The sequence below is a fragment of the Alnus glutinosa genome, chromosome 1 (genome assembly GCF_958979055.1).
Source record: "Alnus glutinosa chromosome 1, dhAlnGlut1.1, whole genome shotgun sequence".
In the NCBI taxonomy this organism is placed as follows: domain Eukaryota; kingdom Viridiplantae; phylum Streptophyta; class Magnoliopsida; order Fagales; family Betulaceae; genus Alnus; species Alnus glutinosa.
Genome location: NC_084886.1, coordinates 16,519,703 through 16,591,112, shown reverse-complemented (window position 1 = coordinate 16,591,112; position 71,410 = coordinate 16,519,703). Strand labels below are relative to the sequence as shown.

The following is a 71,410-nucleotide window of genomic DNA, read 5'->3' as shown; positions in this document are numbered from 1 at the left end:
ACTTGACAAAGGATTCTAGCCGCTGCAACAAGCCCTTAATTCAACTTGCCACGAGTTTCTTTCGTTCCAGCGTTTTATCATATAGCATGGTTCAATTGATAAGCATGGAGGGAATCATGCATTTTGTTGATCTGTTCAGGAAATTGTCAGCTTCATCTTATGAAGAAAAGAAAGAAAGAATACAAGGATGGGAGCCCCTGCCTTCCGCTACGAGCCTCGTGGAAGCTGGAATCAAATTCAAAAGGGGTTCGTCTAAAAGCATATTGGACATAAAATTTATTAATGGCGTTCTAGAAATCCCTCCATTGCTAATTCACGACGTAACAGAAACCGTGTTCGAAATCTCATCAACTATGAACAATGTCTGCCCAATTGTGAAGGCAGGATCACTTCCTATGCCATACTCCTAGACAACCTCATTGTTACTTCTAAGGACATGGATATTCTCTGCAAGAATCGGATAATTGATAACTGGTTGAACCCAAAGGATGCAGCCCAGCTCTTCAACAAGCTTTACCATGACACTTATCTGAGTGAATACTACTACTGTACTACACAAACCTTTGCAAGCAAGTGAATAGTTTTTGCCGACGCAGGCGGCCTAGATGGTGTGCGGTGCTTATGCACAATTACTTCAACACTCCATGGGCTGTTCTTTCAACATTGGCCGCAGTTTGCCTGTTGATCCTGACCTTCTTACAAACTTTGTACACCATGAAAAATTAGTTTTACTTTCCATATAAAACTTGTTGTGTTATTGGCCTCTCTAATTAATGTCCTTTCTTATGTCAATTATGAAAAGAAAGGGCAGTTGTTTGCTTTGGTGTATGTGTTCTAATGTTACGTTGTTGGAATTGTTAGATATTATGCAATTCAGAGAAAAGAGCAAGTAGAGATCTGACCAAGAGATCTTTGTACTAGATATCAGTGTAACTTTCTCATTCCAAATATGAGCCACTGTTTCTAATATCAGTCTGATAATGGTCTTCTTCTACACATCCATCGATCAATGCATGTAGTTATTGGTAGACAAAAGAATCTGGTAATGTACTAGCTAAAGTGTTATATTTGTCCCGTGGAGATCATATTCATTCTAGTATCGATCGTAGTAGGTAAACTTCAAGGGGAAAGATCAGAGATCCCTATAGGCTTACGTGATATGATTATATGGGTTTGATTCAGAACATTGGTCATATATTCAACCCCACTTCCCAACATCCAGAAAACAATCAACCGACAAATGACATAAAATTGACTACTTTTTTTGCTTAAACCCGACAGTAGCACTAGCACATGACCCACTAAAGACTAACAAAGGTCGAACCTTAGGGTGTTCTTTGTGGGTTTCCAAATTGCTAATTATTAGCCGAAAATGTATTGATACATTAAAGCTCAAAAACTAACTTAATAATATTCAATGTAGCATCAATATTCACTATATCCCATTCTTTTTTCTTTCATAAATTTTGCAAATAAATATTTATTTTGCCCCACATCAGTAATTATCACATCCAGATTGTCCATTGTCCACGTAAAATGTTCATTGTCCGGTGTCTAGATATATGTCCATATTTCGGTGTCCAATGTCCAGGTAAATATGTCCATATCCAAATCCACGTAAAAATGTCCTTATTCAATGTTCAAATATTCTTTGTCCGTGTCTATGAGGGCCCTCATTGATCTTGCCGCAGCAGAAGCCCTTGCTCTCTTATGCAGGGCTGGCTCGATATATTTGGAGGTCTTAGACAAGAAGTTTAAGTGAGGCATTTTATTTAAAATTAAATATAAATTAAATATTATTTAATTTAAAATTATATTTTTATTCAAAATTCATTCTTCTCGCTTTTTAGGATGCAAACTTACTTATTAAATATTTATATTCAAGAATTATTGTATTACATAATTGAACATCAATATCATTATTTTCAATGTCATCTTTTTGTTGTATTATTGCATTATCTTCTAACTCTTTTTCATGAATTTCTTGTTCATTTATGTTTTTTTCAACTAAATTATTATTTATATTTTGTTTAGTGCTAATAACAAATTTATTTAAAGATCCTTTTTGAGATTCAATTAATTTTTCTACATTTTTTTTGTTTTTCATATCCACAAGCATATTTTCTAGTAGGCATCTTGTGACGACCCGTTTTTTTTTTTTTTTTTTTTTTTTTAATAAAAAAAAAAACATACAAATGGATCTTCACAGTGGCACGACTACTTGTCGCTCAGCCAACATAACGTACATGTTCCATAACATGTACCTGATATTCAGAGTTGCACCTAACACAGCGGAATATAAATATCAATGTGCAGCGGAACACATATCAATAGCGGAATTACATCTAATACATAACTGTAATCAACAACAAGAGCCATTTACAAGTCTATCTATTTAAGGCTTATAAAACACATTACACTAATTACATACCAAAATACAGGCCTAACAAATACGTGTGCCACGTAGGACACGAGCCATAAATATAATACCCAAAATGCGGACTACCCATGAGTCCGTGACTTATGACTGTCGCGATATGCTCCAATCATAGCATCCCATATGCTAGGTGGACGAGTCAATATTTATATCCGCAAAACCTGCAACCAAAGTATAAATGTCTGTACGGTTGCGGGGGTTGCCGCATTCGTACAGGTGGAATTATGAGCCCACCGCCTTAGCATAAATAAATACACTAAGACCTCAGAGGTATACTATTCACTGAGTTTTCGCAAAGAACCAACTTTTCTTTTTTCTAGTCATGCGTACACTATAACAGCCACCAATTTTATAAACTTTTGTTTGAAATACCTCATAGCTGATATAGCAAACACCAACTAATAGAAAACATTTAAACATACTAGGCATCTAAGATTATACGTAGAAGATTTGTTATAGGAAACAATGGCATTTAAATCATGCAACCATCCAATAGAAATATACATAAGTTCTTTTCCATTGAGACTCTTATGCATACTAATACGTTTAGCAAAACTACTCATAGTATAAAAACATCCCACTCATGAAAACAATGCTATACATGCTCATGTAAGTTTCCGTTGTATTCCTATGGGGCGTTGGTCCCCCCAACACTAGTTCATACGTATGTTCCTAAGGGGCGTAAATCTCCCAATACTAGTTCATGTGTACGTTCGTATGGGGCGTAAATCCCCCTGTGGCGTCGGTCCCCCCATGGTTCATGCGTGTGTTCGTATGGGGCGTATGTCCCCCCCCACTAGTTCATACGTAAGGGGCGTATATCCCCCTCTAGTTCATGCGTTTGGGGCGTAGATCCCCCTGGGGCGTATGTCCCCCTTCTAGTTCATGCGTTTGGGGCGTATGTCCCCCTTCTAGTTCATGCGTTTGGGGCGTAGATCCCCCTGGGGCGTATGTCCCCCTTCTAATTCATGCCTATGGGGCATAGATCCTGTGACGACCCGTTTTTTTTTTTTTTTTTTTTTTTTTTTTTTTTTTGCTACAAAACATCCACATAATCATTAATCCCTTAAAATATAAACGGATCTTCACAGTGGCACGACGATATGTCGCAAAGCCAACATATGTACATAACCCATAATATGTACCTGATAAATCAGAGTATAACATCTATCAACTATGCAGCGGAAAACATAACCTAATAGCGGAAATCACATCTTATACATCTATCACAAATAATTACAACAAAGAGCCATTAAGTATCTATATGATTAAATCTTTCCACGAATTAAATAAGTGACATAAATGGTTTTGTACAATAACAAGTGACACAAACGTCACAAGCCATAAACTAAACCTATAAACAAGTGGACAACCCGTGGTCCACCAATTACGACCGTTGCGGCGTGCTTCAGTCATAACATCCAAAATACCCTTCTACAATGCTATCAACTACGACCGGAATAACTGCAGCCAAAAGAACATCATCTATACGGTTGTGGGGGTTTGCCACATCCGTATAGGTGGAATTATGAGCCCACCGCCTTAGCATACATAAATACACTAAGACCTCAGAGGTATACTATTCACTGAGTTTTCGCAAAGAACCAACTTTTCATTTTAGTCGTGCGTACACTATAACAGCTACCAATCTTATAAGCTTTTGTTTGAAAAATCCCATAGCTGATATAGCAAACACTGACTAATAGAAAACATTTAAATACACTGGGCAGCTAGTATTATACGTAAAAGATTCGTTATAGAACACAATGGCATTGAAATGATGCAACCATCCGATACCAATATACATAAATTCTTTTTCTATCAAGACTTTTATGCATACTAATACGTCTAGCAAAACTACATTTAAATCATGCATCCATCCGATACCAATATACATAAATTCTTTTTCTATCAAGACTTTTATGCATACTAATACGTCTAGCAAAACTACAATATACTTATCATGAAAACATCACACAATTTAAACAATGCTATGCATGCTCATGATAGTCTTTTTGTTCATTATGAGCCTCACGCTCTCTTCATTATTATGAGCCTCACGCTCTCTTCTTTATTATGAGCCTCACGCTCTCTTCTTTATTATGAGCCTCACGCTCTCTTCATTATTATGAGCCTCACGCTCTCTTCTTTATTATGAGCCTCACGCTCTCTTCTTTATTATGGGCCTCATGCTTTATGCTTTACAATTCTAACTCTATACTCCTATTCTTTGCAAATCATGCTTTCTTCAATTACCATGAACCAATCAACATGAAATTTTCATCATTCTTCTTTGCATAATTAAATCCCAACTACAACACACTTTCAAATACTTCAATCAATTCAAAACCTTTCATTCATGCGTCATTTCATAACATCATTGATATTTCAACATAATTGAAACTACTTAAAACATTCAAAACATACATGTTAACATATCGTTGGTTCAGTAGAAAATCATCTATCATTTGCATTTCTATAAAATACGAAAAATATCTTTTCTCAGTGAGTAGAATACTCACCTTGGCTGCATTGGACACATGACTCGAACTCTACATTGGAGAACCCATTAAAGTCTCCAATCCGGACACTATCCTGCAAGCATTAGTAACATTAGACTATGTTATTGAACTCTATACTCTATGACAAGTACACTACCCACGTGCTCACACGTCGCGTAATCTGCTTCTAAGGCTAGTTAGGGATCCTAAACTATTATTAGGTTATCATTTAGACTAGGTTCTTATTTTATTCCACTTATCATCTTTAGGACACGTTTACTATCTTATTTGACTACTTATTATTATTATTATTATTATTATTATTAAGTTACACTATCATTGTTAATGCTTTTATAGCTTGTTACTCACCTACATATATATATATATATATATATATATATATACATGAATGTTTACGATGCTTAAACCCCATCCAATGATACACTAAAATGCTTAGTGTATATGAATAGGTGGATTAGTTACTTAGTTACCTACTTATCATTATTAACAATTAAGTCTTGTAGTTGGTTTATCCATTTAAGCAAATTAAGTGTATTCGGTCTATACACACATATATATACACATATACGTATAGGATGCTTATCAAGCTAAGCATTATACTTGGAATCAATTTGTTATTAGTTCACAACTCATATCAATTTTATTACATCCATTACGATATATAAATCGTTATCTATGTTTACTTGACTTATTCATTGATTCTTGTATTTCTTTTATAGATATCTATTCATATATTTCACTTTTATCTTTTTATTCTTTTCTTTGACTATTTCCTTTTCATTTTATTCTATTAAGCATTACAACGTATTTTCCATCTCGACCATATTGCTATTTGCACAAAGGATCTAAATATATTAGGTTCACCCTCTTCAGTTCCTCTCTACAAACAAAACCTAACCAAGCAACCACCAAGTAAAGTAAACTATCCCCATTAATAACCAATTGGGCATAGCCATCAAAAGCTCTCAAAATCATAACAATTATAATCATTAAACTACCATTTACTCTCAACATTCCACATACCTCTTAATCCAATTTTCACTAAAGCCTAATATCTATTCATCAATTTCCATGAAAATCAATCTCCAACCAATATTCACTAACCATTTATTATTAAACTACCATTCCAAACCAAATTTAAATTTCATAAAACACTCATCAAAGTCGGCCCATCTAAACTACTCTAAATCAGAATCTCAACTAATCCCAAGCTTCCACAAAACAAAGCCCCAAATTACTTTCCAAAATTGAACCCAATCCAACCAAACATTCAACAATCAATAATGGAGCATTAATCATGAACTAACACAATTATCCCCAATTTACAAACATAAACCAGATTTAGATTTCCATCAAAAATACCCGTCAAAATCACCCTCTATTCGGCTACCACAAAACAATACCACGGAAGCCTAACTAAAAATCCAACATCTCATAGAAACCAATCCACAACAGAAAACCCATTCGGTTCTTCTAGTACAATGAAACCTCAATTCCACTTCAAGCTCTTTTCCAACCAACTATTAACAATCTATTCTCAAATATCAAAGTCAACTCCCTCTTTCTTAGTGTGGACACACATGGGTTCTCTAAAATCACATTACATCATATACCCCTAATATAAAACACTTCCCACAATTTATTTTCACTAACTCATAACATAATAACATTAACTCTCAAATCATATTCACTAACATAATCACAATAAATATTAACCACTAACACTTTTAAAATAACATTAACCCATAAGAAAATCTTAGGGTTAAATCCACAAATTATCGATTAAACTAAATACCCATAAATTAAGAATTAAAGGAACTTATCCAAAAATTTCCAAACAATATCCTGTGTTTGGGGAATCTTTGCAAACTCCAAATAATACCAAGCCTAAAGAATAATTAAGATTAAACTCATATTTTACAAGATTTAACCAAAAACCTCAAAAATACAAGTTTAGCGATTTACCTTAAAAAGTTCGGTCAAAACGTAGATCGGGCTTCAAGGATTACGTTTCCGTAGACGGATTGAAGATCAAACCGTTGGATCTCCGTAGATCGCAAAAATGAGAAAAGTTTCCCCATCTTTTCTTTCTCTTCTTTCCTTCTCTCGGTTCTGAGAGAAAAAGAGGCATTGCCTCTTATTATTAATATATATTTTTTTTTTTCTTCATTGGAAAGGGCCAGATGGCCCTTCCTTCATTTATCACGTGAAGGGCCACATGGCCCTTCACCTTTGTCTTTCAAAGTGGGGCGCAGGTCGCCCCACTATATATATATATATATATATATTTATTTTATATTTCTTAATTTCTTTTCTAATATATTTTTCTTTTCTATTTCTTTTTATTTTATTTTATTCATTAATTTCTTTTAAATATTATTTTTCCTTTCTAATTTGATTTCTATTATTTTTATTTCCTATTTTATTTGGACTTAAAAACATCACTTGTATTTTCTTTTCATGGCCACTATTTACAAGCCCATAGATTAAAAATAAAACACTCTATTTTATTTTACCCCACTAAATAGACTTATTTTTATTTAATCCTGATAAACTCATTTTATAAACTTTAGTCTCTAAAAATTTTCTCTTGCATTTTAAATGCACCTAATTAAGTTTAATTAATTATTTACTCAAATTTATACTTTAATTATTAAATAATGTCCCAGATATATTTGACCCTATATTTATTTAAACCACACTATAATAATTATTACTCTTTCTATTATTTTACCTCAAGCTTAATTTATTTCGATAACACCATTATTATTACCTAGAATATAATTATTAAGCCCATTTATTAATGAATACAATTTATTAATTGATAAATCTCCTATTTATTTTCTTGGTCTTTACAGATCCCCCTAATAGTTTGTTTATGCGTTCATGTTTCATGCTCAATGCTCATGCTTAAATACTATACATTTAATTTCATAATCATGCTTTTAACACGTGCTTTCTTTATAAAACATAAACAGTCCAACATATCATATTCATACTTCAAAACATCATCATAATTTCAATATACTCAAAAATACTCAAATCATCCAAAACAGATCTTAATTAACATACAGTTGGTTCAGGTTTGTAAAACAATATATTTTGCAATTCATCATATAAGAAAATAATACTTCTCAGTGAGTAGAATACTCACATTGGCTGCGCGAATATTACGCACTAGGTCTCTTAAACACCACCATGTAATGCATTACTGTAAAAACAATACATTGCACATTATTGACAACTTCTAATATTTGACTCACATTTAGCTCCTAAATTGCTTAAGAGCTAACCCATGAAAAACCCATAATATTTTAAGGGTTCCAAACATCTACCCATAAATCCTATACACTAACTATAACTCAAACAATACTAACCCAAAGTATTTACTAAGGGTTAAATATTAAAATTACCATTTAATTATCTACTCATAATATTAATTACTAACCCGTAGTTAATTTTACAAACCCGTAAATTATTTTCACTAATACTTATAATAATATTAGCCCTAAAATTATATTCACTAATCTCTAAATTATTTCTCACTAACATTTTCTCAATAATATTAACCCTTGAAATATATTTATTAAACTTTTACATAAAATACTAGTGTATTTAAAATAACATTAACCCATAAGAAAATCTTAGGGTTAACCTCACAAGTACTATTTAAACTAAATACCCATAACTATTTATTTTTACTAATATTAGAACATATTCTCATAAATACCTATTTTTTTATAAAACCCAAAACTAATTTGGGGATTAATCATCACTATAATCGTAATTAATTCACAAATTAACAATATATGTTTTAAACACTTAAAACCCTAAATTAATTTAACCCTTCAAATTAGAGTTTCCAATCTTATACCAAAATCACCAAAACGCTACCCCAATCATAATATTATTAACCCAATAACATTAACTCTACATAAAAACTCAATTAAAATTAAATATAAAAAAGTTAGGATTTTAGGAAACTCACCAAAACATGCCCAAACGAAATCCAATACTAGAAAAGTGTTAGGGAGGCTCTAAACCGTGCAAATCCTAATAAATTAACAAAATTAAACTCCACATTTCAAGATTTAACTCAAAATCTAAAATGACAAGAATTTAACGTTTTACCTCAAACTAATTGGTAGAAACGTAGATCGGGTTTTGTAGATCACGTTACCGAAATCGGATTTGAATTTGGACGAATAGATCTTCGTGGATCATGAATTTTGTAAGAAAATTTCAAAGAGAACGAGAGAGAGAGAGAGGCAGACTTGTTTTTTTTTTTTTCTCCCACTGCGAGGCCTGATCATCCTTTTCTTTTTCTTTTTCTTTTTTTTTTTATTATTTTTGTTTTTCATCTGGCCCTTCCATTTTTTCTTTTTCGTGAAGGGCCAGATGGCCCTTCACTTTTATGCATGTGGGGCGCTTGTCGCTCCACATATATAATTATTATTATTTTATTTTATTTTATTTTATTTTGACTTTTTAACTTACTCCCTTTTTTTTTTTATTTTCTAATAATTCTTTAATTCATTAATTCTCTTCTTTATTTTATTTTACTCATTAATTTCATTTTCTATTTTATTTCTTTAGACTTTGAAAATATTCTTTATATATATATATATATATTGCTACCATTTACAAGTCCATGGAATAACTTCGTTTTATTTTGTCACGCTAAATAAACTTATTTTTATTTAATCCTGATAAACCCATTTTATAAATTTTGGTCTTTTAAAAATATTATCTTGCATTTTAAATACACCTAATTAAGTTTAATCAATTATTTACTCAAATTTATATTTTAATTACTAAATAATTTTCTGGACATTACACATCTATAACTAAAAGTATTTACAAATTAAATAAACACGATTTATAACAAAAAAAAAAATAAAAAAAAATTACATATATTATGACTATAATAAAAATAAATTAAAAAAAAGAAAACAATAAAACCTGATTTGTCAAAGCTTGAATTCTCTTTAATCTTTATGATAGAATTATCTAACACTTTTAACCTGCACAAAAAAAAGGCAAATTAGTGTAAAATTATTTCTTAAAAATAAATAAAAAAGTTAATGCAATTGATTGATTGAAAAGTCTCTAATTAAGTTTCCATTTCATCTTCTTACTTCTTACATTTATTTATTTATTTCATTTTATGTTATTCTTGAAGATTGAGTTTTTAGTAACTAAACCCCCCTCCCTTTTCTTTTTTTTCACTGATAAGATATGGAATTATTTTAAGGACTTGAATAGTAAATTATAGGGAAAGAATGAAATGGAGAAGAAGAGAGAAATTCAAATTCGAATAAGATCGACTTGAATAGGAAAATTCAGGTAAAAATAAATAAAAATTTATATAGAGAATGATTTGAAATGGAAACTTAATTAGATACTTTTTATCTTCATACTTCTTACATTTATTTATTTATTTCATTTTATATTATTCTTGAAGACTTGAAGTCTTTTTTTTTTTTTTGACATGTCCACACAAGAGGGGGAGGGAAGGATTCGAACTAGTGATCTCCGCTTCATGAGGCGTAGTCCCCTGCCAATTGAGTTACCCCTTAGGAGCTTGAAGACTAAAAGTCTTGAACGTTGGACTTATCACTTAAGGAATGTTGGGCGTATCACTTAAGGAACGTTGGACGTACAGTAATTGGACTTAATTTAAGTCTTATTTTTTGAAAGAGACTTTCCATCTTCTTTCTTCTTAGCATTTATTTATTTATTTATTTTCCATTCTATATTGGCTGACATTCATTCCTTCCATTCATCACTCTACCAGTACCATCGTGCATGCCAAATTTGAACGTTGGGACAGCTCACTTAATTCTTCTTTTTTTTTTTTTATTTTTAAGGAGACTTTCCATCTTCTTTTTTTAATTAAGGTCGTCAATTTAATTTTTTTTAGAAAAAATCTTTATTGATATTTTGTAATTGGGGGCCGTATTAATTGGGCCCTCCATTATATTAATGCCTTTATTAATTTTATTTTTACCATATTTTAAGACCTTATTAATATATATCGATGGTAATTAAGACATTTTAAAAATAAAAATATTTTTTTTTTTGTTAGGCCTTCCTAAATTGGGGGCCTTAGGAGGCTGCCTAATTCGCCTAAGGCCCCAGCCGACCCTGGTCTTACGTGCATTGAAATTTTGTAGAGACAGGTTTTTCAAATATCATGCTAGAAGGTGACTCATTGGAGGTGGTTGATTCGATTAATAACGCAGGTTTGAATTGGACCCGGAATGAGCCAATTGTGTTTGATATAAAAGAAATTCTAAGGTCTTTTCCGGACTAGCAGGTTGGGCATGTTAAAAGAGGAGGTAATGCTTTTGCTCATAAGCGTGCTAAACTTGGGATACAGGATGGTTTTGATAGAATTTTGTTAGATTGCCACCCGGATTATATTAGGGAGGTCGTACTCTCAGTTTTCAACTATGTCTATGTAGAGCTTTGATGCTCTTGATGGTTTTTTCTCGTTTATAAATAAAATAAGATCTTTTGAAGAAAAAAAATGGCATGTACAAAATCCAAACTTTAGCTAATCACTTAAAAATTACTCCAACCGTAAGTTGATCTCAACACTATATGCATACACAAGCTAATATGCACAACTAACTCTCATGGCGTAATCCTTTATACATAGCATCCAACAAAACAGAACACCAAGTCCATTAGGCACACCCTAGTCAGATCAGTGTAATCCCCTTTCAAAACTACAACTCATTAATACATTAAGCATTAATAACTCCAAAGTTCTCAATCAGACCATTATCTAATAGCAATTAAATCTTAAGCCATCATTAATACTTCACATACAATTCAAGACAACAATTTAATCGCAACAGGAGAAGACTGACCCAAAAATGGCGGAGATAATGGCAGCTTTGCAAGCTATGCAATTCAGCAAAGAAGCTGGTTTTTGGGAGGTGATTTTTGAAGGAGACGCAGCTCAAGTGGTCAAGGAAATAAAGTTGGATCCTCCTTTGTTATCAAAGGCGGGACATTTTATTGAAAGCATTCAACAGGAGATGCACCATTTTCGGTCAGCCAGTTTTCAAGCTATTCCACGTGATTGTAATACGGCTACTCATAGTCTAGCTAAGGAGGCCTATCATAATAATATAGATCTTTATTGGCTGGAAGACACTCCTTTAAGTGTTAGTAACATTGTTTTTAGGGAACAACCTTGTCCCTAAGATCCTATTTTCATAGGATCAATATTGATGTATTCTTTTTAGAGTTGCAATAATAATTGATTCCGTTCAAAAAAAAAAAAAAAAAAAAAGACAACAATTTAATCCATGAATCACAGCCTCCTTAACAATTTGAACCCAAAACTAGCATCAATGGTCACTCCTAATTTGATACAAGCTTGTGATATGTTACAGATTTTTGGATCGGGATCCTCTACAATTATTTATTCGAATTTGAGAGAATTCGAGCAGATGATTGTGAGAGGGCACTTATAGAATCCACACAATTTTTATTTGGTCATGTGGGCTCTATAAGTGGCCTCTCACAATCACCTGCATGAATTTTTTCAAATTCAGGTAAATAATTGTAGAGGATCCTAATCCCAGATTTTTTTACCAAAAACAACTCTACCATTAACAACCATAATCAAGGCAACCAGCTCACCGAAAAACAATTCCATTTTTCTTTCAATCGGCCACACTGAAAAGAATCAATCCGAAACTATTATCCATATTCTAACCATAGCTTGGGACCAATTCGTGACATCCAAAAAGATAGGGACAATTTACATAATCTACTAGCAATTAACTTCATCACAAAATGGGTACATCAAATGATGCAGAATAAAATAAGAATATTCGGTCTTTAGATTTATTTAGGTTTTATTGATTATTTAAGTTTTATATTTTAAGAGTTAATGTATTTTGCAAACAAATAATGGATTTGACCCAAAGTCAATCAAAATAAGGTTAGAGTTATTTTATAATTCAATAACATGTTTGGCCCAAAGTCAGTCAAATTAGGGTTATGGTTTATTTTACAGTGTCCATTTACAAATAGGAACTTCTACATTTTATTTAATGAAATGGATACTATCCATTTTAAATGAAATGTCGGGATTTAAAGTTGATGCATCTAACGGTACATCAAATAATTCAAAATTAAATAAGAATATTCGGCCTTTAGATTTATTTAGGTTTTTATTGAAAGTTTTATATTTTAAGAGTTAATGTATTTTGCAATTAAATAATGGATTTGACCCAAAGTCAATCGAAATAAAGTTAGAGTTATTTTATAATTCAATATCAGGTTTGGCCCAAAGTCAGTCGAATTAGGGTTATGTTTTTATTTTACAATGTTCATTTACGAATAGGAACTTCTACATTTCATTTAATGAAATGGATACTATCAATTTTAAATGAAATGTCAAGATTTAAAGTTGATGCATCTAACGGTATATATAAAGTCAATGTTAACAAAACTTTTAAAATTTAAAATAATGTAAAATCATATACACCATTAGATATATTAACTTTAAATCATGATTCAAAAAAAAAAAAAAAAAAAAAAAAAAAAAAAAAAACCTTTAAATCATGACTATAAAATAGATAGCATTCATTTTATTAAAGGAGATGATCATATTCCGTCTACTTAAAAGGCTCTTTGTACTCCTACGAAAACAAATTATAATTGATGAAAAAAAAATATTTGTTTTTTAGAGGCATGATTTTCTTTCTCTTTTGATGATGAGACTTTGTCGGACTAGTAAAACTCTGGTTGAACCTCTTCTTATTGTTATTTTGGTAAGATTACGAATTAATGTAAGATATATATTTATTTTATGTTGTTTTCTTTCCGTCATGCATCATGAAAATCATCAATTTAAGCTCGACCCAAAAGATCCAAACAACCTTTCCTCAACAATCAAAATAATCGAAACATCATATAATCTTCAACACAAAGACCAACGAAAATTTCTTTCCGAAAATCCATGGAAAAATCAATCAAGCTCATCAACATACAAAACCCAGATCGACCTTCTTCAAAATTTAACACTAAAGCACAAAAACCCAGCTAACCCAAGAGGAAACAGAGAGAGAGAACGGAGAGTCAGACTTGAACTAAAGAGAGAAAACGATGAGAGACAATACCTCAGAAATTCCTTCTGTCTTCGAGTTTCCTTTATTTTATAGAGCCAGAGAGAGACATTTGAGAATCCGAGAGGGAGGCGTTAGTTTTCTTTCTGTTTTAGTTTGTAGAGAAGGCCCTGTTCTAAATAGAAAGAAGAATTGTGCTGTCACTGTGCGCGAAGGTATTTCAAGCATTTTCAGTAAAGCATTGCCATTGCTTGTTCAATTTTTCCACTGCCTTAAAAACAAACCGTGATTCTGCCTCGTTTAATAACCCCTCCCCGTAACCCTCCCCTCCCATTCCCTAACCGGGGAGTTTTTTTTTTTTATTATTAGTAAAAGTAAAAAGTAATTGACGTGATATAAAGTAAAAAAAATTTATATAAAAATGCTAAAAAAAAAAAAAAAAAAATTGTAGTGATTTTTTTTATTTAAATAATAATAAAAAATTGTTAATGTGATATAAAAAGTAAAAAATGTTAAAAATGTTTTGAAGTTGATGTTTTTTGACAAATGAATACTTTTTTTGAAAATGAAAAATTTTAAGGCTAATATGTGATTTTAAATATTAAACTGTGATTTTTTTGCCTAATGCTTAACTGCATTTCTTCAAATATTTTTTTTTTAAATCGCATATTTTAAAATCGCACCTTTTGAAATCGCAAAAACAAATGAACCTTAATGAACATAAATTCCAAATCTAACAAAATTTCCTACGACACATCACATGTGTCTTTCTTTTATTTTATTTTAATTTTTAGAAAAAGTACACATAACCCTCTTAACTACCACCTCATTGTCAATGTCTTATCCAAGCTACCAATAGTGTTAAGGAATAATTGCACCATTGATCCATGGGGTTGGTCTAAATTACAAATCACTCCATGTGGTACAAAAAATTCATGAAGGGTCCCTGTGGTAAACTATAATTACGAATCACTCATTAAACCCGTTTTTTATCCACCAAGTTAACAGATTCCGCTAGTTTGTCAATTCATTCCCAATTAAAAATCAACACGTGTCCATTACAATAAAAAAAAAATATAAATAAAGAAAACTTAAAAATTATTTTATTTTTTTAAAAAAATAAAAAATAGCAAATGGGTGGTTGCCGGGGGTGGCCGGGCCACGTTTAGGGGTGGCGCACGGCCTCTCCTAGGCCTGGGGTGGCCACATGTCGATTTCTTATTAAGTATAACGTAACAATCTAACGGAATTTATTAACTTGGCAGACCAAAAATAGGTTTAGGAAGTTATTCGTAATTATAGTTTACCACAGAGACCTTCCATAAACTTTTTATACCACATGGAGTAATTTGTAATGTAGGCCAACCCAAATGACTAATGATGCAATTATCTCTTGTGTCAATGTCCTCTCCTAAACTACCAAAAAATGTTAATGTCTCCCTAATAACAAAAATACATTTCATAAAATTACTAAAATAAAATAAAAACTTAAAAAAAATATTTAAAAAATATAAAATAACAAAAATTTATACAAAAAATATATATATATATATATATATAGTTTTTCTTCTTCTTTTTTTACGTTTTTTTTTTTTAAAAAAATATATATATATATAATTTTCAGTTATTTTTTTTCGTTTGTTTTTATAAAAAATAATAATAATAATAAATTTTTTTTTTTGTTTTTTCTTGAATTTTTAAAAAAATTTAAGTTGTTTTTTAAAAAATATTTTTTTTTACTTCTTTTACCTTTTTTTTTCTGAATTTATTAGGACATTTTTGTCTTACTCAAAAAAAAAAAAATTAGGATTATTTGTGTTTTTTGTTGGTCTTAGAGGGGCATTGCCATTTTTTTTAGTTTGAAGGAAAACATCGACATATTTGGCAAGTTGTTAAGAACATTGACAATCGAGTAGTAGTTTGAAGAAATATGTGTATTTTTTTTATTATTATTGAAATATCTCTTGCATTTAAATCTTCTAGAATGATCCATCATCCTCTTTAATAGGGAAAATATAGAGCAGTAGTTTAATATGCCGTAATCCTCCCATTCCCAACTTTTTAAGAGATAGCTGTCCCCTAATTTAAACCTCTTTGACAAAATGTAAGTTGCCGGTTTTTTTTTTTTCTTCAATTATTTCTATTGACAGGATATAAAAATTAAAACATGATTCTCTTGGCTTCATGTATTATTAAAAAAAATACTAATCTTTCAAATGCATGTCATCTCTGATCTTTTATATCTTAAAATCATAACTCTTCCCTCGTACACATGTTCAAAATCAAAATTATTTTCTTAGCATTTTAGAGAGAGAGAAGCTCTTATTTCCTAGAGAGATAAAGTTCTTTACCAGTTTGATGTTCGCCGGGGCCTCCCTTCCCCGGTGGTGGTGCCTCCTAGCCTTTTAAGCTATGGAGTTTTTTGTTCCTCCATGGTGTGTACCATTGAAGGGGTAGTTTTTCTTCTAGCCATTAGGGCTGTGGAGCTTTAGTTCTCCGAATCTTTTCTGAGCTCTAGAGTTTGTGTTGGTTTTGGTTGGTTTTTCTTCTTCTTCTTCTCGTTTTCTCTGACAGGAAGTTCATCTCGAGGCGTTCGGTGGGAGTTTTGTTACCGTTCGTGTCGCCAGTGGAGCTTTTTGGGCTTAATCTGTTTCGCTATTTTGATGCTAGATCTACACTTATCCATCGGCTTCTGAGAGACACGCGCCACTCAGATGGGTTCACCGGTGTTTTCTAGTTCTGCCATTGTTTGCTTCAGCCGTAGGGGTCATCGGTGACCAGCGCGTGATCGTCAGGCGCCAAGGAAGTCTTCTCTTTGAGCAGCGCGTGGAGGTCTCGTTTCGCCGTTTTTCGCCGTGCAAAGGCGGTGCCCGGGCACAGGGTGATTGATCTGTTGTTTGGCAGCTCCGGGGGAGGCGCGAGTTGTACACACGCCGGTCTCCGGCGATGACAGTGCCCCCTTCCGACGACTTGGGTTGATTTTCTGTTAGATGTGTTTGTGTATTCTCCAGTTGCTATGTACAGTTTTGCTTATGTGTGGCTCAAATTTTACTGGAATTTTCTTTGTTAGGGGAGCTTATTTGTAATTTTAGTAGAATTTGAGATTCTGTATAGGTAACTATTTTGTAAGTCAGATCCTTCTGGCTTAAGAGTGTGGGGTATGTCCCTCATTTCTCAAGATGTAAGCCTGTGGGCTTTTAGTATTTATAATAGCACATGCTATTAGTTCAAAAAAATAATAATAATTATTATTTTCATAAACCACTTTCAAATAGAACATATAATCTACTTATTTAGGTCCTTTCTTAAATACTCTTATTATGGACTGGGATATCACATTAGGTAGCTAATTAAGAAATGGTTTCTGTGGAACAGGTATCCACTTGACAATCCAACCGATTGGCCAAGATAGTGCTGCGATTCCAATGCATGCACCCCATTGCACCCAATTCAACCTTTCTGTATCTGCAAACTTCTTCAAAAACTCTACCATGATCACCTGAAGAACAATGGTTATCACAATGATCCCCAAAAACAATCTATTCTTGTGTATCCCCTTGAAGACGTTCTTCTTCTCGAGCTTCCTTGCATTGAATTCATTGAAGACTTGGCAAAGAACAAAAGTATTAAAGATTAAGGTCTCATTTACCTTCTTAGTCACACCAAAGATTGATTCACCTTTGAACTGCAGGGTCAAGAGGATGACTATTTGATATGAAGCTTGGGCTAAGAGGTTTCTCCACATAATGTTGGTGATGAGTGGCTCTGTCCGACCCACAGGTGGTTTATCCATCAGCTCCTTAGTGGGTTGCTCTGTCGCAAGAGCCAGAGCACCCAATGTATCCATGATCAAGTTCACCCACAATAACTGCACTGCTGTTAGCGGGACTTTACCAGTTGAAACTGCTGCCACAAAGTTGATCACCAAAGCAGCGACATTTACAGTAAGTTGAAATTGGATGAACTTCTGGATGTTGTTATAGACACATCTTCCCCACTTCAGAACTGTGGCCACGGAAGCAAAATTATCATCCAAAATGACAATGTCTGAGCTTTCCTTGGCCACCTCGGTGCCTTGAATCCCCATCGAAAGTCCTATATCAGCTTCTTTAAGTGCTGGTGCATCATTTGTGCCGTCGCCAGTAACTGCAACCACATGACCTTTTTGTTTCAAGCATTCTACCATCAAAAGTTTGTCAAAGGGAGAGGACCTTGCCATCACACAAATTTCATCAACTTTCTCCAATCTCTCCTCTGGCGTGTAGTTTCTGAATTCCACGCCTTCTACTACTGCTCCACTGACCATGTCTTGACCAGGCCTGAGTATCCCACACTCGGTGGCTATAGCTTTTGCAGTGAAAACATTGTCTCCCGTGATCATTTTAATGTTCACACCGGCATATTGGCAATCTTCCACAGCTTTCTTCACCCCTGGACGACATGGGTCCTTAAGCCCCACAAGTCCTAATAGGGTCAAACCATCTTCTTTTAGCTTTTTATTTTCTTGATCTTCTTCTGAAACCTGTTTATGCGCAAATGCAATGCACCGGAGGCTGCTAGCTGCCATACCTTGAATAATTTGCTCAAATTTCATCTTTTCAGCGTCATCCAGATCTTTTACAATTCCAGAAGCATCATAGTAACTTGAACACATCTTCAGTATCATCTCTGCAGCACCTTTCCAGTGTACATGGATTGTGTTGTCTACCTTTCTCCTCATAAGGACTCCGCTTCGTTTCTTCTGGGAATTAAATGCTTCAACGAAAAGAATCATACAACTTTGCATCAGTTGCTCCATTTCCATGTTTAGGTCCAGAACAGCCCATGAAAGAATTGCTTTTTCAGTGGGGCTACCTGAGAACTCGATTTCAGATCCTGAATTAGGCTTGTAAACACTACCGGTTGTGTTCAGAGCAACTCCTTCCTGGACCAATTCAAGAACGTATGGAGCAATTGATGAGTAAGAACCTGCTGCAAAAGTTTCTTTCCCCAACCAAAAATTAGTCACCTTCATTTGGTTGAGCGTGAGAGTGCCTGTTTTATCAGTACAAATGGTGGTGGCAGAGCCCATGGTCTCACAGGCAGAGAGCTTTCGCACCATTGCCTGATCAACCATCATTCTCTTCATGGAATAAGCAAGTGTGAGGGTGACGGCCAATGGCAAACCTTCTGGAATTGCAACCACAACTATAGTAACTGCAGCAGCAACAATCCCCACCACAGCGTTCACTATGTCATCAACCTTGGTCTTGCTGCCATTGAATTCTTTATTTCCATTATCATCTTCCGTATTTCCTGTGAAGTAGCGAACCAACAAGACTACGAGAACTAGGAAAGCGACTAGCAAACCAGCTTTACCTATTGATGAGGTTAACTTGTTGAGGCGAGCTTGTAAAGGTGTCTCTTCGTTTGTGTCACGGCTGATGGAGCTCATCATCTCGCCCCACGTTGTGTTCATGCCAACTGAAGTCACAAGCATCCGAGCATAGCCATCAGCCACCTTAGTACCCGAAACCAAAAATGGCTGACTGCAATTTACTTCTACATGGTCACTCTCCCCTGTCATGCTGGATTCATCCACTTGCAATGAGTGGCCGTCAAAGAATAGCCCGTCGGCTGGAACTTGATCTCCGATCTTTAAGCAAACGACATCTCCAACCACAATTTCAAATACTGAAATATGTTGACGCCTCCCAGCTCTGACAACATCAACTTGGATATTGTTGCTAACTTTCGATAACTTTTCAAATTGTCTGTTTTGCCTAAAGTTGCTAATGGAAGAAACAGCAATGACAAGAAGTATAGCAACAAATATGCTTCCGCCATCATACCAACCTTCTTTGATTCCATGCTCTTTAATGCCGAAAGCAAGAGAAAGTGTGGCACAGCCTAAAAGGATGAAAATGGTAAGATCCTTGAAGGCTTCCACTACAAAATGGAAGAAGCTCTTTGTAGGCGGTCTTTTATATGTGTTGGAGCCAAAAGCCTCATGTCGGAGAGCAATATCTTCAGCATCTCCTTGAATGCCGAATTCAACAGTGGCTTCAAGACTGGATGCTACTCCATCAACTCCTCCAATTTTTCGTAGCCTCTCAACATTTTTGTCTTTCACAAGTTGAATGAGACTGGTTTGATCAATTTTGAACCTTTTGTCAGGTTTGAGATCCACAATGGTGGAAGATGGACAATGAGAAAGCTCGGCATTTTTCTCTTCCACAAGTTGAGTGAGACGTTTGAGATTTATGATGATGAAAGATGGAGAGCATGAAACGCCAGCATTTTTCATCTCTGGAAGAGAATGAAGGCTGCCAACATTTTTTTCTTTCACAATTTTGAAGCTATTGCTTGGTGTGAGATCCACAATGGTGGAAGATGGACAACATGAAATCTCAGTAATATTTTTCTTTTGGGACAGAGAATCTTTGAAAAAAGATAGTAGGGTTCTAGAGCAATAGATGGTCACAAAAGCAGAGTGCCATCTCTTGTTGGGTAGGCTTAGGATTTCTGGCACATGAAGTATAGTCTCAATGCACACCAACTTTGGTGGGAGAATTGTAGCCATTGGTTTGGAAAGCACAAGAGGGGCGTAAAGGAAGCAAATCACTATAATCAATGATGCCTCAGGGAGATGGAGAAAAATAAAGTTCACTACTGTAAAGATGATGTGTAAGAAATCAAGGATTAATTGACAATGTAGGAATCAGAGATTTAAGTAAAAGCAATAATTCTTTTTTCTGTAAGTAACATATGAAGGATGTAAATTAATGAGCAAAAACCTGCTATGAATCAATGGAGGAAAGTGAGGATAATACAGATAGTACTCCTTGTGAAGAAAGGCTGGAGAATAGTAATATGGATATATAGAGATATGTTGCAGGATGTATTAAGTTGGGTTAAGTATCAACATTTTATAGCTAAATAACTAAATAGCTTAGTGGGTGGGTTTTGGTCTGATATCGTGTGTAAAAAGTTTTGTCCTTTGACCGAGTCGACCTATTTGACACGGAAACACGTCATCAAAACCCCGGACTTTGAGCAAATGGAATCCTATTATGTAAGTCCGGAGTTTATCCTGGCAATTCCCTTTCGTTTTGTCCATATTGACGCGCAAGCCAATCTTCTTCTGAATTCCTTTAAGTAGGAATAGAATAATTGATTTTTGGTGAAATGGTTTTGTTTAAGATTTGGAAAACCTCGATCTATAGCATACGTTTTAGGGAAACCTCTCACCAATTGCATGGAAAACAAAACGAAATTTCTTTTTTGTTACTATGAGATATAATTTCATATATATATCCCAAAGAAATTATAATGATTCGGTTGAAAATTAGAATAATTAATTTTGATATGACGACAAACTATCACTTATTAAGGTTTTAAATTATTAACTTCTTGGAAATTTATTGCCCCAGTGATCAGGAAGGTTCCTTACAAGTGGAAAGAACATTAGTCCAAATACGCAGAGGAATAACTTAAGAAGGCAGCAATTTCCACTTCCTATGACAACCGCAATTGGTAAGAAAAAAATGATGTTATTGTCTCATTTGGTTTGAATGGTTATTCTTATAGAATAACTTTCTTTTGATTGGTTATTGCTTACCATTTATAAGAATAGTTATTTTTATGGGATTATTTATTTTCTTACGAAAATGAATACCTACTCCTTTTAAAAAATTATCCATATCTCTCTCTCTCTCTAGACAACGAAATTAAATCATTTTTAACCCGTACACGAAAAGATATCACACTTTCCCTCTTTACATTGTAGCTTCTTGACATCCTTAAATTCTACAACAATATGCTTTCAAAATCAAGGGTGGTGTAATTTTTCCAGGTTTTTAGTAAATTTAGGACAATTCTAATGAAAACATATGCATTGTCCCCAAACTAAAGAATATGAACAGTTATTATATTTCACCTTCTCACATTCTTAATAATAGCTATTTATTTTCTTAATGAAATTGTCATCATACATGCCAAACGAGCTCTCAAGTTTTATTTGAAGTCATGATTGGTCAACCTCTCACTTTTGTTGTGACAAGGTAGGAGTGTACGTAAATGCGGATACGGTTATTTACAATATCTATATCCGTATTCGCAAAATGTTGATATTACTTTTAAATATTTGTTATATATCCTTATATTAAGTAATGATCATTTTTTAGCCTATTTTAGTCTTTCGGGGCCTTCTTTAGGTCTCTATTATAGCTTATTTTAAACTATTTTGAAAATAATCTGGGCATATTTTTAGTGATTTTGACTTGTTTTAATTTTTTTTTAGCCATAATGTTTTGAAAATGTATTGATTTCACATTACTTTTGTATTTTTGCTCAAGTACTACATGAGAAAGCAGCACAATCAACAAAAAAAAACTTAAAATAATGTAAACATAATCTATACCTAATCCAAATATTGATTATATGTAAACGGTATGCAGATGAAGTTATTAACCGTATTCGCATACTCTAAAATTGTTATTCGCATATGTTAATGCTTTTTGTAAACTGCATTCGCATGTGCGGATAGCAGATAATAAATGTGGCGCGGTTAATATCGACTCACATATGCACTCCTATAACTCATACCTCCGGAAGTTTTCAAGGGGTACCTCAATTAATTAGGGATTATGCCTCATGAAATAGAGGTCACTAGTTCGACTCGTTTTTTTTCCTCTTGTGCGGACATGTAAAAAAAAAAAAAAAAAAAAATATTTAAAAAAATAATAATAATAACTCATACCTCCGGAAGGGATTTTGGCTTTAGTGCGTAGATTCTACCGACTTCTCTTCCTTTTCCTCTCCATTCTCCAAGAAGAAAGGATGGTCTTTTGAGCATGTAAACAGGAAAAGCAGTTCAAGACTTCTTTTGGTTTTGTGACGGCTAAACAGTGGAGACGTCCTGGATCTCAGGCTGCGTCACAGATCTTTCAAGGTTCCCCACCGAAGTAAATCGGAACTGTTGCGCAGCCTTTGGACTTCGAGCCAGGCCTCACGGAACATTTCTAAGGAAAAGTCTGAAAGCGGATGCATGCGATCACATGCGCCGCCACGCCTGAGACGCAGCCAGCTTGTGATCATACATATATAACTTGGAATAAATTGACAGAGATATTATTTATTTTATTTTTTTGAACAGTTGACAGAGATATTATTATTAGCGTGAAACCTTAGTATAATAAGGGACCGATGCTGGACGGAACTAAAAAAATAATTTTGGGGGTTCAAAACTAAAAATATAAAATTTTAAAGGTAAAAAATTATTTTGAGGCGTCTATTTTATAAGAATTATTAAAATTTTATAACTTCTTTAAAAATTTAGAGGGCTCGAAACCCCAAGCATGAACGGAACCAGAAAGTATTATTGGCAAGGGCCAAGCCGCCAAGACATAAATTTCGAATATATTAAAATAGATAGGAGTAGGGGTCAAAGCATGAATATAAAATGAGAAATGCTTGGTTGTACATTCTTATCCCACTCTTGTTTACGTGGACCAATAATGTTGTTGAAAAAATAGGATCCCGGCCACTATACTCTCTTTACTATCTCTCACATTATTGGTCCAAGTACACAAGGGTGGGATGGGAGTGGGATGAGAGTGTACAACCAAGCATTTCTCATATAAAATATATTAAGATCGAAGATGAAATTAATATATAAAAATGAAATTAGCATCAATTCAATTTTTTAAAAAAATAAATAAACAAAAAAAAATTACAAAATAAGTGTTTCATAATACATTAAATTTCAATCAAAACACCTATCAAAATGGAATTCGTCATAAATTCATTTTCAATTTTGTTATGAAATCTAATTTTGACAATATTTATGACTGAAAATTTGGAAGTAATCTGCCTACGGCTATGTACATGAACCACCATATGTCGACTCTTCTATTTACATAATTCTACAATATATGTAAATTTTTAAATATAAGAAAACAAAAAATGACAACAATTGGTCGAATCCTACTTTTAATTAGACATAACAAAAATACTTTTGCACTGTCTCTCGGCGCAAATCATCTAAGAGATTTGCTAGTTGTGTTTCTACCAGCAATCCATGATGTTGTGAATGCTAATTATTTTACTTTATTTTATTTTTTAAGAAGAATGCTAATTATTTTATTGTCCAGCTGTTTTATTTCCTTTATTAGCATGCTTTATGCTATACTTTGGTTCTTTTTTTTTTTTTTTTTTTGTGTAATGAATAATTATATATAACTTTCACTTAATTTCTCAATTCTGCGAAAGTCTTTTTCAAATTTTTATTTGAAAATTAAAAAGGATTGAGTGGAGTTGGATTAGTTGGATCCTGGACATTTGGACGGCTCCACGTAACCGCTCTTTACGCCAATGAATAAAATTATTTTTCAGATTAATTTTTTTTTTTTTTCAAACTTCTAATTTTTTTTAAAAAAAAGAAATGGAGGGGGGACCCGGCAGGGCCCGTCATTGACCCCAAGCCTTAAGATGGTTCTTGCCCTGCCCCTGGAGAAATCATTGCGCCGAATTAGGGGTGGCCCAAGATGTACGTCTGTGGAATAAGGCTTTAAATTAAGAATAATGATTCAATGCCACCCAAATATATAATTTTTTACCACCTTGCTTATGTGACAAGGTGGAGGACCACCTTGCCACATAGACAAAGTGATGAAAAATTGTATATTTAGGTGGTAGTAAATCATTACTCTTAAATTAAATAGTAATAATATTAGAGAAATGTTAGGTGTATTTAAAATTTTACAAGAGAGTTTGACTAACTGATGTGGAACTTCATAAGTGGCTCCACATCGGTTTAATAGTGAAATAAGTTAAAAAAATATTTCAGTACATAAAGACAAAAATGCCCCTTCCATCTATTGGTAAATATAGCACGCCGGAAACACAGCATACCGCCAGAAATTCCCGACCACTCACCTCGACACCTAATCTCCGGCCAAATAGGCGGGAATCCGGCCAGTCTGGTCAGGAAAGGGCCAGATCCCGGCCATCCCCGCTAGCCGACCGGGATCCGGTAGCTATGGCCGGGAACAGCTAGATTCCGTCCAGCTGGGCGAGATCCGACCATTCTGTCCGGGGAACGGCCAGATCCCGTCCATCCTGGCTGTTCCGGGCCAGATCCCGTCTAGCCGGGAAGGATCGGATCCGGTCGTTCTGTTCGGGGAACGGCCGGATCCCGTCCAGCCTGCCGGGATCCGGCCGTTCTGTCCGGGAACGACCGGGATCCGGCTGTTATGGCCGGAGAACGGGGTCGCCGGTGAGAACTGGATCCGATGATGGGAAGAGGATCTGGCCCATTTTTCTCATGACTGATGATGAATGGTATTTTTGTATTTGTATAACATGCTACGTAAGTTAGTAAAACTCTCTTGGTAAAAGTTTAAGTACCCCTTCATTTCTCATAATATTATAATTAAATTTTCTCTTTTTTTTTTTCTTTCTTTAAAGAAAAAAAAAAAAAAAAAAAAAAAACCTATTAAGACCGCAATTATGGTAAAGATGTTAATTAATGCTCTTTAGTTATGGCCGCAACTATAGTAAAAAAATAATTACAAAGAATTAAAAGCTAAGATATTGAGATGAGTAATGCTATAATGAGGATTAGAGTCTTTCTTGTATCTTCCAAAAAGTCTTGTGACTTTTAAAATCATTATTAAATTCAATGGTAATTTTAAAAATTACATGACAGTTGGAAAGACACAAGGATTAGTCCTCCTTTGTCCTTATAGAATTACTCTTTCTCTTTAACTTAAAACCAATATGTTGTCTAAATTCGTTCATTAAAATATTATTTAGAATAAAATAATATTCATTTTGCGCAAATTAAATTCTCATAAAAACAATTATATGTGGCTCAATACAAAATATGCCATCTGTTGAAACTAAATGTCTCGTAGCAAATATGAATTCTACGTGTCGTTTGGATAAAATTAAGAGCAAAAGGCAAGAAAAACGATTTTCAAATAAAAAATAAACTAGAAATTAAAACAAATATTATTTACTTAATATTTAAATATAGAAAAGGTCACACTTTAATTTTTTCGCTTTAAGCCATCCATAAGTATAATATACCAAGAGACCCACTTAATAAAAAGGGAAATTTGGTTAAAATTCCATGAGTTCTTGCGCGATTTCAATTTACTCCCTCGATTTTAAAATCCGAATCTTACTCTTTAGGTTTTTGCTCGGTTGGTTTTTATGTAAGAAAAAATATCTCGGACTCTGAAATATATTTCACTCTGTTTCGTTGCTGGGAAAGTATGGGAAAAGAAAAAAGAAAAGGAAAAACAAGAGGGGGGGGGGAGGGGGGGGGAATTTAGACCAACCAAATGTTCAAGTTTTTCTTTTATTATTAATTATTTTTTAGCTATGATGCAATCCAATACGCCATAACAATTTCTTTGTTACCCATTGAAGAGATGAGCGATCTTGGAGAGGCAGAGGGTTCCATTCAGACTGTTGAAGGAGCAGTCTATGGTGTTGGAGGACGATGGCCGTAGAAAAGACATAAATAATAAAAATTAATAATTTAATGATATATAGCTATTGTGAAATTTATTTAGATAGTGAACTAAAAATTATTTAGGTTCCCTAAATTAAGAGAAAATCAATAAATCATTGGGAAGCTGATGTGAACGCTCTAACTATGCGGATGCGGTTAGTAAAAACACGATGTGGATATCAAAAGTTGATATCTGTGTTTTAGGGATAAGGCTGCGAATATTTCAAATAACCGCATCTACGTCCACATGTATACCCCTACCCTGTGGGAGTGGCCGAGCAAGCCACTCCTTTGCTAATGGTGCGAACTAGGGGTGTACCTATGGATATCCACGCGGTTATTTGCGACATCCGCAAAATGCGAATATTACTTTTAGGTATCCACACTTGCATCCGCATCATTTTTACTATCAGAACCGTGCAATTATAATTATCCATTATCCCCAAATAGGTAATGAGCATATTTTAATGGTTCGTTTGGGTATTGAATTTTGAGAATTCTAATTCTATTTACAAATATCGAGGTAAAAAATTGTGTTTGGATGTTGAATTTTGAGATTGAAAAATATTATATTTTAATGGTAAAAAATGATTGAAAGTTTAAAAAGTTGTGTATAATGATTGGTATTTTGAAAAGTTGTGTAAAATAATAATTTAAATAATAATAATTTATTATATATTGATTATTTAATTAAAAAACAAATAAATAATTTTTTTTAAAAAAAAATTAAAATTAAAATTAAAAAAAATGATGCAGGGGTGGCTGCCAACCGGTCGGGGGAGGCCGCACGGCCACCCCCGCTGGTCGGGGGTGGCGGCGCGATCACCCCCGATGCGCAGCCCCCGACCAGCGGGGGAGGCCGCGCGGCCACCCCCAAGGGTCGGGGGTGGTCGCGTGGCCACCCCCAAGTTGGCAGCCACCCTTTGTTTTTTTAATTAATTTCTTTTAATTTTTTTTTATTTAAATTTGTATTATTTTATTATTTAAAAAGTCATGATACATATATATACATATATATATATATATATATATATATATATATCATGACTTTTTAGTCACAATGGACGAATGTGAGTAAAAATTAGGGAATTAATTAGGAGGGGAGACCTCTTTTTTCTCTTGTTCGTTGAAACAAAGCTACCGAGGTCGATAGAGTCAGAATAAGTTGTTGGTCTTTGATTGTGAAGCGTGGAAAAAAGTGCTTCGATCTCCATCAATGTTTCTGTCAACACATCAAGAAAAAACGTATGCTCCAACATCCCTCCCAATTCCTTGGCTTTTCCTACTACACACGCAAAGAAATAAAAAATAAGAAAAAAAAAAAAAAAAGGTAAAAGGAAATGAGATGACAACCGATAATTCTGATTATGATCGTCTACAATTATTTGTTAGAAGTGTAAACGATTCAGACAGGTGATTGTGAGATATCACTTATGAGACTTATCTGACCAAATAAAAATTGAGGTGCCTAATCATTTACTTTGTCATGTGAGTCCCGTAAGTGATATCTCACAATTGCCTACCCAAATCGTCTACGATTCGGATAAATAATTGTAGACGATTCGAATTCCAATTCTGTTAGTGTGACATGTCAGAGCCGATAAAAAAATTGTGATACGTGTTTTATTTAAGCCAATGTCACACTAACATAATCGCTTAAGTTAGTTGAAAAAAATTGACCGTAGAAAGTAAATTATTTTTTTTGCAATACTTCTTAAACTTTTGACTCTATTTTAATACACTGAGGAACTAACTGTAAATCAAATAAAGTACATAAACTGTTTTTAAAAATAATTTTGACAGAGTTTTAGTCTTTTAGGCTTATTTTGAAACTATAATGCAACACCAAAATAATAAGTAAAACCGAGAAAAAAAAAAATTAGATAATGGGCACAACTTCAAAATATTCATGGTAATCAATAGATTCAATACTCAAAAGACACAACCTTACATTTTTTATCCATGATTCAATAAGCACAACAATTAAGTCTACAAACATAATAAGAATATAAATTACAAATCCAACATAAAAATAAAAACTAATATTACAAATTCATAATATAAAAAACATAAATTATCTAAATATTACTTATTCATAAGTGAAATATATATATAATATCCACACCCGCACTTGCAGATAGTGATTTTAACTATTCACATCCACGTGTGTGAATAGCGGGTAGGTGCGAATAGCAGATACGGGCGGTTAATATCCGCCCGCATATACACCCCTAGTGCGAACCCCTCCTTTACTATTGGTATGGTGGTGGTTGTCCCCATTGAAGGGGCGGAGGGGTCTCCAATTTTTAAATTTTTTTTTTTCTTTCAGATTTTGGTGTTTGTAATAAAAATACAAAATTAATTTTTAACATGTTGCATGTGTCATGGCAAAACCACATATGTGGCATTAAACCTATTCCGCAAATGTACAAAACGGACCCCAAGGGATGAGGGCCTGTTATTTTACATTAACTAAACGTGAGACTTGCTTATATATATATACTTAAACGCGTATTCCAACAGATATTACAATTTTTAGTATACTTTTGTTACAGATTATGGGGCTACTGGGTGTCAGCCACAGATATATATAACACAATCACTCTCTGTTAATTTGGTGTGATGCCCAGCTGTTGGTACCAAAAATTATAGTTTAACGTCACAATCAATTTTGCTAGCATGTCGGTTTACCTGGTATGTGTTATTTGGGCTTCTATCCTGTCGGTTCAACCTTACAATTGGTTCTCAATCTCAGACATGCATGGTTTCAGTACTCTTAATTTCTCTGTTGTTCTTTTATATTACGGCCCTTTGGTATTTTCACCCAGGATCGATCTCTCTTCTCAAACTACTTTTTTCTTTTTTGAAGATCAGAAAATTAGTTCATGAGTTACAAGAAAAAGAAAGTTACTGCCCCAGATGGATGCAATATGGTATAATCATTTCCATGGCTAATTTTTAGTTTAAAAATGGGTGTAGTGGATTTCCACCAACTTTTCTTTTCTGCTCATCTACTTAATTAGAAAAGGGAGGGGGAGGGGTCCAACTAGTTAACTTTTGAGCAGGTAGACAGGTAGAGAGTTCCAAAGAAAAATGCTCAGCTATGATGGAGTTGGCCTTAAAAATATATCTGCTTCTAGCCACCCAGCATCTAGAATAAGCTTTCATGGCCCTTATCAAAAGCCATTATTCCATACCCATGGCAGAAGAAAAAGAATGTTTGGACGGCCAGCTCACTATGAAGACCTCATTCTAGCCGACCATTTGTAATGACCTAAGAAAAGCGCTAGTCACATCTGCCTTGTTACTCCAAAAGAACTCGTCAATTATGAGCTTCCTAGAATCATTTAAAACCCATGAGCTCTTTTATAATCCATCAACTTTATGTGAGCTAAACCCATAATGTTATCATTAAGCCCGTCATGCACGTACACGGCGTTACTAGGTGGCTTTGATACTATTTGTAACGATTCAACAATAGAGATCTTCAAATCTAAGCTGAATTAAACAAACATCTAAACCAAAAGTTTAATATTATATTGTGACATCTGTACTTGTGTTTTAGATTCCATCCATATGCTATGACCCTTTTTAATCAGCTCGTCGGTCCTGCTCAAAGGATGCCTGGCCAAAGGTATAGTAGTTAGGAATTTAGCAGAACATAATCATATGGGCAGGCCACTGATGGGCTACACAAGGCACATTGAGTCGCCAACAAAGAACTTTTTATTTAGTTAACAATGGATACTATAAAATTCATCATCACAGAATATCAATGTCAGATAAAGAAAAGAGAATAAGATGACCCAATGAGGCTTATGCTTTAAGCAATACCAGTGAAGTAGATGTTTTAATCTAGTATTAATGCTCTGGCAGTCTCAGAGGGATGAAGCTGTCCTCAAATTTTTATAGCCATATGCATGTGAATATCATCATCGTCTTCATGGTATGGAGTTCTTAGAATTGTACATTTTTCAATTTCAAGTCTCTTTAAGTTATATACTGCTACTGAAGGACTCCATCCCTGCTTCATTATATTGCAGGAGTTGGCAAAGTAGGCATGGGCAATGAGATGGGTAACAATAACACATCTGGTCTAAAAGGTAAGGCAACTTGTAAAGGCCATTGATACTTTCTTTAGCTCTGACTTTGCTGAAACATGTGTTTTTCTTGGTTTTCCATATCATATTGCTTGTACAAATGCAGAAGAAGATAACACACTTGCTATAGATTCCAAAAACTTGTTTAACAAGGCTGCTGATGCAGACAATGTTAAAGGAGAAAATCAAACAGTTCCAACAGTACCTGAAGCCAAAGATTTTCACGAGAAAGTAACAGGGTTGGCTTCAGATGATCCAACAGAAGCAAAAGACCCTCATATTGAAAATGAGAGACCAGGTGGTAGAGGTTGGTAATTTTGCTCTTATTGATAATTGTTAAATCACTGTCTGTTCCAAAAGCTTAAGCTTACAAGAATTTGTGATATTGATTTCAACACTCTTTCATGTGCGGGCTCAAACTCTCACTCGACAAGTGAGGTCCAATACATAGAATATTTAACTAAAATAAAGGGTGAATTATGGAGTCAGGGTTCGAACTTGTGACCTCTGTTCTGATACCATGTTAAATCATCAATTCTCTTAAGCCGATAAAAATGAGTGAAATTATTCATCTAATTAATATTCAAATAATAACACGTGCTTAAATTCATCAACCTTTAGCTGTTAATCAATTGATAAGTCCATAGACTTTAACTTCGGCCTCTTGCTTCTATAGAACAAGAAGAAAATGAAGTTCATCCTCCCACTGAATCTCCAAAAGCAGTAATGGAATCAATTGAAGCAAGCAGTCAAAATAATGAAATCAGACCAGCTCCTTGGCAAAAAGATTCAGAAGTCCCTCCTCCTACTGAATCTCCTAGAACAGTGATGGAATCAATTGAAGCATGCAGTGAAAATAATGAAACCAGAGCAGCTCCTACGCAAAAAGATTTAGAAGTTCATCCTCCAACTGAATCTCCTAAAGCAGTGATGGAATCAATTGAAACATGCAGCGAAAATAATGAAAAGACAGTAGTTCATGAAAAGACAGTAGATTCAATTTTGGAGGAGATTCTATTGGTAACAAGTGATCATAAGCTTCAGAAGCAATCTCCCGTAAATGAAGGTTAGTATACTCAATCTAAGTAGTTTAAAGAACCTTATTTCAATTCATAGATTTCAATTTGGCCTTTTTCTTCTATAGAGCAAGAAGAAAATGAAGTTCATCCTTCTGATGAATCTTTAAAAGCAGCAAAATCAATTGAAGCAATTGGCGAACATAATGAAATCAAACCAGCATCTTCGCCAAACGATTCAGAAGTTCATGAGATGCCAATAGACTCAAATTTGGAGGAGAATATATTGGGAACAAGTCATCATCAGCTTGAGAAGCAGGCTCCCATCAGTGAAGGTCAGCATAGTCAGTCCAATAATTTTGAAGTAACCTTTTCCTAGCATTCATGTTAGATTTTGAATTATTTTTCATTGCTTTCTTATATTTCATAATGGTATGAGTAACCTGTTTGGGTTTGCGTTTAGGATCTTAAAAGGTGATTTTAGTACATGAAAAGCTGATCCAAGCAAAAATGATTCAAATGAATCTGTTTGGTAAAAGACTTAAAAAGCTTTTCTTTCTTTTTTTCTTTTTTTTTTTACTTTTCTACTCTAAAATGCTCAAAACTGCATTATGGGGAAAGCTTGAAAATGAGGCTTTTTCTAAAAAGCTCTTCAGGCTTTTCTATGGCAAAAGCTTTATTTCCAGACGTAATCCCAAACAGGCTCTAAGTCATGTAAATATATAAACATATATACCAAAACCAACTTAAGACCTTTGTGTTTGTTTGCTGCAAACTGCAACAGAGGAAGAGAGGACCAGAAATTCAACTTTTAATACTGAATCTACACCAAATGATCCAGAACCTCAACAATCTTTACATTTAGATTCCGATCAACATGCATTGGATGAAGTTAATGCTAACCTATCTGAAGAAGATAGCAGTAATCCACTGCAAGGAAATGAGGATTTTCTAGGATCTAGTTTAGAATGTGCTAGTGAGGAGAATAGTCACTTCTTAGGCCCTGACATATCAAACAATCTGAGTGACAATCCTATTGTGGAAAAGAAAATGGGTGAATCGTTCGGAAAAGAAGCACCATCCCAAGAAGAAAAGATGCCACACACACAGAAAATTGAGATTATGAATGGAGACAATGTAGGGTTTGATTTGAGCAGTTTGACAACAAGAACATCAGACACTCCAAGAAGAGTTGGGGACAAATCCAATGAGGAGTTATCTATTAAGGACGATTCAATTAGGAGTGATTCCTTGAATTTACAACTTGAAAATCGTGTGCTGGATAATTCATTAAACTCCCATCAAGAAGTTTCTGAACCCGAGGACAAATGCATGGTTCTTACTGAAGAAACCAAAATAATAGGAAGTGGTTCAGAAATTGAAGAGGCGCCACATGAGTACAACGCAACTCAGTTCTGTGAAGAGCCAGTGAAAGAAGCAAAGACTGAAATTGAGGACTATGAAATGAGAAGCCTGGTTGATATTTCTAGTAATCTCAGGAGTACTACAAAAGACTGTCAAATTGAGGAGGTAAAGGTTGCTGAGAATGCTTGCCAAGTCGGTGTGTGTGTTAGCAACCAAAATAAGACTTCTGATGGACACAACAAGGGCTCAGAACAGGAGCTTCTGGTGGTTTCTGAGCGTGAAACGGTTCCTATTCAAGCAGAGTTGATTGTAACAGATTGCAGATGTGAAGAGGGGCAACCGGAGGAGAAGAAAATTGTGGAAGAAGTAGAGGACAAAGCAGAAGCTTCATATGCCACAGTGAATGATACAGAAGGAAGTAAAACCACAAAACAATGTCTGGCTCAACCACTTCTGATTGAGCAGGCAGAAGCTTTTCTCTCACAGATTTCGGCTTCTATGATCAGAATTCAAGAAGTACACGAAAGTTTGGAAAGGAATAGCACTGAATCAAATCCTGATAACATGAACACCCATGCATATGTCCAGATGCGAAAGTCCCGTAGTTTTGATTTTGATCTCCGAGTTGAAGCAAGAGGAAAAGAGTCAGATCAAACCCCACTACTCTTTCAGGATAAGGCTGCAATGGAGAGGTCATCAAGCCAGGCTGATGTTTTGCATGTTGGATACAACCAAGACGTCTTACAGTATCAGTTAAGGGCCATGGAAGAGAAGGTCATCACATTGGAAAGAAGTGATTCTGAGAAGTCAAGAACTCCATTCTTAGGCCTCTTGAAAGAAGAAGAAGAAGAAGATCAAATTGTGGTCACACCACGGAAACAAGAAGCAACCAGAGAATTGTGTAACTTGTCTACTAAGGAAGCCGCATCAACTCCACCTAAAGGTAAAGAGAAGCGTAAGCCCAGGTCTTCCTTCTTTGGCAACTGCATGTGTTGTGCGGCAGTGATTAATTAAGTTCCTAAAAGAAATTAATCAATTCCAGTTTCTTTTTTGATTTGTTGTGGTTGGTTTTCTTTCTGACTATTTTTTTATTTTTATTTTTCTGAAAAATGGAGTTTTGATCCGGAGACGCTGTTGGTTTGTTTGTATATTGAGATAGACCAGCAAAGAGGGTCCATTGTTTAATTTGTTTGTATTCTTTTTCCCCCTGCCCTCATCTATGGACTTACTATATTGTGAGGTAACGTACCCTTTGTGTAATTCTATTCTTTTTTTTTTACATATCATATATATATTCTGAGGAGAGAATTGAAATGGTTTGAAGAAGAAATTGTCATAGAGGCAGATTTCCTGCCTTCGATTGCAAGTCATTATTTGTAGTAGAATGATATTGAAAGCTTAAACTTGAAATATTATGTTTCATCACACAGTCTTTTTGTACTGCTATGCTGCTTCTTCTTTTTTGAGCAACTTGGCCATTACCCAACGATCACCCCAAAAGCAACAAATATAGTGCATGAAATTAAAACTACAAATGAAACAAGAAATAGATCCACAAAGAAAGGGTCGATCGAAAAGAGAGTCGCCTTGAGCAGTATGTGATGTTGTTTGATGATTGGACCGCTAAAAAAATAGTACACTGATGATGGCTACTACTAGCGCAGTTGACCGCACGCCGATTGTCCAGTTAAGGAGACCTGCAAAACAGGCAAGGGTGACTCGTTGGGATGCCGTCAAAGAACACTTAGATGCCTAAGTCAGTGAAGAATTTTGAGAGGAATAGAAAATTATAAAAATGGTAAAGGATTAGATTTTTTACCTGCTACCTACTGTGAACTCCAATTTATAGGGAATGTGATGTAGTAACCTAGACCACATGACACCATTCAATTGGGGTATTACCCCTAAGCGTCCGACATCCTGTCAGTACAGATTGCTCACTTCTTAGCACTCGACATCCTTTCAGTACAGGCCACTCTGCCTAGGTGTGTGGTAGATAGGGTCATCGTGACATGAGCGGTGGCAGATAAACACTCTCCTTGGTATAGTCATCAGAGTGATCTTATCGTTTGTTTTTATAGGCAGTTGTCTGTGTTCCCCTTTCAACATGTCTGTTGGCAACTCCCATGAGGGAATGGGCTAACCCGTCAGCACTGGCCCTCATCGACGGACAAGCACAAAAAAGCTCGAGGATAGATGGGCTTTGTTGGGCTTGATTCCAAAGGGGGCCTTTAGTAATAAGGCCAGAGAAACAATGTTCTTGGGCTCTTGGCAGTGGGCGACGATGAGGATGAGAAGCCAAGACGTCTCCGCCTGCTTTTGGGCAGGCGCTGACGTTGCTTTTGTTAAATTTTGAGCTTCCTATTAATTCTGGCCCCGGTTTTCTTTCGAGTTAAAGAGACAAGCTTCTAATAATTTGGCACCGTAAAGCGGGCTTGGGTCGATTCCCTCAAGTTCATTGAATTGCTTGTGAGCTTGAGGGCTCAAATTTCAGAGCTCAGCTCGACCAAAGAGGGATTCAGTGTCGGATTAGATTTGTGATTTTAAAATATGCGATTTGAAAAAATAATTTTTAAAAATACAATTAAGTGTTTAGCCTTTAAATCGCAGTTTGACATTTAAAATCTGCGCTTTCAAAAAAGCATTCATTGCCTGTGATTTGAAAAATCAGATTTTCTACATTTTCAAACCTTAATATTTTAAAAATGCAATTCCCAAACGATTCACTTTTTGCGATATGATTTAAAATTGTACTTTTTATCTACGAAATCGCAATCTCAAAAGCACCCTCCAATCCCACACAATAATTAGAGTAAGATTAGGGTGCAATAGAGTTTTCTTAAATTGTTTATTTTAAGTTGATAGTCTAGATTGTGCTAGCAATGTAAAAAGAAAATAAAGTAAGTCGAGCATTTTAGGTGGTATGGTCGAAGCACTTCTTTTTGTTAAGACGGTGGTTCGGCCACTTCAAACCACTTCATTTTGGAGGGTGGCCAAACTACCTTTGTTTAATAGTGATTCAATCACCCCAAAATGATGGTTCAAGGGTGGTTGAACCACCCCCGACCAAAGAGAGGTTGTTCCGAAGTAGTCGAACCATCCGTTTTGGACAAGGAGATCGTTCTTTAACTACCAATCACCCAACTCAAACTTTTTCTTTTCTTTTTTTTGTTGGCACGATCTACAAAAAAATCTATTGCACCCCAGATATTGCATAGAATCTGAATCCGACGTAGAGAATTAAGCGTTTAGCGTTGGGCGATTTCACTCCAATTAAGCTAATAACTCGGAAGAATTTATTGATTTGAAAAATGTGGATTTAAGCTTTATTTGTTTCAACGTGAAAACGTTTTTATAAAACGTTAATAGTATTTTCGGGCATTTGACGCACATAATAAACTTGCATGATCAAATGTAAAACAGTTCCTCTTTCTCCAAAAAAAAAAAAAAAATAGTTTAAATTTAAAAGAAAAACAAAAACAAAAACAACTTTCCCAAGTCTCTATCTTCTTCCTTTCACACCCAACGTGAAACATCGTCAAGCCGTGTTATCTTTACTTTCTCCTCTTCGGATTCTTATCTTTACTTTCAACTTTAAGGTAGTCATCCAAAAATAAAAAATAAAAAATAAAAAAAACAAAAACTCTACTTAATGGTGGCAATTCGTGTTCGCATGTCGGGTTCGGGTTGTGTCGAAGCATGGATATAAGATTATAAAAGTTAATTCTGACCCGATCTATTTAATTAAACGGGTCAGACATCTAAATCCTAACCTATTAATTTCGTGTTGGTTCATGTAAAAAATTGACAGCCTTTATATTATGTAATATTCGTGTCATGTCTAGGCTTGATCGAGTATAAGACTATACAAGTCAAACATAACTCGACCTATTTAATTAAACAGGTCAAACCCCTCAACCCTAATACTCTAATTTTGCGTTAGGTTCGTAGGTCGTGTAAAAAATTATCAGCCTTAACTTTAGTCATCCTTAAGTAAAAAATTGTCAGCCCTAAATGTCACGTGTCAAGTTCAGATTATGTTGAGACATAAGTATAGGACTATATATGTCAACTCTAACCCAGCCCATTTAATTAAATGGGTCAAATCCTCCAAGTCTAACCCACTAATTTCTTATTGGATTAATCGAATTTGCGAGTTGTGTAAAAAATTATCTGTTTTACCACAAAGTAACCAAATGAAACCCAAGCCATACGTACGTTTGGATTTTCCTCTTAAAATTGAAGTTACTTATGGTCCGTTTGGATTTACGATTTCAAAAAATGCAATATAAAAATAACAATTTTAAAATGTGTAGTTTGAAAAAATAATTTTTTAAAACACAGTTAAACGTTTGGTAAAATTGCAAGTTAGCCTTTAAAATTGTGTTTTCAAAAAAATACCCATTTGCCTACAATTTGAAAACACAGAAATCTACTTTTTTAAAACACAATTCTCAAATAATTTATTTTTTACAATTTAATTTAAAACAATACTTTTTATATATAAAATCATAATTTCAAGCACACGGCTCAAGAATTATCACTACTTTGACGACATCACATTTGAATGAGAGGAACCGCCTAGAAAACTGATAGTGTGACACCTGGTTCTATACACACTAATGTAACGCCTGATTCACATGATCATCAGGATAGCTTTAATATTTGAGGGGTAGAGGGACAAGGTCGCAGGGGGAGAGAGAAAACTCTCTTGCTTTAAAAAACAATGATTGATTCTGTACCCTCATTCCCTTCCCTGATCTCTCAGATTCTCAAGGTTAAATATTTTTCAAACTTTTCTTTTTTAAATTCTGAGGTTGGGAAAAGACCATCTTTCATTTGGCGAAGCTTCATGGCAGCAAAAGACCTTCTTTCCCATTGTATTATTTGGAGAATAGGTGATGGGACTTCCATTAAAGTTTGGGGAGACAATTGGTTGCCTAACATTGGATCTTTGAGTTTCCATTCTGGACTGAGTTTGCCTTGTGATGCAAAGGTGTCTGATCTTATAGATGTCTCTGTTAAGGGTTGGAACTATGCTTTAATTGATAACTCTTTTTTCTGCCTATATTGCAAACATTATTAAAAATATTCCTTTATACCCTTCATTGCCTCCGAATAAAAATCATTTGGAATGGTACTTTAAATGGTGTGGTTTTTGTTAAAAGTGCCTATCATATGGCCTTAGATTTGCTGAGACGAAAGAATAGGGAGTGCTCATCCAGTTCTAGCAGTAGTGAATTCTGAAAAGAAAAAAAAATTGGGCAGTTAAAGCTCCTAATGCTTCAAAATTTTTTCTTTGGAGAGCTTGTCAAAATGTGTTACCTACTAAACATAATTTATTAAGGAAGGGTGTGGTTGATAATGATCTATGTCCTTGTTGTCAGTTAGAAGTGGAGTCTGTGATACATGCTCTATGGAATTGCCCGGGTGCTCAAGATGTGTGGGGCTGTGGTCCTATTCTATTTCAAAAATGCCCTTCTATTTTTTCGGACATGGCAGAACTTGTTTCTTATTTATTTACTAGACTGAATGATGATTTAATGAGTTTAACTGTGGTTGTTTTTCATAGAATCTGGTTGCGAAGGAACAAGCTGATCTTTGAAGAGCAGTTTTCTTCTCCCATGAAGGTGTTCATTGAAGCTTCTCAGTTTTTTGAAGACTTTAAAATGTATGATTTGAGGGAGCCTTTGTTAAAGGTCCCCAATGCTGAAGGGTCAAATATATGTAAGTTTTGGAAATCCCCAAATGCTGGTTTTGTGAAAGTTAATTGGGATGCATCTTTGAACTTAAATTCTGGTATGATTGGTTTGGGTTGTGCGATTAGAAATGAGGATGGTTCTGTTATTAGTGCAAAATGCAGTGCTTGTAAGGCTCTTGTGGATTCTTTATGTGCAGAAGCTATGGCTGCCCTATTTACTCTGGAATTTTGTTGTGAAATGGGTTTTGTTAACATTGAAAGCGAGGGTGATTCTCTGCAAGTCATCAAAGGTTTATGTAGTCCAGAATTCTCCCTTGACAAAATTAGGCACTTTATGGATGCTATTAAACAGAAAGTTTATTGTTTTTCTGTTTGTAAATGGAGTCATTGTTGTAGAGAAGCAAATGAAGTGGCACATATTCTAGCTGGAAAGGCTTCCTCAAAATGCTTATCTCATGTTTGAATTGAGGACTTGCCTTTTTTTTTTATTTCTTCTACTTCTTTTAGAGACCTTTTGACCTCTAGACTGTAATGGTCATCTTTTTTAATGAAAAGACGTTCTTTGTTAAAAAAAAAAAAAAAAAAAATTGAAAATAGTCAAATAAATAAAAATTTAAAAAAAAAAAAAAAAAAAACACCTTTGACCTCATGAAATTTCGAAAAGATTTCGTAATCCTCTCACAAATCAGAAAAAATAAAAAAAATAAAATAAAATCAGATCCCCCAAATATTTAAAAGAAAAATACATCTGAATGTTATCTAGAATTTCAAAGTTTTGCCCCAATATCTAAAGAAACAACGACCTTTTCTAGGAGATTTGTTTTTTTGTTTTATTCAAACTAGAATGTTTAATATGAGTAGAGTAGGCCCATCAAAAAAATATGAGTAGAGTAGGAGTAATTGCCTATGGATTTAAGAATCAAAATATGATTTTATTATTATTATTATTTTCTTCCCTTTTTCTTATCGACAAACAGAAACTTATGATCCAATTGATATAGTACTATTTTGATTTTTCACTCCTTATTGATGAGAAATTAAAATATCAGACATTTTGAACATATTGTTATACTAATACTCTGTTTGTTTCAAGGTAAAATGATTTTTAAAAAATAATTTTTAGCATTTTACAGTGTTTGGTATGAGCAAAAATAATGGACAATGAAAATTATTTTCTGTTTGACCGTAAAAGCCTCTTTAATTTTCATAAAACGAAAATCGTTTTCTGAAATTAAACTCTTCGTCCTTGCATGCACGTTTGTGGAAATCTGCCATTATCGGGTATCGGAGTTTGTTGATAGCTCGAATGTCCCGAATTTTAATATTCGATTGCCAGAATTCATACGGCACCAGAATCCAACAACGACCGGCAACCGTTGCCAGATTCCGGCGGACCAAATTTCGATTGAATCTGGCCGGAATCCAGCCGGCTCTGGCCAGATTTGGCCAAAATGACATGGATTCGGCCATTGAAACGTCTGGATCCGACCAAAATGGCCAAGATCCAGTCGAATCCAGCCGGATCTGGTGGAGGCCGGCCGAAATCTAATCATTTTGGCTGGAACCGGCCATAGCTCGCCGAAATCCGACAACGGCCATCGAACTTGGCTGGATTCTGGCGGCAGTTATCAAACTCTGTTTTTTTTGCATTTTGTAATTTTTTTTGCGAGCCAAAGACCGAAAAATATTTTCGAGAAAATTATTTTTTCTAAAAATGATTTCACCAAAAACATTTTACGACGGAAATAATTTTACGTCGAAACAAACGGAATATAAGATAGGTATTATTTACGGTTGGAATAAGTAACTCATATTCTCACACGCATAGAGAGTAATACTAAAATACTTGTAACACCTTAGTCTCATATAGGAAGAGACGAATAACTCACATATATTGAATAGTTTATAAGAGATAAGTATAAGTGTTAAATCTCACATTGTCTAGTTATTAGGTAAAACTAAGATTTATAATGAATTCTATGGAAACTTCAAAGTAACTAATTCTTTTAGAGTGATAATGCAAATCTAGCTAGCACTTTTTCCTAGGACATTACAAATGATATCAGAGACATCTAGTAACGTCAAACCATGTAATACTGGAGCACTGCATGACGTGGCTTTGACGAGAATATCAAAAATTTAAGAGGAATAGTTTAAAACACTTCAATCCCATATTAGGAAGAAATGAATAATTCACATAGAGTAAGTAGTTTATAAGATATAGTCATAAGTACTAAGTTCCACATTACCTAGTTAGTATGTGAAACTAAGCTTTATAAGTAATTCTAAAAAAACTTCAAATTGATTAGTCATTTTTTTTTTTATAGAGTAGATTTGACTAGCGCTTCTGGCTAGTTTACAAGCGATAGTCTATGTGGGTTACTCCCTATCTTCCCCATATGAGACCGGGGTATTACAATACTAGTACAAATATTTTTGAATTTTCTTAAATACGTCTGTACAATTAAGATTTTCTTATAAGTATGCTATGATGTAACCTTAAATTAAATATTAAAATATAGTCACATTATCGAAACACGTAAATCTGTGTCTTAATTTTTTCTTGCTCTCTTTTTTTCATTCAATATTATTTATCATTATTACGGAGAGTAACAACATCTACAAACTTTAGTCTATTATAGAAGGAATAGATTGATGTCTAAATTATCTTTGAAAATCTTTCCATCAAAATATCCTCTGCGCAGACGCGCATTCCCTCATAAAGGAGCAAGTAGGAACGCGCGTGTTGGTGTCCGTACTTCCACAGTTCCACGCTTTCTTATGCCTCATCTAAATTCAACGCGGTTATGCAGACTTGCGAAGTCGACTTCTTTGCCCATATCTTGGAGCAGGAAGATAGTCGTTTGTCACAAAAATAAATAAATAAATAAATAAAACCTATATATGACAGGTGACCCCCTCAAGTTGGGTCGGTTTGATAACATGTTTTTTTAAGAGCAATTCTAAAAGTTTTGTATGCGTCACTTTTGGAGGGGTTTTTAAACTCATTATTTGATCAAAATTGTAATGGTGATTTTAAAAGTTATTTCATTTTCTAAGAAATTTCTAGCATTACTCCTTTTTTAAATAGTGTTTTTTGTTTTTTTTAGTAAAATTTTGATGTTGATTTTAAAAGTTATTTCATTTTCTAAGAAATTTCTAGCATTACTCCTTTTTTAAATAGTGTTTTTTGTTTTTTTAGTAAGTAGTTTTAAGTATTTCATAAATATTGGAAAAACTTCACTTATAACCCTCTGATCTTTCATCACTTTTGCAATTAAGTATTTAATCTTTAAAAAGTGTCAATTAATTTAGGGTATTCATATTTTAATATCAACCATCTATTAGAATTTTTTGTTCAATCCTATCAAAATTTTCAAAATATCATTATTTTTTTAAGAAAAAAAATTGCAAAGATATAAATGTTGGTCTGAATTTAACGGAATATACAAAAATATTCATGCCTGAATCTTTAAAAATTTTAATAATTTTTTTTTTTTTTTTAAAAAAAAGAGCATGGATATTTTAAAAATTTTGATAAGATTTAACAAAAAATTCTAATAGATAACTGAAATTGAAAAAAAAAAATGAATACTCTAAATTGACACTTTTTAAAGTTCGCATACAAAAGTAATAAAAAATTAAAAATTATCCTTAAAATTATTTGTTAATATTTTTATTTTACTTCTCCAAAAACAAAACATTATCAAACGAAGGCGAGGTCGGAATCAAACCTCGAACAAAAGCTTTATGATAAAGTTTCGCGATCAAATTAATTTCGTGGCAATTATACATATGCATATCCCAACCATTTATCATCAGTCAAAGTCAAACCTTTAGAACCAGCAGTCGGAGAAATTTCACATCGGCATACCTCGTATGAGCTGGAGGATAAGGAAATTTTTTTTTCATATTTATTTTCATTTGAAGCAAATATATATATAACATTAATTAATATTCAACTAGGAATGAAAGAATACACTTTTAATTAATTAAACAAATCAAACGCTGAGGGTAAAGTCATTCTAATTCTTGGGTCATTGACATATTCATCAGCTTAAGCTACAACAACAGAATATCAAATAGAGTAATGATTCATTGCCGCATTTTTATACAATTTTTCACCACCTTACCTATGTGGCAAGGTAGTCCCTTACTACTTTTTGAGTTTTAAAAATAAAATAAGGTGGGAGACCGTCTTACTACATAAGTAAGGTGATAAGAAGTTGTATAAAAAGGTGACAATAAATCATTACTCTATCAAATAATCACACTTATTTATCTGGAGGTCGATAATTAATGAATTTGAATAAGAAATTTCTTCAATAATATTCCTGAGATGCTTAATTATCCGATGGTCATCATCATTTTGACAAATTCTTCGTAGTTGACTTGTCCATCACCGTCCAGATCGGCTTCCCTGATCATCTGCTCCACTTCTTCATCGGTAAGTTTTTCACCCAGATTGATCATTACATGCCTCAACTGCACAAAAATAAATCAAGAGAATAAAATTTTTAATTAATTAATTTTTTTTGGAAGCTAGATTCTCTTAGCTAAGGACTCAAATATCAAAACATACATGCATTAATTGTCTTAATTAAACATTGCTTATATATGTTCAATGCATGCATAATGTATCCATATAAATTAAATTAACAAGGAAAAACATTAATAAATAAATAATCTATTATACACGATTGTACATGCATGCAGTACATTTTTAATATTTGTTAAAAATATTAATATCTGTCAAAAATATTAAATGCCGGTGATCGATCCACCATTAATATCTGAAATCTAATGGTAGATCGAATTCACTTGAATCTTCACTAATTTTTGTGAATATTTTTTCGTTAATGCTTTTTCTTTCTCCTTTTAAAACAAAAACAAAAACAACCAATCTAAATTTACGTTAAAAAAAACACCCTCCAAAGAGGGTTGACGAACGTAGATGTTTTTTTCCATGATACTGTTTGGGTGTTGGGAAAGCTAGGGACAAGTACTCCTTCCATGACGAGACTTCTTTGGGGGGAATTTGTCAAGGTCAAGACAGGCGGCAAGAAAAAGGTGTCAATATACATACACATATAGCAGCAAACAGAAGGATTTCACTAATTACTTTCACAAGATAATTATCGATCATTAATTAACATGTTAATTAATGAAGGAATTATATACCTCATTAGCTGATATATACCCATTTTGGTCCTTGTCAAATACTTTGAAAGCCTCTTTAAGCTCCTCCTCCGCATCAGTCTCCTATAAATCAAAGAACACAAACAATCCAACCTTAATTAAGTACTGTTAATGGCTAATTAAACTATGTATGTTTGTTGTTAATTTAATTAGAACAAAATCACAAAAATGAAAATTACCTTTTTAGACTATTTGACTTCCTTTCCTTTTTCGGTATAGTTAATTAATTAATTAACTAAGCAGTTTAAATTCGTTACCTTCATCTTCTTGGCCATTAAGTTCAAGAACTCTGCAAACTCTATAGTCCCATTTCCGTCGGCGTCAACTTCGTTTATCATGTCCTGAAGCTCCTCCTCCGTCGGATTCTGATCCAACGACCGAATAACAGTCGCCAATTCTTCAATAGTAATGCAACCTACACAATAATAAAAAAAAAAAAAAAAGCATGTAATTCTATATATATATAGCCATTGAAGCATGAAGTACATACAATAAAGAAGATAATAATAGAGAAATACCCACCATCTCCATCCTTGTCAAACAGGCAAAAGGCTTCCTTAAACTCGACAATCTGTTCTTCACTCAGAGCATCTGCCATGGCGTTTGTCATGTTTACACACAGAGAGAGATGGAGAGAGAGAGAGAGAGAGAGAGAGGGAGAGAAAATGCTGAGTATAGCTCAAGCTTAGCTGGGCTTTATGTAGAGGTTGAGCATGGTAAGTTGTTTTCCCAATTAAGATTAAACAAAGTTGTTAATTAAGAGTCAAATGAAGGTTATGACTCTAGTTTTGGGGTTGTCTTGTTAAAATGGGAGGGAAAGAAGAGAAGAAAAAGAAATGAATTAATATTTAATGAAAGTTTAATCTGGTTTTGTGTATAGTTAGGATTAATAAAATATGGACAGCTGTAAGGGTTAGGGTTTGAGGAGACAAAAAGCATTCAAAGAGTAAGACGGAGACTGAGAGGGTATGGGGAAGTGTGTACTTTGGTTTCACATTTTGAAGCCCCAAAGAGCACGCTGCGTTGCTTCCACGAGATAAGAGCTTTTACACGCATTTTAATAACATCTAATCACTGTCCACCCGCTTAAACAATGTTTTTGTCTCTCATATCAAACAAAGGGCCTTTTTATCAGGATTTTTAAATTATAAAAAAATTAAAAAAAAAAAAAAAAATTAGAATTACAGAATACAAGCTGTCTTTTTAATAGATGGTATTTTTTAAGTCGTTTGATGCAAAGAACGGAATGAATTCTCGTAATTTTATAATTTACAATTTCTTTAAAATTACGAAAGATCATTGTCCTTCTTTCAGGACCATTAAGATTGGATCAGGATTGTTTATAATTATTTGTTCAAATTTGAAAGAATTCGAATAGAAAATTGTGAAATACTCACTTATGAGACTCACTTGACCGGAAAAGTGGTTGGGCATGTTACAAAAAAAAGTTTGACAATTGAGTATATTTTCATCAGATTCTGGCTCTCTATTTTGTAAAAAAAAATTTGAACAAAAAACTGTCTTTTAATTTTTTGAAAAGCGTCTTTGCAAAGTGGGGAAAAAGCTTTTTAGAAGGAAAATTCTTTTTTGCTGCATCGATAACATGCCTCATTTTTAAAAGGTAACGTTTTTCAAGCGTATCAATATATGGAAATAGCTTAAATTCTATAATTTGAGATCTTGATAGATTAAGATCGTCTATAATTATTTATCCGAATTTGAATAGGTGATTGTGAAAAACCACTTATTAAATCTACCTGACTAAATAAAAAATCACTTATCCAATCAGGTAGGTCTTTCACAATTATCTGCTTGAATTCTCCCAAATTCAAACAAATAATTGTAAACGATCTTAATCCAACTTTTTTACAACATAGAAAACAAGAATCTAATGACAGTATACTCACTTGTCAACGGTAACATACCTCACTTTTAATAGATGACATTTTTGAGCCGTTTTAATGCCTTAAACCGACTTAAATTTCATAATTTAAAAATTTATACAACTTTTAAATTATAGTGAAACGTTGTCCTTCCTTTAAGTAGAGCTAATTAAGATGAGAGAATAAGAAAAATGAGAAATAAAGAAGGAAACTGATATACCTGCATAACAGTGTGCACAATCACTCAAATTGTACACAACTTATTGTGCAGGAAACTTTTTCCAATAAAGAAAGTAAAGGAGGGAGAGAAAGGTGGGGAGTATAAGGTCATAAATGGTGTAGACAAATGAAATAAATGTGCTTGGCTGTCTACGCGGTTTCTACTTTCCTTTCTGTTTTGTGTTAGAATTATTCAATGAAACGTACAACTAGTACAATGGATCCTGGGAGGGAGTGACTGACTAATGACTGTCCAAGCTGGTCTTGCAATTCTTGATTGACTAGAATAATAATTAATACGTGGCAGAGTCATGGTCCGCTGATTGGATTTTTCAACCTTCAACCTTCAACCTTCAAAAGGAGACTAGGAATTAGAGGGATGAGAAGAAAATTTGAATCCTATTTAGGGGTTGGGATTTCCATGACTACAAGGCATACTATAATATTGTCAAGGAGCATGTATCTAGCATCCTTGATCATTGATTAAATTAACAGTCTTTTCTCCTGACCATTCAATAATCTAATCATCATGTGAGCATGATGAGTTGCTTTGCACGATTGATTGCATTCCTGGCCCGGGTCGGGTCGGGTCGTTTCTTTGTATTTATACTAAATTCAATTTCATTTCAAATCCATTGAAGACAGATTCATATACATCTTTTGAAGTAATTTCTTGATTCGTTCTAAATCTCATTACCTTCTGGACAAGAATGGGACTTTTGCAAGGATGAATCCAAACATTTTTTTACATGCCCTTTGCATCTCTCACTTTCTATATCTCCTCAAGTGTTGGACAACGTAGAAATTCTACTTCTAGTCACGGCCACCTCGATCAGCATGTTAGAATATATTATGAGATTTAATTTATACATTAATTGTAATTGGCGGTTTAAGATAAGTGGTGGTTTAATATAGTACCAAAGTCAAAGGTTATGAATTCGAACATTGTCTCAGTCATGCACCCCTATTTCAATTAAATATTTTACATGTTAGGCCTCATCTATTAAAAGGTGGCTTGAACTAACAAATGAGAATGAGTATTAAAGTATTGATTAAATGATTAAATTTACCTCTTCTTATTAACTTAAGATTTTGGGACAAGTGGTGATTTAACACAACAATAGGGTGATCCGCCCTCTCTTGTGATTAGGGCTAGTAATTTTTTTGCACAATTCGTAAATCCGACGCAAATTCAACACGAAATTAAAGGATTAGGGTTAAGGAGTCTTAACTCGTTTAATTAAATTGGTCAGGTTAAGGTTGATCAATATAGTCTTATAATCATGTCTCAATATGACTTGAACCTGACACGCGAAATAATGGATAGTAATTTTTTATATGACCCATGAACCCAATACAAAATTAAAAGATTAGAATTTATATTATATTACCTCCGTTAATGCCGCGTAAACAGATTTGAACGGAACAAAATAAAGTGAAAAACAAGAAAAACCGTAAGAACTAAAAGTCAAATTTAAAAATATTTTCCCTATCTTAAACTTCACGAAACGTAAACATCATCAGAATCATCTCCGATTATATCCCATGCCCGACCATTATTGAAAGTTGAAAACCTTCCCAAGACTTGAAACGCATACCCCCAAATGGTTGAACCATTCCTTCTTAAGGTTAACACGTCAAAAGGTGGAGAAATTTCTAAGAACATGATTTTGGTCTTTGTAAATTCGCCAAGCCCTAGACCTGGTCAGTGGAATTTATCCGACCAAATATTTCACTATTATTAAATCACTCCCTATTGTCGTAACTCATCATCCTTACTCATTCCACGAGAATATAAAAATATTCCACGGACTTTGATTACCCTTACAAGTGAAATTTTTATGTGATAAATAAATAAATAAATAATTGTCCCATTTGTTGATACGTCGGTTATATTATATGCCAACTTCACCGACAATGTAATTCAATTTGAGTGGTTATCTAGTGTACCTTATCTAGTCCGGAATTGTACATGTCTCTACAAGCAAATCTTGGTTTTCGTTTCTCTTGTGATGAACCTAGAAGGGGATACATGCCAAGTATCCACTTGGGATTATGCCTTTTTAGGACTATTTTGGATGTACAATGCAATTTCGGTAGAAATTTTCCATTTCAATTAAAAAATGCAGTCAGATGTTTGGGGTAGTTACTCGTATCACAGGCAGAAACTTTGTGCAAAGTTCTATTACTATGAATGGGTGGCTCCGCGATTTCTTTTCGAAAGCATGCCGAGTTCTTTGGGGCATACGCCTTTTACTCTTGTTAGTGTCAATGAAGGAGTAGTGTTACTCTTTCACACCAATTAACATGACATATTTTAAATAACGAGAGATATAAGGAGTCTGATAAACAAGTGCAAAGGGGAGGGGAGGATAAGCACCATGACCCAATTCCACCTAAAGGAATTGGGCTAAATAGTTAGTTATATGCATTAAATACCATTGCAACAACTTTAAATCGTTTGGTTTGCGGAATGAGTATTCTATTGAGAAATGAAATAGTTATTACCAGAAATAAAAGAGATGAATGAAATGGTTATTCATAATCTTTAGTTTGATAACTCATATACTTTAATTGGAATCTAATCAAAATTACTAAATAAATGGGAGGGGGGGAGGGGGGGTTTGGGGTTTTGGTAAAAAAAATTAAAAATTAAAAAAAAAAAATAATTAAAAATTGAAAGAAAATAAAAAAATAAGAGTGATTTTTTTTTTCTAAAAAATGTAATCTATTCCCATTCAAATATCTATTCCTCATTTTTATAGAGAAATAGATATTTCTCTTCGTAGAATAATAGTTATTTCAATTGAAATAATTATTCTAAAAAATAGACCCTTACCAAACAAAATATTACTATTCCTATGGAATAGTTATTCCATTACAGTGGCCTATTTTGCGAACCAAATGAGGCCTAATAGGATTTTTGAGTTGAAGTCCCAAGTAGCACTAAGCTTGGCAACCATCTTTATCCTAAAATAAAATTTTTTTTTTTTAAAAAAAAAAAAAAAAAAAAAAATCATCGACCTTTTTCCAAAATTATTACCAAACAATTTTCTTCACTTTTCTCTTACAAAAAGTTCATATTTTATTTCATCGTTATATCACATTAAGCACATTTTATTACACTACTCAAAACAAAAATACTACAACAAAACTCTTTACCAAACACACCTGATGTCTCATCTGGCTTTCTTTAACAGGGTTAGCTTGAGCGGAGAAGGGCCACACTCACCATCGCAAGCTGTTTTATAGTCTTTTGGAGATGAAATGGGAGTACGATGATAATGTCCCCTTGCTTCCACCCACTTTAGATAGGCGCCCCTTTTGGAACAATTTGATCTTTGATCCACATGTAAATTGGAACCAGTACAAAGTAAGTTGCAGCCATTGCACCAACGAGGAACCGGAGGAGGAAACCAAGTGGATTCACAGGCTTCTGTATATCCTCTGCCTTTGGACCAAGCTGCAAGAAGACACTTCATAAATATTTTGAGAGCGAGAGACAGAGAGAGACCTCAAGTAGAACTAATGTATTTCTTGCTGAATATTGAATTGATAATTCTCATGATATAATTTGTCAAAAATAGATGGTTAACAACAGCTACTTCTACAGTTTCTCGTCTCTTCCTACTTCACTGGAAGTGGTGCAGTCAAACCAGATCTTAGAAGTTAGAATTAAAGCTAGCAATGAACTTCGAGTCTTCAACTGGTTAAAGGCTAAACACAAGCCAGTGTTCTCATTTTCTATAATCCTCTTATATGCATTATGCAAGCTTTGGCCCTATCAGTCTTGACATCACAGAAAATGGCTCCTCATTTTTTCAATTCTAGCATCTACGAAGCTTTACTACAATAGTGAAGGGAGAAGAGCAAATCAGATAAAAAATACAGCAGAGCTCTTGGAATGGGGAGACTAAAACGAGGGTAGATGATGCGAATCAACTAGTACAAAACACAGGAAAAAATATAACGGGCTCTTCGAATGAGCCGTGACCTCTAATGGCTATTTCGAAAGAAATTTGATCTCCAAAACACAATAAACTGTTTTGTAGAAAATAATACTCAAGCATACCCATTATTGATAGTTCGTTCCTTTTTATAGAGGAACGATAGAGTCAATTACGTAGGAGAATTTTAAGACTATAACTAGGACTTTGAATTCTCTAACTGACTAGGACTTGGAACTCTAATAAGGAAAGAATCTGAATTAGAGATCTATTCCTTATTGGAAATCTACTCCTTATTGTACTGAAAAATAAATGGAGATCTACTCCTTATTAGTCTCCAACGTGACTCGCACGTCTAAGAGGAAGGATTACTTCAATAGAACAAGAGAAGAATAATTCAACTTGTTTTTTCCCCTTCCAGTTGTGCCAAAAGAAAACCCTTTTCAGTCATATTCTTAATTATAAGACTTCATAATAATTTTAATCCCTGGAATGTCCAACCACTTATCAGTCCATCCATAGGACTACTTACTAAAGAACATTGACACAGCATGCAACCACATGCAAGAACCTTTTTTTTTAGTTTTCTGGTAAGTGACATTAGTCATTAACCTTAATTATTCACCAACTTGCATCTTTTATATTGAGCTCAAAGCAAGAATCAAAATCCTCTCTATTCTCAGCAATTATTCTCGACACAGGATCCCTTTTGAAAACAAACTTATTTCTTGACACAGCAAGACTGGTTCTACCAGAACCTCTTAGCTAAAATTTTGCAAGAGAACAATATTGGTGATCAGTCGACACTCTACAGGAAGACTTGTCTGCTTTTTAGCTAAAATATTTTCAAGAGAAAAATATTTGTGCCCCAAATGGATTGGGAATTACCACTATACTAATGCATTCTCTAATGTCACTTTGGAAAACTTAGAAGAGGCACTATGCACCATGAGTTAGTGTAGTGAAAGATTTCCTAGATGATAATGAGAATATTCAAATGTTCCTAACCATATGATCATCACAAGGAGTCTTTACAAAACTGCAAGAAGTCTGATGTGGGCCTGTGACCTGTTTGTCCAATGTTTTTAAACTATGACAAGATCAAGAGCCTCCAAGTGTTTTCATCTGTCACTGAAAAGATCAAAGGCATGAAAAGGTGTGTTACCTGTAGTGGGGAGTCTCCGGAAAAGGGCTTCACACCTGTTACAGAGCAACCCATGATCAAGCCATGCCGACGGACACCACGGTACCATTTTGGACCAATCCTTTTTAGTTTCACATCTTTGAAACCAGCCTTTTCAAACCATTCAATATACTCTTCCTCCTTTGGGAAGAGCATCCACACGTCTGCAAAGAAACGAGACAACCAAAAGGTTGGGTGCACAGGACCTATAAGACAGGCTTTCCCTCCTATCTTTAGTACCCTGTATGCTTCCCTGATACCACGCTGTGGATCCGGCCAATACTCAATACTGAAAAATTCAGTTAAATATTACATGAGGTATTTCCTCTAAAAATTTGGTCACATGATCTTATCAAAAAAAGAAAAAAGAGTTGCAGAGATGCAGAGATGCTACAGCTGAAACTTAAATTATCAGATACTATCCTGAAAAGTATTTATTCTATCATCATCAAAAGTAAAACATGAAAATACATGCACACTTTGTTACTTTTTTAAGTCCTCACAAACATAGAAGTTCTGGAAGATATTACTTCCTTTACATTGAATTGTACGACAGGACCAGTATGAATAATATTTGTTCATTCTTTCCTCTATAAAAGATGATGTCAACACAAAGTTCACTGTAACAGTATCTAAAAACAAATCAAATTACAATTGGATTTGATAGAATAGAACTCATGCCTTAAAAAAAGACTAACATCTTTGAAAAATCTGGTCACTAAACTCAAAAGCAAATAATCACTAAACCCTTAGTTGTTCCCCTTTTTGCAATTATCTTATAAACTTAAAAAAACTCTCAATTTAATGTATCTATTTTTCAAATTTTTCTTTTATGCTCCGCTTGTTTCGACGTAAAATGATTTCCGTCGTAAAATAATTTCGACCAAACTTTTCTCGAAAATAATTTTTCAGTTTTTGGTTCACACAAAAGAAAATTACAAAAATCAGAGTTTGGCAAATGCACATCATTAAGAGTTTTTAAGTTTATGCAGTAATTACAAATGCACATGCACCGACAATTCAAGGGTAGGGTGAAGTTTCCCCTAAAAGAGACTACCTTCCGGCGGAGACATATCGATCCACAGAATCAGTTGGGAATGGAAGCTCCTCCGCGTCGCCTTCAATTATCTTGCATTCCTTCAAGGGCTCCTTCTGCCTAGCCTTGGCAAGCTGGTGGGGCGACTGGTCAAGAATTGTAACATTTTTGGCATCCACATGCTTAACTATACCAAGAGTTGTAAAACCAGTTCCGCCGCCTACATCTACCACTGTCAAACTCCGATCAAAGAGATCAGCAGGCTCAAGCGCGTCGTCACGCATATCCTCGGTCCAGTGGCCAGGGTTTATGATATGATCGTACACTATAGACAAGAACCTGTAGAACCAAAATGCCTCTTGTTTGTGCTGTATGAACCTTGGCTGAGAAGCAGGCCTTGAGGATGATATACTGCATCTGGGCGTTAAAGTTGATCTGGCCTTGTAATTCCTACCAAAAGACACTAAATCCTTCCTGGGCAAGCACCTTACCTGGAAACCTGGCCTCACAAGGCCAAACCCAGTCGGACGGATGCTACTCATGAGCTTCAGATTTTCAGCTCCACTGAGCACTGAAGAAGCCATTGTATGACAGAAAAGAGAAAACCCACAAGCAAAAACTAACAGTCTAATAGAAGGGCCGCGAGACAGAGAGTAGAGAAATGGAAGGATTTGCCAATTTATGGCATTGGCGTTTCTGCATGTTTTGACAAGCACCCACTCGAGCACCACATGTTATATGGATGGGTGGGTGGCATTGATTTTTTTGATCATCACAGGGATTGGGTTTTTGGCTTTATCTACCTAGGGCATCTATTTTATTTATTTTTCAGGCGGTCAGGCCTATTGGAGCCCTTTAGGCTTTATCACAAGGAACGTTAGGTAATTAGGTTTTGACTTTTGAGCGAATCTTGCGACACCAACTCGAACAAACAGAACCGCAAATTGCAATGCTAATTACGAGAACTAGTGAAATGTTTACACAAAGTTGATTATGAATTTACGATCGCATCTGAAAAATGTTAAAGCTCGTTTTAGTATTATTTTTTAGATGACTTAATTTTTTATTTTTTTTTTAAAAAAAATTACATTTTGAAAGTCACATTTTGAGATCATTTTTTTTATTATTATTAAATTCGTGTTACCCATAAAAACGCTAGAAAAAATTCTAACATTTCTCATATTTCATTGTTAATATTAAGAGTAGAGTAATGCTACATATCATTCCTTTATCCCTCAAAATTGATGTGCCTCTTAAAATCACCATTGAATTTATGATAAATCCTTATTGTATTTTGATCCAATAATGAAAAAAGAAGCCTCCTTCCAAACTTCTCTGAAAACTTTCAAACCCTCTTCTATGAAAGCTCCTCCGACCACAACATCATAGGAGGAGGGAAGCCTCCTCCCCCTCTCCTCCCTCTTCTCTTCCCCTCCTCCTCCTTTCCCCCTCAACATTAGCCTTTTTTTTTAGGCTTCTATCTTGCTAGAGTTTACTTTAGCCCTATTTGACTCCTTGGAGGCATTATCTTTACTTTCTCTACCAATACCACAACCCCCACCGGCCCACCCTCTCTTCCACCGTGTCGACTGTCGAGTTTGGATTGGAACTTGGATTGAGCTTTTTGAAACTAGATCTACACTACTCAACTGGATTCCACATGACACACACCTCTCCACCGTGCTCCTCGCTGTCTTCCACCTCCGTCGACACCAGCGACACTCCCTTCGAACCTCCTCTCAACAGAGCGTGACCTGCATGTGCCAGCAATGCACCTCACTCACCGTTCCTCCCCCTTTCCTTCTCCCGCCACAGTTGTTGGAGGATCGTGGCCATCTGCAACGTCCTCAGCAGGCGAGAGTTCGTCCCTGCTGGTGCGTGGCCTTTACGCGCCAACGACTCCAACCGGCCTATGCTGTGTTGTATTGTTTGCTTTACCTCTTTTGTACATATGGGCTATCTGTTTTATATATCCTCTTTGTTTTCTTTGTAATAGTTATCCAATCAGTATTTGAGTCTTCGGAACTCTATGTACACCTTGAAACCATTTTAACTAGTGGCTTAAGTTCTTGGCATCCATGTCAAGTTTCATTAGGCTCCTATCTTCAGAAGCATTGCCTCCACTTACTTTCATTCTTAGTATTTTTTTTGTTTTTCGGGTTACCTGACCCGAGTCTAATGTAATTTTCTTTTTCTTTTTCTTTTTTTTTAAAAAAAAAAACATCTTTGCCGCTGTTTACCACCCCAGTAGTACTGCCTCCGGGTTTGCAGCTGCTTTCTTTGGCCTTTTCTTTCTAAAAATGCACGTTTGCAACATCTGGTTATCCCAAAAAAGGATCGGTTGACTGAGTCTATAGAGTTTGAGAAATGATATTTTAAAAAAAAAATTAAAAAAAAAAGGCAAAGATAGTCGATAATTATGCCATGGGCCCATGAAGTGGCCAAATACCATTTCTTGTGGAGTTTATAAAGCCATTTGCCAAACACATGATTGATTTGGAATGAGGTTATAGCCTCATAGGTTGAAGTCGAGCTCAGAAATCTTTTAAAGAAAAATATATATATATATATTTATATATATACCCCTGAAACCGACAATGTTTCCCCAAAATCGAGTTAATGCACCCTCAAACTATTAAAAATTTGTCCATGTCTCCCATGACAAAAATATTCTTCATAATGTTTTAAAAAATTCTTAAAGTTATATTTTAAAAATAAAAACTAAAAAATATATATATAAATAAAAATAGATCCAAGGGGGTAAAAAAATTGTTTTTTTTTTCTTTTTCTTTTTCTTTTTTCAAATTTATAATGTATTATTGGAATTTTTTTAAAGTTATTTTTGTCTTTTTCTTAATCAATCACTAATTTGGAAGAAATATTAACAATAAAATAGTAGTTTGAAGAAGTAGAGTGATTGTTTGGAGAATATGTAGTTTTTTAAACAACAGCAACAGCAGCAACAAATGTATTATAAATTTAGACAGTAAATATTGGCTGTACTTTTTTTTTTTCCCTCCGTTTTGTCCTTGGATTTCTTTGATCCTGGGTTCGCCATTTCACTTGTAAACACTGTTCTAATCCATTTAGGGGATTATGTTTTTAGTTGAGAACAATCAAGAGTAATAATGTTTTTGAATTGCTAGTCTCTTAAGAAGCATAGTTTCTGCAATAAATCTGACACCAAATTACCTGCCTAATGCATTCCTGTGCTGGATGCAAGAACAATAAAAGGAACTCTCTCAGCCTAAAAGGAATTCTTCAAACTCTTTTATTGATATGTTTGAACGAGAAGACACACAAACACAACTATTGCATCATATTGGAAAAGGAAGTTAATGCAACTAATGACCAGCCTATATGGGAAAAGTGTCTAGAGCCATTTATGTCGAACAATATTTCTCTACGTAAGGAACAATGAACTTATTATTGTTCATTGATCTCAGATGGATTCTGATCGAACTTCCCGCAGCTGGACTTTGTTTTCAAAGCAGTGATAAAAGCCAAAGTGAGGGCCGAGTTAATAAAATATCAATTATAAATGGAAAAAGATAATAAAAAAAACAAAAAAAAAAACTACTCCTTACACACCTACCCTCTCACGTGGTGTGAGTCCCGCCTCATGTGAGAGGGTATGTGTGTAAGGAGTGCTTTTGTAACACTCCCCGTTATAAATAAATGGCTCATTTTGCAGCTTTCTAAACCATCCATGTCAAAGGACAAAAGCTCTTAACTTCTCTGAAAACTTCCAAACCCTCTTCTCTGAAAACTCCTCCGACCACAACACCATGGGAGGAGGGAAGCCTCCTCCCTCTTCTCTTCCCCTCCTCCTCCTTTCCCCCTCGCCTTTTTGGAGGCTTCTATCTTGCTAAAGTTTACTCTAACCCTACTTGACTCCTTGGAAGCATTATCTTTACTTTCTCTACCAATACCACAACCCCCACCGGCCCACTCTCTCTTCCACCGTGTCTACTGTTGAGTTTGGATAGGAACTTAGGTTGAGCTTTTTGAAACAAGATCTGCACTACTCAACCGGATTCCGCATGACACATGCCTCTCCACCGTGCTTCCTGCGGTCTTCCGTCTCCGTTGACACCAGCGGCACTCCCTCCGGACCTTCTCTCAATGGAGCGTGGCCTACACGCGCCACCGAGTGCACCTCACTCGCCGACAATTCCAACCGGCCTATATTGTGTTGTGTTGTTTGCTTTACCTCTTTTGTATATATGGGCTATCTGTTTTATGTATCCTCTTTGTTTCCTCTGTAATAGTTACCCAACCGGTATTTGGGTCTTCTGGACTCTATGTACACCTTGAAACCACCTTAACTGGTGCTTGAGTTTTTGGCATCCATGTCAAGCCTCACTAGGCTCATATCTTCAGAAGCATTGTCTCCGCTTACTTTCATTTATAGTGTTTTTTGGGTTACCCAGCCCGAATCTAATGTAATTTTCTTCTTCTTCTTTTTTTTTTAAAAAAAAAAAAAAAACACTTTGCCGCTGTTTACCACTCCAGTAGTACTGCCTCTAGGTAGGCAGCTGCTTTCTTTGGCCTTTTCTTTCTAAAAATGCAAGTTTGCGGTTGTCCCTAAAAGGATCTGTTGACTTAGTCTATAGAGTTTGAGAAATGATGTTTGAAAAAAGAAAGAAAGAAAAAAGGCAAAGATAGTCGATAGTTATGCCATGGGCTTTCATGGGCCCAATATCATTTCTTGTGTAGTTTATAAAGCCATTTGCCAAACGCAAGATTGACTTGGAATGGGGTTATAGGTTGAAGTCGAGCTCAGAAATCTTTTTAAAAGAAAAATATATATATTTATATATATACCCCTGAAACCGAAAATGTTGAGTAATTCTAAACGTCATACCCATGTCTCTCTTGTATCCCTTTAAAAATGATGTGACTTTTAAAATCACCATGTGATCAAAATTCAATTTTGATCAATCACAAGCTCAATGGTGATTTTAAAAGCCACCTCATTTTTAGAGGGACACAAGAGGGACATAGGTATGACATGTAGCATTACTCGAAAATGTTTCCCCAAAATTGAGTTAATGTCCTCTCAAAAAATTAAAAATTTGTCAATGTCCCCATGATAAAAATATTCTTCATTATGTTTTAAAAATATATAGATCCAAGGAGGTAAAAAAAATTGATTTTTTTCTCTTTTTTCTTTTTTCAAATTTTTAATGTATTATAAAATTTTTTAAGGTTATTTTTGTCTTTTTCTCAATCAATCACTAATTTGAAAGAAACATTAAAAATAAAATGATAGTTTGAAGGAGTAGAGCGGTCGTTTGGAGTATATGTACTTTTTTTTAAAAAGGTCGAAAAAAAAAAGCAGCAGCATCGGCAACAAACGTAACATAAATTTAGACAGTAAATATTAGCTGAATTTTTTTTTTTCCCTCTGTTTTGTCCTTGGATTTCTTTGATCCTGGGCTCGCCATTTCACTTGAAAACACTGTTCTAATTCATTTAGGGGATTATATATTTAGTTGAGAACCATCAAGAGTAATGTTTTTGAATTGCTACTCTTAAGAAGCTCTTATTTTTCAGTCTAATTTATCCCTCTCATAGTTTCTGCCATAAATCTGACACCGAATTACCTGCTTAATGCATTCCTGTGCTGGATGCAAGAACAAGAAAAGGAACTCTCTCAGCTCTCTCAGCCTAAAAGGAATTCTTCAAACTCTATTATTGATATGTTTGAACGAGAATACACACAAACACAAGGAAAAGGAAGTTAATGCAACTAATGACCAAAAGTGTCTAGAGTCATTTATGTCGAACAATATTTCTCTACGTAAGGAACAATGAACTTATAATTGTTCATTGATCTCAGATGGCTTCTGAACTTCCCGCAGCTGGACTGAGTTTTCAAAGCAGTGATAAAAGCCAAAGTGAGGGAATCGTTCATACCATGTATCTTGTTGCACGTGTGTGTCCCAGTGCTCTCCGCTGCTGCTCTTTCCATATTTGTGTACCCATCCTGAGCCGTTGTGGCCCTCACCCCATGTTCGATTCCACCTCTCGCCATACTTACCTTGCCACCAACTCTCTCCCTGCTTCACACCATGACCGTTGGGATCAAAGTTCTCATCCCATTTGTCACCCCACTTTGCCCAACCATCACCCTCACACCGTTCAGCCCATTTGTCAGTGTATTTCGTGCTGCCGCCATGTCCATCGTAATTCTCACCCCACCTGTCAATTGTAACAAAAATTGTATACATGTAAATATGGGAACAATATTATCTGGAAATAGCAAAAGAAGTTAGTCAATGAGCTATACTATGAATTCCCTGAACGAGAATTTGACGGGACAGGAATCATGAAACATGACTACAAGCATGAGATATGAGCAGCACAATCAATGAGCTACTCTGAAGGAATGTAGCTCTAAGACTTGGAACCCTTAGAAATTTACAGAAAGTTGGGATATTATACCATTCACCGTCAAGAGGAAAAGAGAAAGATCAATGTGCATCAAGGTCAACCAACAGGTGTTTTTGAGTTCCAAATATAATCCAATTTTATCTTCAAAAGCATCTTCAAAGAGTCTAAATATTATGGCCACTCTAGGATTGTCATTTTTACCACTTGCATAGAATAGAGGACCAGGGCACTTAATCTAATTCAAACATGAGGTTTGGTACGTGCCTTTCATGCCAAATATGGGCATGACCAGCCTCCAGGGGTGTGTTGGGATCAATGCTGCACCACTTGTGAGCCCATTTTTCAGCTTGGCCAGAGGCACTGTAATGTTCCCACCATTTCTCTTGCCACTCATCACCTTGTCCATTCTTTCCCCACTTGTCTGCAGTTTTCTCAAGATGAGCAAGCCCACAATCCTGCACAAATAGAAGCCAGAGTTCAGATCTCTCTAATCTGTTTTGCCAGATTCAAAAGTAAATTTTCTTTATTAAAAAAAATAAATCCTATGCAATACAAAGGGAAGGGGGGAGGCTGACCATCAAAAAATTGTAGAAAAGAAGGGAAAAAAACAAAAAAACAAAAAAAACAAAAAAAAAAAAAAACAAAACAAAACAAAACAAAACAAAAGGATCTCTCAACATGCCGGCAAATAATAAAAATCTTCCAACAGTTTGTAGTAGGTTCAATATCAGTAAAGGCAGCTAGTAATCATGCAGTTTGAGCAAATAGTCAGTGGAGTGGCTTTGAGCGGGCACAAGTATGTATTCCTATACTCAACTCAAATCAACAAAGCATTAATTCCAATTAAACTCAGGATCAGCTCTCAAGGTCAGCCAATTACACGGTCCGTTCGGTCAAATTTTGAGAAGTGTTTTAAATTTTGAAAAGAGTTACGAAAAAATAAAAGTTCAAATTTGATTTGTTGGGGGCCACCTTTGAGAAAATTTGAAAATTGGTTGGGTAAAATTTTGGAACTGTTTTGTAAACATGAAAATTTGAAAAATATTTTAATAATTTTTTTTTTTTAAAAAAAAAAAAAAAAATGTAGAACCACAGTGGCGAGACCTAGACGCTGGCCACTGTGGTGGCCACCACACAACACCACTTCTTCTTTTTCAAAATATATATATATATATATATATATATATATATATATATATATATATATATATATATATTGTGTTCTATTTTTTAAAAAGTGTTTTGAGTTTTTGGAAGAGTTTTGTAATTTGTCTTGAAAATTTTGTTAGTAGTAGGGCCACATCTGAAAATCCCTTTGGTTAACTAGTTTTGAAAAGATTTTTCAGTGTTTGAGAAGTAAACAGAGTTTTACAACATTTTACCAAACATTCCCTAAACTTTTGATGCTGCACTCTTTACCAGTGGCCTTAATTTTATGCATGAGGGCATACTTGTCGCGGTACTTGAAACCACAGAAGCAGTGAAAGCCTCATTAAGCTACCGATTGTTTTTTTTTTTTTTTGATAAGTCATTAAGCTACCGATTGTTGCAAGTTAAGCCATGGAAACACTGTCTACCACAAAGTATGGTTACCTAGCTACAATAAAGCAGACAGGTAAATCCAATTCCATTAAGAGAACTATGCTTTTCTTTTTTGTGATACAGCGAAAGTAAGAGAACTGCAGTTCAGAAAGGAGATTCTTACTAACCTCCCACATTGACTCTGTCCAATATTCACGCCAAACATTGCCAGTTGCATCACGTCCCGATTTTTCTGAACCAAGTTCCTTGTGGCCAAACTCGTCAGAAGCCTCCCAGAACTTGTCTTGCCACTCAACAACTTGATCAGCACTAACACCTCTTTTCATTGTCCACCTGCAAATCACACCATCAGGTCTACGCTCAACTCCAGTCTCCTTCCACCACCTTGATCCATCAGGATTCACTCCATGGGGCAATGGCTCATCCACCTTATGAAGAGCATGAGCCGCTTGTGCCGCATGTGCTGAAAATTGAACACCAAATTCATGTTCCTCTTTTAAGAAAGGTGTCTCCAAACTGGAATCAGAGGTTTCCACTTTCTCAACCGCAATCAATGACTGAAGGGGTGGAAGAGGAGGCTTGTTGTTGCTTTCAGAGAATTTACTCTCAAATGGAAGTGAGATAAAACCCACGGGCCGTTCTTGCTCAAGAACTGGATTGGTTGGAGTAGGAAACACCGAAGACCTTCCAGCTAGCTGCGTGTTATTGACACCATCCGAATTTTTGCTATCCACAGGGGGTGTCCAGGACCAAAAATCTGGACCTGGAGTTTCACTTCCAGAATTCTCCGACCGAGGGACGAAGATGCTTTGCTTCCGAGTACCTGGTTAAATTCAAATTGTAGCTTTGAATTTCGAAGAACATTACGTGACATGGCTCCTTGGAAAAACTACTAACATGGGACTTTTAGTTGAATTACCTCCAAAGACTATTTGGCAAGTACCATAAGCAAAGTATAAGGACCATGAAAGTCTATTTATATTCTATCAACCACTCACTCTTATAACTATTATGGGCTCGTTTGGGTGTTCAACTTTTTTGTAATATATTCTACTATATTCAATTATGTTCTACTATAGTCAAAATTGTGAATACCGATGAAATTTGTTTTTTAAAATTATGTTTGAATAGTTTAGAGAATCTGAAACAAAATTTAAAAAAGATGTTTGAGAGTGTGAATTGAATTGAATATAATTGTGAAAAATAAATATAAAAATAATTTTATTATAATTTTTAAACTAAAAACTGATTTTAAAAAAAAAAATCAAAAAACAAAATAAAATTGAGGTGATTCCAGTGGTTGGATCGGCCACCCCCAGCCACTATTTTGAGGGTAGCGAGTCACACCCGAAAATCAATCGGGGGTGGCTCAGCCGCCCACCATTAATTTTGAGGGTGGCCCCAATCCACCCCACAGCCGCTATTTTGAGGGTGGCTCAAATCAGACGAGGGTGGTTGAGCTACGCTCGAAAATCGATTTTCGGGCGTGGCTCAGCCACCCACCACTAACCACTCCCTAGGGTGGCTCGGCCACTATAGGGTTTTTTTTTTTAGTTGGGTTAATTTTTTTATTATTATTAGGTTGAAAAACAGGTCGGGTAAAACCCGAGTACAATTTTAACTTAAAAAACCAACACAAACAACTTTTTCAAATATAATCAAATAGACAGAAATTTCCTACAAATCGGTTTGCAAAAAATTTTCTACAACCCACATGTAAGAGTGACATGTGTCCTTCAAACATGTGAGAATCACATATTTTTTTTATTAATGCTGTTAAAAAAACATATAAGAAGCAAATGCTATTAAAACAACAAGTGCTTCTCACATGCCAAGGGACACATGCCACTCTTACATGTGAGTTATGAAAAATTTCCTACAAACCGGTTTATAGAAAATTTCTGTCCACTCTCTCATGCTTCCATACTTTTTAACGAACAGAAATTTACTACAAACTAGTTTGTAGAAAATATCTTACGACTCACGTATAAGAGTAACATATGTCCGTTGACACATGAGAAGCACATATTTTTTTATTAATGCTATTAAAAAAATATGTGAGAAGCACATTCAGTGCCGAGGGACACATATTACTCTTACACGTGAGTTGTAAGATATTTCTTACAAACCGGTTCGTAAGAAATTTCAGTCTCTTTTTAAGGATTAAAGGAGAGAAAATGTCAACAAATATAACAATGATGAATTAAAAAAAGCTATAGGATGATTCGAGTCCAGAGTAACGAAAAACCGAAAAAAAAAAAAAACAATTCCAATCCAAAAACGAACATTAAATGCGGAAAGTCCGACTACCTTCTTGATTAGCACTCTTCGAATCTCCAGAGCCCGAAGACCCGGACCCGCCGGAACCCGCGACCTCCGACCTCGGCCCGTCCTCGTCCAGAATCGCGCGGGCGGCTGCTATGGCGGCGGCGGCGCGATCGACGACCTGCATTCGCTGGACCCGATCCCGCTCCTCGCTCGGGACCTCCAGAATCTTCTCAAACTCCTCGCTCTTCTTCTTCACGTCTTCGACGCTCCGATCTTCGGTTCCGGCGGAGTTAGCGGCGATCTGCTGAAACTCGATCGCCTTCCTCTCTCTATCCTGCGCACTCCTCCACATGTCGAGGTACGACGACGAGTCCCCGCCATCCGAAACTCTAGCTCTCAACAGCCCTCTGCTCCTTGCTCGCCCGGCCGGTACCGCTTTCTCTGGTACTAGCACTCGAACGAATTGGTGTATGTGGTTGAGCTTGCGTGAGAGGAGGAGGTCCGCGGCGTGTGTTGTGGGGCGTGGATTGACGCCGAGATGGGACGCCATTTTGGGTGGCAGGGAGTAAGTGTGAGAGAACGGGAATGGAGGAAGTGGCGATGGATTTTTAAACTTTAGACTCGGGAAGCTTGAGCTCTACTTTTTGGGCTTCGGAGGATCTTGTGGGCTTTAGTAAAGAGAGATATTTCCGTGTGATCGAAGGCAGGTTGCGATGCTGTGTGATGTTGTTGTTGGGCACTTGGGGCACAGACGCGACGGATTTTCTTTTGTTTTTTTGCGTCGAGGCCGATGGGTGGAGCGCCAGACGTGGGTATGTTGACGCGTGGCATTGGCGGGCTGAAGTGTCGTTTCTTCGGTCAGGTGAATTTGGATTTGCGTTTTGAATACTTGCAATTTAAAATTTAAAAACGTTAACTTTTTTTAAAAAAAATATTATAAAATAAAATTATCATTACACTTTTAAAATTGTGCATTTTAAAAAACATATCTCTTATCTGCTATTCGAAAACAAGAAAAAAAAAATCAACACTTTTAAGTCACAATTTTTAAAAAAACATATTTTAAAACCATGCATTTTTTATAATTTACTTTAAAATTACACTTTTACCATTTAAAATAGGAAGGGTGACAATTCAATTTCATGTATTGAGTTTAAATCATATCGAGATATGGGTATAAAATTATATAGGTCAGCTCTAACTCGATCTATTTAATTAAACGAATCAAATCTTTTAATTTTATTTCTTTAATTTTATATTGGGTTCCTATTATATTTACAAGTCATATAAAAAACAGTTTGTCATTATATCGAATATCAAATTTAAATCGTATCAACGCATAAGTACATAGCGATATAAATTAATCTTAACCTATATTCCTTAATCATTATCTTTAAATTTTATATTTGAATGGTATCAAATGTGTAAATCACATCAAAAACTGTCAACCGTACAAAATAATAATAATCATTGGCGTGAAGCTCAATTATTTTCCCACGGCAAACCCATTTTTATGTGGCGCAAGTGTCGGCAAGACTGTTATAAGTTTGAAATTTGTACGCACACAAGGAGAGTGTTAGGGGGGAAGTTTTTGATTGAAGAAGACATAAAGTTGATAAGATAAAAAGGGTGGTTGTTGATGAGTGTTTGATTGAACAAATGGCCTTCCAAGTGGAGAGATGGGAGTAGTTTTATTTTAAGGATAATTGCATCGTTGGTTCCTGTGGTATATCATAATTTTTTTTTATTCTCTATAATTTAAAAAATTCAGGGGAGGTCCTCGTGATATGCAATAATTACAAATCGATCTCTGGCATCAAATTCTGTTAAAATTTTTAACAGATTCCGTCAAATGCCACGTCAGCGCCACGTGTCGCCAATAAGATGGCGACACGTGTCTACTGTAATAAAAAAATATAAATTTATTAAAAAATAAATAAAAATACTTATTTTTTTTTTTATTTTTTTTTTTTTAAAAAAAAAAAAAAAAAAAAAAAGTTGAAGGCCACCCCCAAAGGGGTGGCTTGGCCGCCCCCAGCCACTGGGGGTGGCCACGTGCCACCCCTAGTGGCTGCAGGGGGTGGCGCGCGGCCACCCCCAAGGCCCAGGGGGTGGCCGCGCGCCACCCCAGGTGGCCTCTGGGGGAAGGCCACCCCCAATGGCCTTGGGGTGGCCGTGCGCCACCCCCAATGGCCTTGGGGTGGCCGTGCGCCACCCCCATGGGCTGGGGGTGGCCTGGCCACCCCCTTTCCCCATTTTTTTTTTCTTTTTTTTTTTAAAAAAAATAATTATTATTTTTATTTATTTTTTAATAAATTTATATTATTTTATTAAGATTAGACATGTCAGCGCCACGTGTCGCGTGTCACTAATAAGATGACGACACGTGGCGCTGACGTGACATTTGACGGAATCTGTTAAAAATTTTAACAGAATTTGATGCTAGGGATCGATTTGTAATTATTGCATAACAGAAGGACCTCACATGAACTTTTTAAACCATAGGGAGTGAAAAATAATTATGGTATACCACAGTGACCAACGGTGCAATTATCCCTTTATTTTATCTATGAATTGAATGATTGTATCCAATTTAAATTACGTCTTTTAGGATCATTCTGCTAGGATTATTTTTATCATACTTGCTAATTGGATTTAGAGATATAATATGTTCATAACTTTTATATAATTTTTGTATAATTTTAACAACTTTTTTAAAATTAATCATTGAATATGTATGATTCACGTGTAGAAAAACATATCCAATAATTTATTTATTTATTTTTTTTTAAAAAAAAAATTGTTAGAATTATATTGAAGTTATAGAAAGGTTGTAAATATTTCATAAATTTATTTCAAAACATTGAAATTGTTGGGGAAGATAATATCCTAGATAATATAATAATAAGGTGGAAGGCTATAAAATATTATAAGGTAAGTGGAGACCCCCATAAAAGAGGACAAAGCATAAAGAGGAGGGATCTTTTTCCCTTTTGGCCGGAGACCACTCGTCTCCCCATCCCTCAACTCCTTCTCACTTTCTCCATCTCTCCCTTTGTCTCTTTCTCCCTTTCTCTTGTTCCTCCGCACCAAACACTATTTTTTCTTCACTCCAAATGCATACATGTTAACATAGGTCTCGATGTGTCTTTGTTCTCTAACCGGAGATTCCCTGATTTTGTAGGAACATCACTCTCACATCGCAAAATCTCATAAAAGCTTGATGCTTCGAAAGTGACAGATACCTCATTCTTGAGTCTAACCCGTATCTCTAACTGGAAAATCTCTTTAATTAAAGGCTTCCTTCGGTATATATGGCATGTCAGCTCCTGTCTAAATTATTAAGCAACAGGGAGCAAGAGGAATATACCTAAAAGAAAATGAAGACTCACCTTTCGCATATATCCTAAATATAAATATAAGAGAGCATCCACTAAAGAGTTGACACATCATTAAAAGACTAAAATACACTATGCATAAAAAGCACCCAATATTTTTCCTTTTCAAAGAGCACCACCTATTTAGCCACCCGCCGCCGGATTCCACCAACGGCCACCGCCAAATCTTCGCCAGATTCCGCTGCCAACCAATCCTCCAGCCATGTCACTGTGACTCATTCTTCGACCAAAACAGTCGGATCCCAACCAACTGGCCGGAATCTGGTCGTTCCCCGGCCAAAATGATCGGATCTGGCCCCTCCCCAGCCGAATCCCGCCCGGCCAGTCGGGATCTAGCCCTTCCCCGGCCATAACGGCCAGATTCTGACCTGTTTTCCAGGGAAACATGCTCGAGAGTTTCCTTCCGGCCGAATTTCGGCCAATTGGGCAGGGAAACATGCTTGTGAGTTTCCTTAGAAAGTGAGAGTACTGAGAGGGGGATTGATTTGGTGTTTTTAAGTTTATAATATTTTTGTTGTAATTTTTGATTTTTTATGAGTTGTTAACTTATAATTGGATGCTTTAAAACCTTTGTTTTACAGTCCATTCTTATTGAAGATAAACTCTAAATATAAAGATAAATGAATCAAAATTTATAAATTAAAAATTAAAATTAAAAAGATTAAAAAATCTTTTTTATAATAAATGTATTTTATAATATTATTAGAAAACTTCTTCGAAACCCAAAAATTTAAACTAAAGAATTGAGTAGGATCCCAATTTAGATATCATAAATGTAAATGGTTAATATAATATAATCGAAAACCACAAATTTAAAAGAATAATAAAAACTATTAAGAAATATTTACAATGTTGTATTATAATTTTATTATAAAACTTCTTCCGAGCCATAAATTTAAAACAAAGAGTTGATGAGTAGAATTTCAGTTTTTTTTGTAATGGGCACTGGCCTTGACTAGAGTTTAATAGTTGGACAAAATATTATTGGTCGAGAGTTAGGCCCATAGTGAGGCCCAAATATTAGGCTTGAAAACTCAAAGAATTAGGGTTAGGAATAATTTCTCTTTTTATTTCTTTTTATTTTTAAATGTAATTGCCCTTCTTTCTTTTACATTTCAGTTCAATTCCATAATCATTTGCCCATCTTTTTTCAAAATTTTAGTTTAATTCCATAATCATATCCATTCGTTCCATCACAGTCCATATATGCCAATTACATCATTCCTATACAATTCCACCCATCAGCGGTATCAAAGCCAAACAAACAATTCTACAACGGCGGCCGCAAGATTTGTCCATGTAACCGTTATATACCTTCATGATAGAAATTCTGTGCACCTTAAAAAAAAAAAAAAAAAGAGAAGAAATTCTGTGATTACTATGATCAAGATCGATCGAGCTTGATTGTTGCGCGCCAATATATGTATATTAATTCGACAACTTTTTTATAGCATTACGTATTTACAAGTAACATTGGATGCTAAGCAAAAACATTGAAAATGCAAAGCATCATACAAAAAGAAAATAAATAAATCGAAACATTGGATGCTAATCAAAAGTAACTATATATGGGCCATGGATGGGCACCCTAGTCCCTAGCTACTTCTAAATCACTCTACGACGTACGTATTCCAGAAGCACCACCAGCGCCACCTACACATCTGTCACCGATACTAGATAGCTAAATTCTTAAACTCCAATCCTCACCGGCCCATCCATGCACCTCCTACACGTCTGGCCAAGTCGGGGGACTGATATGCGGTGGCTGAGGAAAATAATCCGGCCACTCCGGCCCCGGTGGCACATAATCAGGTGGATCCGGCAGCACCACATACGGTTTCGGATGCGGGATTTCGGGGTCCGGACGTGGCGGTATACTCGGTTTCGGGAGTTCCGGTCCCGTGTCCGGCTGTGGCGGCACCGGCGGCGTAGGGAATTCCGGTCCCGGTTTTGGCTCTGGAGTAGCAAACGGTGGAGGGTTAGTGTTCACTTCAGCTGGAGTACCACCGGGGTCGATCTCTGGAGTAGAAGGAACTTGTGGCACTTCCAGGGGGCCGCTCTCGCCGGGGTCATTGACCACCAACCGTGCCGAGAGACGCATCGGACTTTTGTGTAAGATTGGATTGTAGGAAAGCAACAAGGGTGGTGGAGCTTTTGCAGGGGCTGAGCTGAGTGAACAAAATGGGATGGTTCTTTTCATGAGGTTCGACGAAATTGCAGAGAGAGAGGACATTTTTGCTTCGATATCGATAATTCAAGTGTTTTACAGTTCTGTCTAATACAACGCTAAAAACGACAGGCATTATAAGTAGCAGGAATGTACGTGTTCATACGAGGATTAGAGCAGGAAAGGATACGATTGTCAGAATTCAGGTGTCGCCTGTCGGTGACACATGGACCGATGGACATGCGTGGCAGTTGGGAGCTGAAGACGCCTACCTGATGTCATGCAAAAGAGTACAACGACTCGATCTGTACCAATCCCGGCCTCAGTTCATTCCTCAGTTGCCCACGTGTCCTTTTAAGCTTCGGTATTAACACAAGAGTCTAACTTAATAGATTTTTTTGGCCTTCATCACAAAATATGTTAGATGAGTTATCCCAACTTTATAATTTGTTGACACGTGTTAATATATTATCGGAGTCACGTTAATTTTATTTTAAAAAAATTTAGTACTTTCAAATTACACGACAAATTATATATATAAAATTGTAAAACGTCTAACATTTTTTTTTTTTTATATCAAATCTTATGAGATGTAGTAAAATTGTGTTCGTGCACCTTTTTTATGTTTCTTTTTTAGTTAATGCAAAATATTATATTGCCTTTATCTTAATATACATACAAAATCTTGTTTTGGTATGATTAGATTTTACTTGTTTCTATTGTACAATTCATTTGTAACTTCTAATTTCTGCAAATGGTTAAGAATCATTTGATTGATCAGCTCCAATCCAAGTTTATGATCACTTTTTATTTGGAGTATTACAATTTTTATCACGATTTCTTTAAAAACGTATGTGGCAATTTACATTTTATGAAAATTGTTAACGTGTTAAGTGTTACGTGGACTATCACATCAGCTTATGAACGTGGTAAGTATCACACAGTGGCGGACCTATTTAGGGTAGTTCCCCCCCCCCCCACCAATTTTTTTTCTTCAATTTGGCCCCCCCAAATTCTCAAGGCCGGCTTTGCCACTAGTATCAAATGAATTGTCACGTGACAATTTATATTTTAATGACTGACGTGATAAGTGGCACGTAAACTCTCACATCAATTTAAGAACTTTATAATAAAAGCTGCAATAATCCTAACAACATTTTATTTTGAAATATGCAACCCACATTTCCTTTGAACCGAGCAAAAGACCTCCCTAATCCATTTTAAAGGTGCCCTATCTTAAAATTCATACTAAACAAATTTTGTACCTAAATTTTATTGGGATTTGGCTTAGGTAATAATAAAAAAAAAAAAAAAAAAATACAGCACATATGATGCAGTTTTTTCAACATTCAACTTTAATGCACAATTTTTTATTAAAAAGAGAGAGTAAAATTAAATCTAACCGTTAAGCCAAATCCATCTTATTTGAGGCAAACCAGTACCCGAGGTATCTTAATAGTCATATAAATCATTTTGGGACAATGATATATATATATATATTTTTTTTTTATCATAATCTCTCAATGAAGTTTGGAAAATCGTAGATACTAGATAATATGTTTAATTAAATAGTTCTTATTTTATTATATTATTTTTAAATTTAGTGAGACATATAGTAAAATTATAAATAAATCAATAATCTTCTAAAAATAATAAATTTTTAATTAGTAAAAAAATTTGTACAATTTAATTCAAAAAATCAGAATCAAAAGTTTGAAAAATTATTTTGACAAACGTAGAGGATTTTATTAATTAGGGATAAATATATTTTAGCCCCCAAACTATCACTCTTTCTCCGGATGGCCCCCCAAACTACCAATGCTTAGATTATGGTCCCCCAAACTACTTTCTGATTTTTTGGCTCCATCCGTCTATTTATGCTGTCAATTCTAACAGAAATTGACAAAAAACTCGAAAATACCCCTCCCTTAACCGTGAGAATTTCAAAGTGTAAGAGGGGTATTTTCATATATTTGTTTAGAATTGACGGCATAAATGAACGGATGTGACCAAAAAATCAGAAAGTGGTAGTTTGAGGGGCCAGAATCTAAGCATTAGTAGTTTGAGGAGCTTTTTAGAGAATTAGTGATAGTTTAGGAGCTAAAATATATTTATCCCTAATAATTATTTTGTGCAAGTAGTCGAGTGCGAGGTCAAAGTAACCGTTAGAGTCACACAATTGCATCAATTGGCACACATGGCCAACGGAGACAGCCATGGAAGCCAGATTGGAAATTTGGAGAAGACGTGCAAAGCCAAAAAAGACATACGCCAGCACGCGCTTGTGTATTTTAGAAAGCATCGCGTGGAATACACGCTGGCCGCGGACAACGACGTGCCACTTCTGCAGTGGACTTCCATGTGTAGAGCACCGTCGCGCCACTGCCGCCATCCCGACGCGCTTGATTGTCTCGTGTCTAGCACGTTCTATAGGCTATGCTTTTTGAAAGAAATTGCTAAATATCTTAAAACTTTTTTCAATTTTTTTTTTCCCTATATTTCATATTGCAGAAGTTAAAATATAAATTAAATAATTAAATTATTATTTTATTATTATTATTTTTTTTTGTATTAGTTTGAGCTTTTAGGACAACTTGTAAGTTAATTTGGTATAAGAGCAAAATATTTGACTTTGAACACTGACTCTATAATTTACCTCACATTTCAATTAAATAATTTACATATTGAAATTCACAGTTTTAATGCGGAGATTGAGCTCATCAGCTTTTAATTATTATTTTTTCCATTTTTCAGTGAAAGAAAAACGCAGAAGATGAACAAATAGCTAACTAAAGGGAGGTGGATCTTTGCAACCGCAAATGAGAAAAAAAAAAGTAAATGGGTGAAAATGCAGTCATAGTAAACTCTAACTGCAGCCCAATAAACCACATGATGAAATAATTATAGAAGTACATTAAATGTCTATTAAGTGTCCATAAAATAATGAGGTAGCTTTTAAAATCATCATTTAATCAATCACAAGTGATTTTAAAAGCCACCTCATTTTTTTGTGGATATCTGATGGATACTTAATATACATATAGAATTACTTCACATAATGAGCATATAAGTTTGCACTTCTGTAAATATTTTTTTGGCTTCCGAGCGGAAGAAGAAAGAATAGCATGATTACTTGGATGTTAAAAAAATAAAAAATAAAATTAATTTTATTAATGTTTGTAATTGTTTAGTTAAATCTTACGCATCTTAAAAAATACCTTATTAATACGATTATATGTTATTCTTCATATCATCACAACTTATAATATCAAATTAATAAATAAAACTTCATAATACGCTTATCAATAACTAACTAAATATTTTATATAACTTATTTTGCCTAAAATTGTTTATATATATAATATACTAAAACTTTAAAATTATTCTTCTTAATTAAAGCAACCAACTTTGTCATTCAGTCCACAGTCGCAAGT

The 71,410-nt window shown here is 34.9% G+C and overlaps 6 protein-coding genes, 2 long non-coding RNA genes and 1 pseudogene across 12 annotated transcripts; 2 read left to right on the top strand and 7 right to left on the bottom strand.

The window, feature by feature from the left end:
- LOC133858606 (UPF0481 protein At3g47200-like) overlaps positions 1–1,100 on the top strand; it is a 1,953-nt pseudogene extending 853 nt beyond the window's left edge.
- Positions 1,101–2,299: 1,199 nt separating this feature from the next.
- Positions 2,300–7,123, bottom strand: LOC133874957 (uncharacterized). Of its 2 annotated transcripts, none has more exons than XR_009901417.1 (3): positions 6,925–7,123; positions 4,960–5,032; positions 2,300–2,619 (listed from the first exon to the last, which is right to left on the bottom strand). It is a non-coding gene; the product is annotated as an uncharacterized LOC133874957 (long non-coding RNA). The 2 variants fall into 2 exon arrangements; XR_009901415.1 differs by lacking the exon at positions 2,300–2,619 and adding an exon at positions 3,629–3,922.
- A 10,148-nt stretch (positions 7,124–17,271) lies between these two features.
- Positions 17,272–20,925, bottom strand: LOC133874952 (putative calcium-transporting ATPase 13, plasma membrane-type). The gene has a single exon (XM_062312902.1). The coding sequence runs from the start codon at positions 20,611–20,613 to the stop codon at positions 17,398–17,400; it is 3,216 nt and encodes a 1,071-aa protein (XP_062168886.1). The 5' UTR covers positions 20,614–20,925; the 3' UTR covers positions 17,272–17,397.
- Positions 20,926–30,229: 9,304 nt separating this feature from the next.
- LOC133874925 (uncharacterized) lies at positions 30,230–34,278 on the top strand. Of its 4 annotated transcripts, none has more exons than XM_062312866.1 (6): positions 30,230–30,499; positions 30,597–30,656; positions 30,763–30,960; positions 31,330–31,719; positions 31,798–32,004; positions 32,454–34,278. In XM_062312866.1, exons 2-6 carry the CDS (start codon positions 30,614–30,616, stop codon positions 34,046–34,048), a joined length of 2,433 nt encoding a protein of 810 aa, XP_062168850.1. In that variant the 5' UTR covers positions 30,230–30,499; positions 30,597–30,613; the 3' UTR covers positions 34,049–34,278. The 4 variants fall into 4 exon arrangements, with proteins under 4 accessions (XP_062168850.1, XP_062168857.1, XP_062168840.1 ...); XM_062312873.1 differs by having other exon boundaries at positions 30,760–30,960; positions 31,846–32,004; XM_062312856.1 differs by having other exon boundaries at positions 30,760–30,960.
- A 188-nt stretch (positions 34,279–34,466) lies between these two features.
- On the bottom strand, positions 34,467–35,060 carry LOC133874945 (uncharacterized). Its single transcript, XR_009901410.1, has 2 exons — positions 34,854–35,060; positions 34,467–34,731 (listed from the first exon to the last, which is right to left on the bottom strand). It is a non-coding gene; the product is annotated as an uncharacterized LOC133874945 (long non-coding RNA).
- A 7,684-nt stretch (positions 35,061–42,744) lies between these two features.
- LOC133874920 (calmodulin-like protein 8) lies at positions 42,745–44,699 on the bottom strand. Its single transcript, XM_062312842.1, has 4 exons — positions 44,457–44,699; positions 44,192–44,349; positions 43,917–43,997; positions 42,745–43,220 (listed from the first exon to the last, which is right to left on the bottom strand). Exons 1-4 carry the CDS (start codon positions 44,542–44,544, stop codon positions 43,083–43,085), a joined length of 465 nt encoding a protein of 154 aa, XP_062168826.1. The 5' UTR covers positions 44,545–44,699; the 3' UTR covers positions 42,745–43,082.
- Positions 44,700–49,072: 4,373 nt separating this feature from the next.
- On the bottom strand, positions 49,073–52,977 carry LOC133874912 (2-methyl-6-phytyl-1,4-hydroquinone methyltransferase, chloroplastic-like). The gene is made up of 3 exons (XM_062312832.1): positions 52,224–52,977; positions 51,149–51,455; positions 49,073–49,499 (listed from the first exon to the last, which is right to left on the bottom strand). The coding sequence occupies exons 1-3, from the start codon at positions 52,784–52,786 to the stop codon at positions 49,344–49,346; spliced, it is 1,026 nt and encodes a 341-aa protein (XP_062168816.1). The 5' UTR covers positions 52,787–52,977; the 3' UTR covers positions 49,073–49,343.
- A 4,899-nt stretch (positions 52,978–57,876) lies between these two features.
- On the bottom strand, positions 57,877–63,116 carry LOC133874906 (protein LIKE EARLY STARVATION, chloroplastic). Its single transcript, XM_062312818.1, has 4 exons — positions 62,454–63,116; positions 60,311–60,966; positions 58,866–59,056; positions 57,877–58,409 (listed from the first exon to the last, which is right to left on the bottom strand). Exons 1-4 carry the CDS (start codon positions 62,959–62,961, stop codon positions 58,025–58,027), a joined length of 1,740 nt encoding a protein of 579 aa, XP_062168802.1. The 5' UTR covers positions 62,962–63,116; the 3' UTR covers positions 57,877–58,024.
- Positions 63,117–67,535: 4,419 nt separating this feature from the next.
- Positions 67,536–68,042, bottom strand: LOC133879007 (pollen-specific leucine-rich repeat extensin-like protein 4). Its single transcript, XM_062317581.1, has one exon. The coding sequence runs from the start codon at positions 68,040–68,042 to the stop codon at positions 67,536–67,538; it is 507 nt and encodes a 168-aa protein (XP_062173565.1).
- Between the last annotated feature and the right edge of the window lie 3,368 nt (positions 68,043–71,410).

Coding starts and splice junctions, on each gene's coding strand:
- LOC133874952 (XM_062312902.1), bottom strand. CDS start 20,613: ATGGCTACAATTCTCCCACCAAAGTTGGTGTGCATTGAGACTATACTT.
- LOC133874925 (XM_062312856.1), top strand. CDS start 30,614: ATGGGCAATGAGATGGGTAACAATAACACATCTGGTCTAAAAG. Junction 30,657..30,759: donor TAACACATCTGGTCTAAAAG/GTAAGGCAACTT, acceptor GTACAAATGCAG/AAGAAGATAACACACTTGCT. Junction 31,720..31,797: donor GCAATCTCCCGTAAATGAAG/GTTAGTATACTC, acceptor TTTCTTCTATAG/AGCAAGAAGAAAATGAAGTT.
- LOC133874920 (XM_062312842.1), bottom strand. CDS start 44,544: ATGACAAACGCCATGGCAGATGCTCTGAGTGAAGAACAGATTGTCGAG. Junction 44,350..44,456: donor GTTTGACAAGGATGGAGATG/GTGGGTATTTCT, acceptor ATTATTGTGTAG/GTTGCATTACTATTGAAGAA. Junction 43,221..43,916: donor GGTATATATCAGCTAATGAG/GTATATAATTCC, acceptor ATTTTTGTGCAG/TTGAGGCATGTAATGATCAA.
- LOC133874912 (XM_062312832.1), bottom strand. CDS start 52,786: ATGGCTTCTTCAGTGCTCAGTGGAGCTGAAAATCTGAAGCTCATGAGT. Junction 51,456..52,223: donor CGATATGTCTCCGCCGGAAG/GTAGTCTCTTTT, acceptor TGAATTTTTCAG/TATTGAGTATTGGCCGGATC. Junction 49,500..51,148: donor CCGGAGACTCCCCACTACAG/GTAACACACCTT, acceptor GTCTTCTTGCAG/CTTGGTCCAAAGGCAGAGGA.
- LOC133874906 (XM_062312818.1), bottom strand. CDS start 62,961: ATGGCGTCCCATCTCGGCGTCAATCCACGCCCCACAACACACGCCGCG. Junction 59,057..60,310: donor GGACAGAGTCAATGTGGGAG/GTTAGTAAGAAT, acceptor CTATTTGTGCAG/GATTGTGGGCTTGCTCATCT. Junction 58,410..58,865: donor GCCCATATTTGGCATGAAAG/GCACGTACCAAA, acceptor TACAATTGACAG/GTGGGGTGAGAATTACGATG.
- LOC133879007 (XM_062317581.1), bottom strand. CDS start 68,042: ATGTCCTCTCTCTCTGCAATTTCGTCGAACCTCATGAAAAGAACCATC.